A 59,023-nucleotide genomic window follows, 5' to 3' on the forward strand; every position below is an offset into this window, starting at 1 on the left:
AGGTAAAGGAACAGACAGCAAAGTATCAGGGGCAGGTCTCAGGCTCAGGGCTGTTCCGTTATTATCTCTGCTCAGATTTCATTTCGCTGCTGTTTCTCCCCTCTCCCCAGGATTATAAAGAGGTTTTCCTGCTCCTTCTTTTGTGGGAAGTCTCGGATTTCCTCTCTCAGCTCTGGGAAATGTGCAGCTCTGATCTCTTTGTATCTGCACAGCACATCAGTGAGCACCTCCCTCCCCACTCCCCTCCCCCTCTTTCATCAGTGAGCGCCTCCCTCCCCACTCTCCTCCCCCTCTGTCATCAGTGAGCACCTCCCTCCCCACTCCCCTCCCCCTCTTTCATCAGTGAGCGCCTCCCTCCCCACTCTCCTCCCCCTCTGTCATCAGTGAGCACCTCCCTCCCCACTCCCCTCCCCCTCTTTCATCAGTGAGCGCCTCCCTCCCCACTCTCCTCCCCCTCTGTCATCAGTGAGCACCTCCCTCCCCACTCTCCTCCCCCTCTGTCATCAGTGAGCGCCGGCAGGAGGGGGAGGAGCTGCTCTGCTATAGGGAAAGAGCCCGGCAAGGAAGGGAGGAAAGAGACTTTCTCTCCTGCAAGAGAGGAGCCCCCAAGGCGTTTCTAATCTGCTTCAGGGACCCCCAGAGAGAGGAGAATGCCTGCAGGAGCTGCTGCTCAGGTAGGAGACTGCAGGCAGTGCAGAGGCAGAGCGGGCTTTAATAGCACCAGACCAGAGCTGGGCTTTGGGCTCCCTGTGAGAGAAATTGTTACTCAGGGATCCAGCACTTGAGATTGCAGGCAGTGCAGAGGCAGACCGGGCTTTAATAGCACCAGACCAGAGCTGGGCTTTGGGCTCCCTGGGTGAGAAATTGTTACTCAGGGATCCAGCACTTGAGATTGCAGGCACTGCAGAGGCAGACCGGGCTTTAACAGCACCAGACCAGAGCTGGGCTTTGGGCTCCCTGTGTGAGAAATTGTTACTCAGGGATCCAGCACTTGAGATTGCAGGCAGTGCAGAGGCAGACCGGGCTTTAATAGCACCAGACCAGAGCTGGGCTTTAAATCTAATGTAGGAGCTTGGGGACCCACTTAACAGCCCAGAGGCTCCCACCTTACATTACTCTTTCTAAGGGGAGAGGTTGTTAATTTTTCATGGTTTGCCACTTTCTGAATTGTCCATGATAAAATATTAACATGATATTTTTATGTATGCATTGCCTATTAATGAGCTGCTTTGCCTAGGTTTGCAAAATTAATACATGCAAGGAAGCTCATTGTAATAGGAGAGGGAATCTGGCAGGGACCTGCAAATAATTGTGCACATCACATGATCTCCGGGCTTGATGCATCTCCCAGTAACGTAGCAGGGGATAAGGTGACCTCCGGAGCACCCCTAGGCCACTCCTCCACTCTCTTCCTTCCTCGGCGGCAGAGAAAGTTACTGACAGGAGCTCAGAAATTCCTGCTCCTTGGATCTTTTTCCCATAAGAAATGTTTGCACATTTCTGTCTGTTTCCTAACGCTTTTGCTCTATAGGGTCAGGTAAACTGTCTCTGCTTAATGGGATTCCCCTCTCCTGAAATTTACATTTATTCAGAATTTGTGAATCGCCTAACTCTAAAAGGCCTAGGAAATGTACAAGATGACATTCATAAAACAATCAAAAAACCAGAAGCAAGCCACCTCTCAAAATGATCAACAATCAAAGCACATAGAGAGGGAAAAGGATCACAATCCAATCACAAAAACATAAAAATTTTTCTAAAACGCAAATGACAATATCATAAAAACAGCTCTCGTGTTTTAATCTGCAGCCTCTCGCTGCACTATGGGCCGCAAGCTGTATTCAGCCTTCAGAGCAGTGTGATATTTCAATCGTTTATTGTCATTTGCCAAAAACATTTCTTTAAATTTTTTATTCCCAAAAATCTTTTATGACAAATGTTTTTCTACCAAAAAATTTTTTTTATCAAAAATTCCCATGAAAATATCAAAATTCGCACATTTAAACTACCAAAAGTTTTATCTCAAAAATTCCACGAAAAAATGTTGGAAAAAGAATACTTAGCCCAATTACTGGAATTTATGAATCGTGATGAATAAGCTACTTCTGCTTGGCTTAAATGTTTCAGTGATTGGGCTAAGTATTCTTTTTTCAACATTTTTTCGTGGAATTTTTGAGATAAAACTTTTGGTAGTTTAAATGTGGGAATTTTGATATTTTCATGGGAATTTTTGATAAAAAAAAATTTTTTGGTAGAAAAACGTTTGTCATAAAAGATTTTTGGGAATAAAAAATTTAAAGAAATGTTTTTGGCAAATGACAATAAATGATTGAAATATCACACTGCTCTGAAGGCTGAATACAGCTTGCGGCCCATAGTGCAGCGAGAGGCTGCAGATTAAAACACGAGAGCTGTTTTTATGATATTGTCATTTGCGTTTTAGAAAAATTTTTATGTTTTTGTGATTGGATTGTGATCCTTTTCCCTCTCTATGTGCTTTGATTGTTGATTCATAAAACAATTCCAAAATATCATAAAAGGCAAATGACAAGTAAGTCATAAAATAATCATAAAATCAAATGTAAACTTCATAAAACAAAAACAGTATAAGGGAGCAATAAGTAATAAATACAACGATTCTAACATCATAAAAGGCAAATAAGAAATCGTAACTTAACAAAATTAGATTACATAAAGAATTGTCAGGGAGGGCCAGGAGGTGCTCAGAAGGACCTGGAGGGTGCAGGCAAGAATTTAAACAAATGCAAATCAAAATTAACTTCACATATAGGTTAACATCCCTTAGTAAATCAGGCCTTGGCTGGTTAGGAGTGGCAGAGAGTAATTCAGAGAAAGGGAGCTCAGACCTCTCTGATAATCTGTGATGATTCCCCTGCATTTCTCTGCCTGAGTTTTAGGGCTGGGAGGAGCCAGGAGCTGCCTCTGTTCATTAAACAAAACATTTACCCTGAGGGCCTGATTTATCTCTGCCAGGGGAAAGCTTTAGATAAATAAATAATTGCCCCATCTCACCTAAGGTGGGGCTTTTGTCTCTCCCCGTACAGAGCGGGCAGGTGGCTGTGATGGGCTGAGGGAGGCGGGGCCTTCAGTCCTCTCCCAGTGCATTCTGGGACAGTGAGAGGGAGGGGCAAGAGGAAGGAGGGGGATTTAAAAATGAATGGGAAGAGAAAGCAAAGAATTGCTGCGCACAAACTATTCAACTGCTGAAAGGAAAGGATGGGAAACCTTTAATTAAACAAAACATGAAAAAAGCTTGCATTGTAAATATAAACGCACGTTTTGGGTATCCTAAGTAATTCACTGCATGCAAAGTAAAGCTAAAATCCCCCAGAATCTCCCCCGTTACTGCCAGAGACAGCGGTGACCTTGCCTGAGATTAATCCTGGTAGGAACGGCTGAGGAGGAGGCGTTTTCAGACCCTTATACCCTGATCTCAGCCCAGGAGTGCAATAAACCCTCAGTCAGAAAGGGGCTGGGGGAGACTTTGCTGGGTCTCCCTGCTCCGGGTCTGGGGGGTGAGAAAGCAGAAGAGTAACTCTGTTCTCTGCCCGGGACTTCCACACACAGGGAAACCTCTGCTCCTGCTCTGCTGAGCCCCAGCGCTGGGAGCTCTCCTGATGGACCTCATGCAGAAGGGTTTGTGTTTCAGGTGCCAGTGACCTTTGAGGACATCGCCGTCTATTTCTCCCAGGAGGAGTGGCAGCGTTTAGAAGAAGGGCAGAAGGAGCTGTACAAGGAGGTGATGAAGGAGAATTATGAGACCCTGGGCTCGCTGGGTAAGGGATCATTTTACAGGTTTATTAGCAGTGAATTCTGAGTGTGAAGGCTTTTCTGTGCACTTTCCCTCTGCTGGCAGAAATGAACACCTACCTTTGGGCAGGCGCTAATTTCTGAAAGTAAAATGTGCGGCGTGGCTGCACATTTTACTTTCTGTATCCCGCACGCATACCTAATAGGGCCATCAGCATGCATAGTCTCGGGGGAGGGGGTCGGCCGTGCGTTTTACTGAATATGGGGTAAAGCTATCGCGTCGAAAACGTGCGTCCAAATGCCGGTTAACAGTGCGCTCCACCAGAGCCCCCGTACTGTATTGGCCTGATAGTCAGCAGGAGAGGCAGAGGTGCAATAAAGCTTCCTTGAGATAATGAGGATTGTGAATATTGAGATTCTCTTATCTCATCCCTGGAACAGGCTCTCTGACTGTCACCCCGGATATTATATCCCACATTGAGCGAGGGGAGGAGCCGTACATCAGGGAGGAGCCGGGATCAGAGGAAGGAGAAAGAGGAGAAAGCAGCTGCTCAGGTGAGTCCAGGAATAAGAGGGACGGGAGCTGCAGAGACCCCTTCACAAGCCCCTCTGGGGATCTCGTTAATCACTGACCTGATTTTGATCTCCCTGCGTATCTTGTACAAGCCTCACTGCTTACACTGATCTTGCTGTGGCCTTCACCCTTCTTTACACTCCCTCACTCCCAGCTGTCAGCCTTACAAGCTGGGACCCCCTGAGAGCTATTACTTCTCTCTTACCATCATCTCCCAGTAGGGTTGCCAACTTTCAATTGTGAAACATCCAAACACTTGAACGCAGCGAGTAAAATTTTCACCTTTGTCTTCCCACATGACTATTTATTTTAAACTTTTATTACCTGCTTTATTGATAGCCTTGCACAAAGCAAGGTACAACCAAATGATCATAAATATAAAAATACCAATAACATTCTATTAGAACAGGCAAAGAAAACTACAATTTCTTGGCGTCCAGTCAGATGAATCCAGAAAAAGTGGGTTATGCACCTCCACCAGCAGATGGAGACAGAACAAGCTGATGTCACAGTATATTTACCCCTGCAGTGGCCTCAGCTCGCCAGTATTCTCCGTCTCCAGCAGATGGTGGACGAGCATCTCCCCACTGGGGATTGCTTCATTTTAAAGAAAGGAGAATTCAGGAAATATATTCGCCTTGCTCTCCTAAAGGTCCCTCCCCCAGTTGAGAATTCCTGAGGTGATTTCCGTGGTCCCTCAGATGAGTGCCTTGGTCTGGTAGCTGGTTTTCAGCCGGCATGGACTTAGCAGTTGAAAGGCAGCGGGTGCAGGAAGTCGAGCGCTGCGGGTACGGCACATGCCCGGTCCTCCTGCAGCCGGAGACCGTCTGTACTCAGCCAGGTACGGCTGAGTTTCGGTAAGTTTAGAGACTTTACAGAGACTTGGAGAGAGGGGTTTTTTTTGTTGTGCAGGGCTCCCTCCGCCATCGGTCTCCATGCTTAGTGCGCCGGTCTGACATTCGTCTCGCTCCGTGGGAGGTTGAGGGACATGGACAGCCTGGCGGGTTGAGCAGCCCTCTCAGACTAGGTCCCGCTCCGAGGCTTTTCGCTGTGCACCCCGTGGTAGGCCTCAATAGCTTTTCACGCGCTTAGTAAGGCTGCCCTGTACAGCATGGTTGGTCCGACGCCATTTGCCTCTGTGCACAAGTAGTGCTGCTTGCTTACGCTCTTGTGCGCTTAATGTTTTTGGCCACATAGGTAGGCGCCTAAGTTTTGGATGCATAATTTTTGAGCGCCTAGTTGAGAGTGTAAAAAAAAAGCCGAAAACAGCAGCTTAGATGCAAGCCTCCGGCCGCCGCTCAGTATACTGACGGACATAATGGCGTCTGTACCTAAGAAGACGAAGCATCGTTCTCTTTGCAGATTTCTGCCAGCACAGAGGCGCAGGGAGAATTGTCACTAGGCCCGGTTCTTCCCAGCCAGATGCGGGGCACCTGATTTTGGAACTCCTCTCACTGGTTCTTCAGCGGGGGAAGGTGGCTCAGTGGGTCCTCCTCAGGCTCCTCGTGGTCCCGGACACCTCTACTCCTTCATGGCTAGAATGTTTCCAGGGCTTGCAATCCTTTTTTCATGCGTCGTCCTCCGCCCTGTCCAGTGCTCCACGGGTAGGAACCTTGCGTAGACTTTCTAGTCGGCGCTGGAGTGTTCTCCAAGCAGCAGCGGATCCTCTGAATGTAGTTCCGGATGGCGCGGATGATAACTCCGCTCCTGCGAAGGGTGAAGATCCCCCCCGGATTAGAACCCTATGTTATGGTTCATTCATAGATACGAACTGCCAGCTCTGATCTCCCACACCTTGGAAATGCTCGGAGTTCCTGGGTCTGATTCAGAGAGAGATTCCATTTTGGTTTCCTTGCACAAAGCCTCTGGTGTTTTCCCTGTGATGGAGGCCATTCAAGAGTTGATTGGTCTTGAGTGGGACACCCCAGAGGCTCATCTCAAACGGGGTCCAGAATCTTTGGACCTCTGCATCCAGTGGTAAGAGAGCGCCTACATTTTCCCATACGCAGGCTCTCACTTTCACATGCTGTGTAACACAAACACACACTGTCTCACTCCCACGTACAGTCTCTCTCTCTCTCTCACACACATAATCTCTCAGCTCAGTCTCACAAACACACACTGTCTCACTCCCACGTACAGTCTCTCTCTCACACAAACGATCTCTCAGCTCAGTCTCACAAACACACACTGTCTCACTCCCACGTACAGTCTCTCTATCACACACACGATCTCTCAGCTCAGTCTCACAAACACACACTGTCTCACTCCCACGTACAGTCTCTCTCTCACACACACGATCTCTCAGCTTAGTCTCACAAACACACACTGTCTCACTCCCACGTACAGTCTCTCTCTCACACACACGATCTCCCAGCTCAGTCTCACAAACACACACTGTCTCACTCCCACGTACAGTCTCTCTCTCACACACACAATCTCTCAGCTCAGTCTCACAAACACACACTGTCTCACTCCCACGTACAGTCTCTCTCTCTCTCACACACACAATCTCTCAGCTCAGTCTCACAAACACATACACACTCTCTACAGGGCCTTAGCCTCCCTCTCACCTCTGGGCTTCCTTTTTGCGGGCCACCACAGGATGGAACTCCCCAGCAGCCCTGATCTTCTCAGGTCGCCGCGAGACGGGATCCACAGCGGCCTCCTCTTCTCGGGCCACTGCAGGGTGGGATTCCGTGGTGGCCCTGCCACAGTCTCTCCCCTCTTCTACATGCCGGCCGACGCTCCTCCTGCCTGTGCGGCTGCAGCAACGGCTTTTTTTTTCCAGGGCTGCATGGACTGGAAGGAGAAGGAGCGCACACCTGGAGTTTTGGGGGGGTCTCTTGTTTTCATCGTGCTGCACCACAGCCCCGCCGGTCTTCCTGCGTGGGGGATAACAGCTGCCCGTGGCCGTGCATGCATGCAGCTGAGAAGGAGCGGCGCTTGAGATGGCCGCCAAGTAGGAACACTGCGAGAAGTCTCCCGCTGCGTCTTTTTTCCTTCAGTTGAGAATTTTCCTAAAAATAATGCCGCAACCAAAAGAAAGGCGAGACTTAGAGGCGTGACATCGAGAGTTCACCCTCTTATGGATCCCTCACGACCTTGCATCGAGGGATTCCTCGCAGACAGCTCGACTTTAACGCCGGGAGGAACGGTCGCTGAAGGGAGGGTGGAAGGGGGAACACCTTCCCCTCTGACCTTTGCCACCACGCTGAGCCCCGGCGCACTGAACTGGCCTGCTCCCCCCCTGGCCATGCGAACACGGCGATGGCAAAGAGCTCTCCGGAGATAACCCAGGGAGATCCGGGGTGGAAGTCCCCGGGGGAGACCTTGGGGTCTCGAGTGCCTGATGGGACGAGATCTGGTAGAGAAGAGGGAGGGAACCGATCCAAGTCCCTTCTAATGTGAAGAGGCCAACCGAGGGTTTACCATCTGTGCAAGGTACAGTGCTGGGTACGGGCATCGGAGTGGGTGGGGGCCTCACCCTTCTGCTCTAGAGACTGGACTTAGATTTCAGCGTCCAGAAGGAATATGGACAGCTTTAAAAATCCATTGAATTATCCTTAACTTCTTTATCACAAGTGACTCTGGAAACAAAAAATCAAGTGCTGGTCAATCCAAATTTGATATCTACATTTAATCTTTAAGTAGAAGAAATGGAACAGCAGCTTTCTGTCACTGAAAAGATTCAACAGAAATTGGCTCCTTCTGAGTCAATCAACAATAGAAGATTGGAAGATGTGGGAAATGCTTTGAGACCACGCAATGTGAGGGGGTTGAATTTTCCTGTTACAAATGTAATTTCCCCACTGGAACTTTTCAAAACTTATATTCTATGGGTTCCAAAAAATCCCGAATCTGCAATGCCAGTGATTACAAAAGTGTATTACCTCCCTCAAGTTACACAGGCAGATGAAGAGGAACGAAGGCGACAGATCAGAAACCCTGGGACCGTCTCAAGAAGCCGAAGATCGATATTGGTTTCGTTCACTTTTTTGATGGACCACAATAATGTCTTGACGCTTTTCTTTCGGAATAGGCAGTCTCTATGGCCGGAAGCTCTGGATTTATCCGGATTTGATTGTCTACTCAGAGAAGAAGAAAACATTTTCTCTCTATGCGAGCAGAGGCAAATCAACTGCAAGTGCTGCATTAGGCACCAAAATGCTAATTATGTTTTCTTCGAGGTTAACCAGCTCAGAGCATTTTTGGACGTGCACTCCCACTTAGCACCCACTAGTGGTTCGGCATGAAGAACAAGTCGTGAACCTCCTCGACGTCCTTCCTTTTTCAACTTGACATCACTTATTTTTACTGAGCCTCCTCCCTAATTCACGAGATGTATTGTAATTGCTTTTGAATAATTTCCTATGTTAATTACCGTTCTTGCTTTAACAAGATGTATTCTTGTGAGAAATCTAAAATTCTGAAAATAAAAAAAAAAACAGGAACAGTGCTCACAAGCCCTCTCTTACATGCTCGCTTTCTTTCTCTCCCTGCTCTCTCTCACTTATCCACTCAACAAAATTCTGGCCCTCACTCATGTAAATACAGGCTCTCAGGCACTCACTGGCTCTGTCTCTCTTATACACACAGGCTTTCTCAGAAGTCACCAACTTTTTCCCCCTCACACACAGGCTCTCTCACATTCATTTGACTCTCTCCCACACACGCACTCTTACACTCACTGATTCTCTCTCCTTCCCACACACACATTCAGGCTCTCTCATACTAACTGATTCTCTCTCTCAATCAAACACAAACATACAGGCTTTCACACACACAAAGAGGCTCTCTCACATTCATTTGACTCCCTCCCACACACGCACACTCACTCTCACACTTGCTGATTCTCTCTCCCTCCCACACACACATACAGGCTCTCTCATACTAACTGATTCTCTCTCTCAATCAAACACACACATGCAGGCTCTCTCACACTCACTAGCTCTGTCTCTCTTATACACACAGGTTTTCTCACAGTCACCAACTTTTTCCCCCTCAGACACAGGCTCTCTCACATTCATTTGACTCTCTCCCACACACGCACTCTCACACTCACTGATTCTCCCTCCCTCCCACACACACATACAGGCTCTCTCATACTAACTGACTCTCTCTCTCAAACAAACACACACATACAGGCTCTCTCACACTCACTGACTGTCTCTCCCTCACACATACATACAGGATTACACACCCTGACTCTCTCTTCCTCACACTCAAAGGCTCTCACACATTTTCCTAGCCTTCGCTTCAGCACAGCTATGTTCCCCGGGCCTCTTGTTTTGTCGCTGATGGGAGAGGAGGTGTGAATGGACTTTATTTATTGCACCGTGGTAAGGAGGAGAAGTGCTGGCGGCCTCACTTCCCGTTCCGCTGTGGCCAGGAGGTGCGTTGGCAGCCACCTCCTTTTCTTATTTTACTGCGACGGGAACTGGTAGGAGTGGTGCCTGTGCCCCCACAGGGCCTTTCACTGTAGGTCCGTGGGCAGGAGGGTAAGTGCCAGAGACCCCCAGGAACCTTTTCTTATTGGGCCATGGGCGGGAGGGAAGGTGCCGGCAGCTGAGATTGTAGCAGGGAGAGGGGTTATGCATGCATGCATAGGAAACTTCCTGGAAGTTGTCTGGTGCCACCGTTGGCTGTGGAGTTAAACAGCAGATCCTTCAGGCTGCTTGAGGAGATGCAGATAGCTGGTGCACTAGAATGGAGGGCTAAAATCCAGATACTTTATGGACATTTGAGCCCTCCATCTGGCTTCTGGACAGTAACTTAAAATTCTGTACTGTCCGGAGAAAATCCAGACAGTTGGCAACCCTACTTCCCAGTTATATCACAATCTTCCCCTCCTATTATTTTACCTAAGGATCCACCTCCTGCTTTTTCCACTGCCCTCTCTTTGGAGCCAGTTGGGTAACCTTTCTATTTTCAGGAGAGCTTGATCCAGTCCTGGTTTTATCCCATTGCATGCATGCTCAGTATAAAACTCCATGTGTTACTGTTTTACTCTGTACAGGAACAGGAAGTGCTTTAGCTGCCTCTCCTGGTCACTGTTTTAGGTCGTGTCCCAGGGTCAGAGGTTCTGTGCTGGAGTCAGGAATCTCCCAGTGGGGAATTCTCTCCATCATTAATTGAAAATCCTTTCTTCCCTGCTCACCCTGACCTCCCCTTACATCAGAGCCCTTCACGTCTCTGGAGTGTCTCCAGCAAACAGGATGATGACTTTGTGTTTACTTTTTATGCAGGAAATGAGGATCCCAGAAAGAGTAATCCAGGGAGACATCACCGGGAGCTCACAGAGAATCTGAAAGCAAAGAAAAGCCTCTCAGTACAACAAAGAGAAGATGTTTCTTCATGTGCTGACTGGGGAAAAAATTGCATCTTAGAAAAGAAGCAAAAAACAGGAGACTCGGCCACCAATTGTAATGTGTATGAGGAAAGTGCCTGTAATATCACAGGTACAAGGGAAGAGCAGAGAAATCAGAGAACAGAACAAAGATGTGCCTGTGATGCATGTGAGATTCACCTCAGGGATCCTGTAACTCTGGAATCACAAGAGAGACCATGCACTGAGGAGAGACCGTCTACATCTACAGACCACGGGAAAACCATCAGTCAGGATGGAGAGCTACAGGAAGAAGAGAGAACACACACTGGAGAGTGCAAGAATGATTTCAGTAAGAAAGGAGCTCTTGTACATTATAAAATCCATACAGGAGAAAGAGTATTTCCATGCACTGAATGTGATAAAAGTTTTATTACAAAATCAAGCCTAACATCTCACCAGAAAATCCACACAGGGGAGAGATCATTTGCATGTATAGAGTGTAGTAAAAGCTTTGATCGAAACACAAGCCTCATAAACCACCAAAAAATCCATACAGGAGAGAGAATATTTTCATGTATGGAATGTGGTAAAATTTACAATAAGAAGACAAGTCTTTCAAATCACCAGAAAATCCACACAGGGGAAAGACCTTTATCATGTACTGAGTGTAGTAAAACATTCATGTGGCAGACAGCCCTCCAAAACCACCAGAAAATCCACTCTGGGGAAAGACCATTTTCATGTATGCAGTGTGGTAAAAGCTTCAATCAGAAGGCACATCTCACAAATCACCAGAAAATCCACACTGGGGAGAGACAATTTTCATGTATGCAGTGTGGTAAAAGCTTCAATCAGAAGACAGGTCTTACAAATCACCAGAAAATTCACACAGGGGAGAGATCTTTTTCATGTACTAAGTGTAGTAAAAGTTTCTATTTTAAGAGCAACCTTACAACGCACCTGAAAATCCATACAGGGGAGAGACCATTTAAATGTACTGTGTGTAGTAAAACATTTATGTGGCAGAGAGTCCTCCACAACCACCAGAAAATCCACAAAGGGGAGAGACCATTTAAATGCACTGAGTGTAGTAAAACATTCATATGGCAGACAGCCCTACAAAGCCACCAGAAAATCCATATTGGGGAGAGACCATTTAAATGTAGTGAGTGTAATAAAAGCTTTAAGTGGAAGATGATTCTCATAAACCATCAGAAAATCCACACAGGGGAGAGACCTTTTTCATGTATGGAATGTGGTAAAAGCTTCAGTCAGAAAACATATCTCAGATACCACCAGAAAATCCATACTGGGGAGAGACCATTTTCATGTATGGAATGTGGTAAAAGCTTCAGTCAGAAGACAAGTCTTTCAAACCACCAGAAAATCCACACAGGAGAGAGACCATTTTCATGTACTGAGTGTAGTAAATGTTTCAATCAAAAGACACATTTAACAAAACACCAGAGAATCCACACTGGGGAGAAACCTTTTAAATGCACTGAGTGTAGTAAAAACTTCACGTGGCAGAAATCCCTCCAAAACCACAAGAAACTTCACACAGGGGAGAGACCATTTTCATGTATAGAATGTGGTAAAATATTCATAGAGAAGAGAAATCTTACAAATCACCAGAAAATTCACACTGGAGAGAGACCTTTTTCATGTACTGAGTGTGGTAAAAGTTTCAGTCTCAAGAAAACTCTCACAAATCATCAGAAAATCCACACTGGGGAGAGATCATATTCATGTACTGAATGTAGTAAAACCTTCAAGTGGAAGACAGCTTTCATAAACCACCAGAAGGTCCACACTGGAGAGAGACCATTTTCATGTGTAGAATGTGGTAAAAGCTTCAAACAGAAGACAGCTCTTACAAATCACCAGAAAATCCACACTGGGGAGAAACCATTTTCATGTTCTAAATGTAGTAAAAGTTTCAATCAAAAGACACATCTCACAAGTCACCAGAAATGCCACACTGGGGAGAGACCATTTTCATGTACTGAGTGTAAGAAGACCTTTAAGTGGAAGAGAGACCTGCAAAACCATCAGAAAAACCATACTGGCGAGAGACCATTTATATGCACTGAGTGTAAGAAGACCTTTAAGTGGAAAAGAGACCTCCAAAACCACCAGAAAATCCACACTGGGGAGAGATCATTTAAATGTACGGAGTGTAATAAAAGCTTCAATCAGAAGACACATCTAATAAGACACCAGAAGGTCCACACTGGGGAGAGACCATTTAAATGCACTGAGTGTAGGAAGAGCTTTAAGTGGAAGAGAGATCTCCAAAACCACCAGAAAAACCACACTGGGGTGTGATCATCTTCATGTACTGAATACAGTAAAAGCTTTAATGATAAGACATCTCACAATCCACCAGAAAACCCACACTAGGGAGAGACCATAGTTTTGTGCTGCATATAATAAGCTTTAATAGGAAGACAAACCTCAGAAAATACCCCAAAAAATCCACAGAGAAGACAGATCGTTTTCATATTCTGAGGGTAATATACGCTTCAATCAGAAAGCAAACCTCAGAGAGATCGATAATTGCAGCACAGGATAATGGACTACATTCGAGATGTTTCACAGCCAGCACGGAAAACTCTGGTAAAATGGATAAATGCAAATTCTGTGGGAAAGAACTGGAAACGGCCAAAGAGTCCTACCAATAAGTATTCTAGGCCTGAAACAAAGAAGACAAATATGAACCCCTCCTGGGGTGTCAGTGAAGGATGAGTACCTGGAAAGGGGGAGGACATAAAAAAGAAGCTGAAGTGACTTCCGGTTATGCTGTGACGAGGTGAGGTGCACACTGCCTCAGGTCCCGCCGGGATCCATTAAATTCGTTTGTTAAAACGGTCCAGCCTACCTCGAAAAGACATTAAGCCTCTGGTAAAAGACAAAGGGAAGTGTTCCTTGCCAGTAAAGAGGTTAAGAGTAAAACGAAGCTGGAGAGCCTAAGGCCAGCTCGGTGGACATGACCAAGCTGCTGACGTAGAGTCTGATTTGGGCTTGGATAACCAGATACATATTCAATCTCCAGAAATCAATGTTGAAAACTACAAAATTGCCGATATTCTGGAAGATTTTGCAGAACGAATCTCCACTAAACTGGATACGCGAATGAGTGCGATTGTGGAGAAAGTTACGAGTCTAGTGTAAAGTGTGCGGCAACAAGCGGAATGACTGGAAGAACAAAATGGCTGCATTGCAGAAATAGAGTTGGCTACTGTGTTGAACGCAGCTAAATTAGAGAAGCTGGATAAAAATGATAAAGCTATAATTGAAAAATTGGACGACCTAGAGAATCACTTGTGACGAGGTACTATCCGTGTTCAGGGGGTGCCAGAGCGAGCTGAAGGGAATGACACGGTAAAGTTCTTCCTGACCTATTGGGGCTGGAATCTACTACCGGCATGCAGAAACTAAACCGAGTGCATCGCGCCCTGGCCCCACCGCTGGCTCAGAGCGGTTAGCCCCGCACGGTCATCATTTGGCTTCATAACTTTACTGACAGGTTTTTCAGGGCAACCAAGTTCTTCTATTCTCGGGCTTCTCACCTGATTTGCAGAGAAAGAGGCAGCAGTTTGCGATGGTGAAAAAAGAATTGCCAGGCCTGAATATTCGTTATGCTTTGATTTATCCAGCCAAGTTTCCCATTTTCTGTCATAGCGCCTCGGAAACGCTGGATTGGATGCCTGCTGTCTGTCATTCAGGGGATTACAAATGATGGGAAAAGTTAAACTTTGGAGATCGGTTCACAAGCGACAGTCTGTTGTTACTCCGGTGGCAAATCTAAGGTGGTTGTGATGTTGGGGAGACATCATTAAGATCTCGTTTGGATCTTCTGGAAGGCAACGGAGAAAGCGGCGTGATGAGATGACGGTTTCCGTGGTGCTTCTTGCTCAGTCGGAGCAGTGGAGGAGCTGCTCAAGTCCTCGTACCCACTTCTCCATTGCACCGAGGTCGGGTGGTGTTCTGGAAATCCTTCTCACGTTGGAATTTGTATTATTTGTGCTCTAATTTTCTTCCCACGGACAATAAGTGTGGGAGAGATGACCCTGAAGTGCTCTGCTGCCTGACGTAATTGGAAGGCTGTTTTTGCATATCCTTTTGTTTTCTTTTTATTGGACTCCTTGGGCGTTTTTGCTGTCTTCCCAGAGATGGGGATGAGAACACTGTGTCTTACTTTTACAGTTATTCACGTGACGGTTACTGTTAGTTCTGTGCTTGGGGTTGGTCAGCCTCTGGGAGGATATTGGCCATTTGTTTACCTTGGAGGCTGTCCAACAGCTCCTTATTCTGAGGGTGGTTTTGATGCCGGATATTACTTTTCTCTTCTTCTATGTCCTTTCTGTTGTTGCTGCTTGATCACGGCGTTCTTTCTGGGTTTAGGAGAGGAGAAATGAAAGCTGAGTGGGTTGAGGCGTGGGAGCGGTTCTGTTGCACAATTAAGAGAGGTTGGATTGAGGGGGTAAGAGGGCAGTTACTGTTGGGTAGGGTTGGACAAGATGGGAGCTTCCTCTCCTCGGGTCCCGAAGGACTTCCCACCTGAGGGGTATTATTGTTTGTTATATAATTGGGAGGAAATGGCAAACTTTCACTGTGGTTACTGTTGGGTAGGGTTGGACAAGATGGGAGCTTCCTCTCCTCGGGTCCCGAAGGACTTCCCACCTGAGGGGTATTATTGTTTGTTATATAATTGGGAGGAAATGGCAAACTTTCACTGTGGTAAGAGGTCTGTTTTCTGGAAGCTGCAGTACTTTGTGTCTCACAGTTCTGGAATTGTGTGCAAGATCTCAGAAATTTCTTTCAAATTCTGTCTCTGATGATTGTTTTTCTTGTCATTTTCTTGCTAATATTAGGCTGTCATCACTCAAGATAAACTGCAAAGTCTAAGTGCCCAAGACCTTAAATTGTCTTTCTCTAAAAGTGCGGGGCATCTCTTTCCCCAATCAAAAGAGAGAGAGTGGTGCAGTATCCCGAAAGAAACCGTGCCCGGATACTCCTCTCACTGATTTAGAACATGGAAAGTTGAGGTGTAGCTGGGTGGGATCCGTGGATTCTTCTTCTTACAATTCTCAAAGTCAAGCTGTGTCTATTTTAGTGGCTAAAAATGGGCCCTTAATAAACAGATCACTTAGTGATATGGCTGGCAGATTTGTCTTCCTTGATTGCACCCTATATTCTGTCAGTTTTACCCTGGGCAATGTTTACAGTCTCGATGTGGATCAGGGGGAGTTTTACAGAGCACTAACGTTTGGGTACAAATCGCTTTGTATAGGAGGTGATTGGAATGCTTGCCCTGATCCAGAGTTAGACAGAACATCTTCCTCTAAAGTCATACATCCATCATCTTCCCCTGTCATTGATCTGATTGAGACATTACATCTGACAGACATATGGAGGCATATCGATTCAGGAGCCAGGGACTCCACGTTTTATTCTCCCAGACATGGTACATACAGCCGGACTGATTATTTGTTGAGCTCATTGGAAATAGTTTCCCAGGTGCAAAACAGTGAGCTTTTGCCCAGTGCCATTTCAGATCATCGCCCTGTCCTGTTGCAGCCGCGCGCATGTTATAAAATCCAGGGTCGGCGTGCTCAAGGGGATGCACAATTGTGCAACTTGTGCATGCCGAGCCGCGCAGCCTTCCTCCGTTCCCTCCGAGTCTGCTCCGAAATCGAAGCGGCCTCGGAGGGAACTTTCCTTCCGCCCCCCCCCACCTTCCCCTTCCTTCCCCTACCTAACCCGCCCGCCAGCCCCACCTAACCCGCCCCCTTACCTTTAACTTAGAAGTTGCGCCTGCCTCCAGGCAGGCGTAGGTTGCGCACGCCGGCCAACGACTGGCCCGCGATCCCGGGCACAGCGGCAAATGGCCGCTGTGCCTGGAGGCTACCGCCCTGCCCCCTTTTTCAAGCCCCGGGACATACGCGCATCGCCGGGCCTATGCAAAATAGGTTCGGTGTGCGTAGGAGCGGTTTTCAAAGGGTTACGCGCGTATCTCAATGCGGGCGGAACTCAATGCAAAGGCTTGGAAGAACATCTGCAGTCTTCACACCATATGACAATCTGTGCCAGGTGACGGAACTGATGGTCCAATTGTTACATAGGAATTACGGTACCCCAGCATATCACTGTAAGTTCTTTCCTGGTGCCAGCCCTCTGTATCGGCGTGGGTGTGGGGAGTGGGGTACCCTTAAATATATGCGGTGGCTTTGCCCAGTAGTGAGTCAGTTCTGGAAACAAATCACGCAGGAGATGTCTGATATTTTAGGCTTACCTATACATGTATCACCTTTGCTAGGTCTTTTGGGTCAATGGATAGGGTCACTAATACCGTTAAAGCATTATAAGCTGATTGCTCAGCTTTTTTTGGCTATTAGATTTACTATAGCAAGGTTTGTAAATCCCGTCCAAATATGGACCAGTGGAAACTGCAGGTGCGTAAAGTGGCTGATATTGAACGTCTTAGGATATGACGTGAAGGCTCAGCCCTTCAAATACAAGAGTGTTTGGGCCGTTTCTCCTCAGTACTATAACTATCCATTGCGTGTATCTATTTAAAGATGCTTAATCTGGGGGTTTTGTAGGGTTGACAGGTGGCTTGGGTGACTGGTTCTCTTCTAAACTTGTATGCAATTGTCATGACACCGGCTGTTGCTATCTGTAACTTTACTTCAAACATTTTTTTATTATTTGGAAAAACAAACAAAGATGACAGAGGATGCTGTGTCTCTGATGCATCCTCGGACAGAATACATTCATTGTAACCGTAGAGGTGTCCATAATGGACCTCGTCCCCTTCTGCCCCTCCCCCAACCCTAAAGCAGGAAACTAAGTACCACACTGTGTCGACCAGAAGCAAAGCAGACTTTGTCAAAAGCTCCATGGAGAATGCGGAAGATTTGAAAGATAAAAAAAGTTTTAGTCCTTCAAGATCAGACTCCTGGATCTGTGCGGGAGAGCTTGGGCGTACGGGTCACACATCGACAGAAATTTCCTTCGATGGAGAGGAGAACATGTCGTTCATCCGCATCATGTGGTGAAGGTGATTACGCCATACCCAGAAGGATGGGGGTGACGAACCTTTCCATCCCAAAAGTATCACCTTTTCCCCCACCAAACTCACTTTCTGGAGAAATGAGCGAGGTCCAGACTCCCGAATCTGTAAAGGAGGAATGCTATCGGTAACTTTAATGTACACCAAGCTTTGTATTGTTAGCTGACAGTCATTCTCTGTTTATTGTATGCCAAAAAGTTATAAAAAAAGAGTTTAAAAAAAGAAACTGCAGTTTGCTGCACTAACATGGAAGGATCCATCCGAAGAAAATAGGATAAAATATAAATATTGTCAAGGTAAGTGTAAAACATTGATAAGACAGGCGAAGAGAGAATTTGAAAAGAAGTTGGCCATAGAGGCAAAATCTCATAATAAAATCTTTTTAAAATATATACGAAACAAGAAACCTGTGAGGGAGTCAGTTGGACCATTAGATGACTGAAGGGTTAAAGGGGCTCTTAGCAAAGATAAAGCCATTGCAAAAAGACTAAATGAATTCTTTGCCTCCGTGTTTACTAATGAGGATGTTGGGGAGATACCAGTTCCGGAGATTGTTTTCTGGGGTAATGAGTCAGACGAACTGAACGATATCACTGTGAACCTGGAAGATGTAGTAGGCCAGATTGACAAACTAAAGAGTAGCAAATCACCTGGACTGGATGGTATGCTTCCTAGGGTATTGAAGGAACTCAAAAATGAAATTTCTGATCTATTATTTAAAATTTGTAAACTATCATTACAATCATCCATTGTACCTGAAGACTGGAGGGTGGCCAATGTAACCCCAATATATAAAAAGGGCTCTAGGGGCGATCCGGGTAACTATAGACCAGTGAGCCTGACTTCAGTGCTGGGAAAAATAGTGGAAACTATTCTAAAGATTAAAATCATAGAACATATAGAAAGACAAGGTTTAATGTAACACAGTCAACATGGATTTACCCAAGGGAAGTCTTGCCTAACAAATCTGCTTCATTTTTTTGAAGGGGTTAATAAACATGTGGATGAAGGTGAACCGGTAGATGTAGTGTATTTGGATTTTCAGAGGGCATTTGACAAAGTCCCTCATGAGAGGTTTCTAAGAAAACTAAAAAGTCATGGGATAGGTGGTAATGTCCTTTCATGGATTGCAAACTGGTTAAAAGACAGGAAACAGAGAGTAGGATTAAATGGTCAATTTTCTCAGTGGAAAAGGGTAAACAGTGGAGTGCTCAGGGATCTGTACTTGGACCGGTGCTTTTCAATATATATATAAATGATCTGGAAAGGAATACGATGAGTGAGGTTATCAAATTTGCTGATGATACAAAATTATTCAGAGTAGTTAAATCACAAGCAGATTGAGATAAATTGCAGGAAGACCTTGTGAGACTGGAAAATTGGGCATCCAAATGGCAGATGAAATTTAATGTGGATAAGTGCAAGGTGTTGCATAGAGGGAAAAATAACCCTTGCTATAATTACACAATGTTAGGTTCCATATTAGGTGCTACAACCCAAGAAAGAGATCTAGGTGTCATAGTGGATAACACATTGAAATCGTCTGTTCAGTGTGCTGCGGCAGTCAAAAAAGCAAACAGAATGTTAGGAATTATTAGAAAGGGAATGGTGAATAAAACGGAAAATGTCATAATGATGAGACCGCACCTTGAATACTGTGTACAATTCTGGTCCCCGCATCTCAAAAAAAGATATAATTGTGATGGAGAAGGTACAGAGATGGGCAACCAAAATGATAAGGGGAATGGAACAACTATTTCTCCCTCTGTGTGTGTGTGTGTGTGACATCACTTAAAGCAGGTAGGATTAGGAATCGCCAGGCTCGCCTGTAGTTTCATTTGGGGCTGAGGTGAGGTCTCTGCTCCCTGTAGTTTCTGTGGGAGGATCTGTAGCAGCCCCGCTTGTTCTGCTTCGCAGTCTGCACCTCCCTCCCCACTCTCCTCCCCCTCTGTCATCAGTGAGCGCCTCCCTCCCCACTCTCCTCCCCCTCTGTCATCAGTGACCACCTCCCTCCCCACTCTCCTCCCCCTCTGTCATCAGTGACCGCCTCCCTCCCCACTCCCCTCCCCCTCTGTCATCAGTGAGCGCCTCCCTCCCCACTCTCCTCCCCCTCTGTCATCAGTGAGCACCTCCCTCCCCACTCTCCTCCCCCTCTGTCATCAGTGAGCACCTCCCTCCCCACTCCCCTCCCCCTCTGTCATCAGTGACCACCTCCCTCCCCACTCTCCTCCCCCTCTGTCATCAGTGACCGCCTCCCTCCCCACTCTCCTCCCCCTCTGTCATCAGTGAGCGCCTCCCTCCCCACTCTCCTCCCCCTCTGTCATCAGTGAGCCCCTCCCTCCCCACTCTCCTCCCCCTCTGTCATCAGTGAGCGCCTCCCTCCCCACTCTCCTCCCCCTCTGTCATCAGTGAGCGCTGGCAGGAGGAGGAGGGGGAGGAGCAGCTCTGCTGTAGGGAAAGAGCCCGGCAAGGAAGGGAGGAAAAAGACTTTCTCTCCTGCAAGAGAGGAGCTCCCAAGGCGTTTCTAATCTGCTTCAGGGACCCCCAGAGAGAGGAGAATGCCTGCAGGAGCTGCTGCTCAGGTAGGAGATTGCAGGCAGTGCAGAGGCAGACCGGGCTTTAATAGCACCAGACCAGAGCTGGGCTTTGGGCTCCCTGTGTGAGAAATTGTTACTCAGGATCCAGCACTTGAGATTGCAGGCACTGCAGAGGCAGACCGGGCTTTAATAGCACCAGACCAGAGCTGGGCTTTGGGCTCCCTGTGCTGAGAAAGCTTTAGATGAATCTCTCCCTCTGTAAATTAATTGCCCCATTTCACCTAAGGTAGGGCTTTTGCCTCTCCCCGTACAGAGCGGGCAGGTGGCTGTGATGGGCTGAGGGAGGCGGGGCCTTCAGTCCTCTCCCAGTGCATTCTGGGACAGACCACAGTGAGAGGGAGGGGCAAGAGGAAGGAGGAGGGGGATTTAAAAACGAATGAGAAGAGAAAGCAAAGAATTGCTGCGCACAAACTATTCAACTGCTGAAAGAAAAGAATGGAAAACCTTTAATTAAACAAAACATGAAAAGCTTGCATTCTAAATATAAACGCACTTTTTGGGTATCATAAGTAATTCACTGCATGCAAAGTAATAAAATCACCCAGAACCTCCCCCGTTACTGCCAGGGACACCGGTGGCCTTGCCTGAGATTAATCCTGGTAGGAAAGGCTGATGAGGAGGGGTTTTCAGACCCTTAAACCCTGATCTCAGCCCAGGAGTGCAATAAACCCTCAGTCAGAAAGGGGCTGGGGGAGACTTTGCTGGGTCTCCCTGCTCCGGGTCTGGGGGTGAGAAAGCAGAAGAGTAACTCTGTTCTCTGCCCGGGACTTCCACACCCAGGGAAACCTCTGCTCCTGCTCTGCTGAGCCCCAGCGCTGGGAGCTCTCCTGATGGACCTCATGCAGAAGGGTTTGTGTTTCAGGTGCCAGTGACCTTTGAGGACATCGCCGTCTATTTCTCCCAGGAGGAGTGGCAGCGTTTAGAAGAAGGGCAGAAGGAGCTGTACAAGGAGGTGATGAAGGAGAATTATGAGACCCTGAGCTCGCTGGGTAAGGGATCATTTTACAGGTTTATTAGCAGTGAATTCTGAGTGTGAGGGCACCTGGTGTCACCTGGTGAGAACGTGAGAAAGAGAGCGAGGGCTGCAGGGGTCACTTTGCTTCCTGTCACCTGTAACCATGCAGCAGATGCAACATGACCAGGGGGTAAAAAGTAACATGGGGCTGTGTCAGGGGGTTATAGTGAGGGTAGAATGGATGTCACGTGGGGCTGTGTCAGGGGGTTATAGTGAGGGTAGAATGGATGTCACACGGGGCTATGTCAGGGGTTATAGTGAGGGTAGAATGGATGTCACACGGGGCTATGTCAGGGGTTATAGTGAGGGTAGAATGGATGTCACACGGGGCTGTGTCAGGGGTTACAGTGAGGGTAGAATGGATGTCACACGGGGCTGTGTCAGGGGTTATAGTGAGGGTAGAATGGATGTCACACGGGGCTGTGTCAGGGGTTATAGTGAGGGTAGAATGGATGTCACACGGGGCTGTGTCGGGGGTTATAGTGAGGGTAGAATGGATGTCACACGGGGCTGTGTCAGGGGGTTATAGTGAGGGTAGAATGGATGTCACACGGGGCTGTGTCGGGGGTTATAGTGAGGGTAGAATGGATGTCACACGGGGCTGTGTCAGGGTTATAGTGAGGGTAGAATGGATGTCACACGGGGCTGTGTCAGGGGTTATAGTGAGTGTAGAATGGATGAGCTCAGTAACCTTCAATCCAGTTGGACCTCTGACAGGAGATCATCTTGCTGGTGGCTGAAGAGGATCAGTAAGAATTTCTTTGGTATATTCCTTATTGTTTGTGTGTCTGTTCTAAAAAGCAAGGCAAGAGTAGGTAATAGCTTAGAGTTTGCCTGTGTTTGTCTTTCCCTCCCTTCCACCCATCTCCCACCCACCCCTAGCTCATCCTTTGATTTATAGAAAGGAGAAACTTTCACTTTAAAAATCAAGTAGGCTGTTATCTAAAACACAAGATTACCCTAGCCCTTATCAAGAGTTCAATTATAACCTTGTAGGTCACTACCAGATTAATGGTGAATATACCAATACATTTAAGGGTCTCTTATTTACACATTCTTATTCCCTTAGCAATCTAAACTTAACTAAGAATGCAATAAAATTAACATGAAGGCAGCAATCCCACAGCAAGAGGGGGGCTTCCCAGTCTTTTGCATCGAGTGTCACATGTATGATTTTTTACCCACCGGTGAGAAGTTGTACATGTGCATGCGATGCAAAGAGCTCCTGGCTCTCAGAGAACGAGTCCAATCTCTGGAGGCTAGAGTGGCAGACCTGGAGGAGCTGAGGCAGACAGAGAGGTATATAGATGAGACCTTCAGGGACATAGTAGTCAAGTCCCAACTTCAGACTGGCAGCCCTGGTGCTGCCTTGGAGGAAGAAGGTCTCATAATGGGAGAGCACCAACCAGGTGTAGCAGGAAAGGATCCTGTAGCAAGGACCTGCTCTCCAGGTGATGCATTGTCCTCTCGCACCAAGGATATCTCCCCAAAGCCTGCTGCCCAGGAGGGAAGGTTTTAGTAGCCTTGCGGGGAGGCCTAGTAAAAGGGAGTTGCAATAGTCTAAGCTTGAAAATATAAATGTTTGTAAGACAGTGCAGAAGTCTTGTATTGTTAAGAGGTTTTAGTTGATGTAGAATTCTCAACTTGGCATAACCAGATTTGATTAATTTGCTTATTTGCTTTTTCATAGTGAAGTTCTCATCCATCTGAATTCCAAGGTCTCGTACCTCATCTGATGGTGTAATATTTATTGGTAATTCCTAACTTTAGGGTTGTGGTTTGAGTGTCAAGTTGTCTCTCTTTAGCCATATAATTTCCGTTTTTTTGGTGTTTAGAGTTCGTTTCAGTTGGGATCGTTTTTGTTGTATGGCCCTCATGTATGTTGACAGAGTTGCCACAGTTTTTTCTCAATGATTTGCGAAAGGCATGTAGAATTGTATATCGTCTGCATATAGGAAGAATTTGATTCCCAGATTTGTTAGTAGAGTACATATAGGTAGGAGATAGATGATGAAGAGAGTGGCTGAGAGTGCTGAAGCTTGGGAGATGGCTGTATTGATCGGAAAGGTGTCTGAGATTTGGTTACCTAGTTTGACTTGGAATGACCTATCTTTTAAGAAGGAAGAGAACCATTTGTAGACATTTCCACCTATTCCAATTTTGTTCATCTGGTGGCATAGCAGGGAGTGGTCTACTGTGTCGAATGCTGCTTTTAAATCTATTAGAACCAGTATATATGATTCATTCTTTGCAAAGCGATGTAATCTTACATCGCTTTATTCTCTACCACAGAGAGAGGATAACTGGCCTTATAGGTCAGTTAAAGAGATGAGTACGGTTTCTGTTGAGCAGTTTTTTCTGAATCCAAATTGGTTTTGGTATAGTATATTATTGTCTTCAAGGTGGTTTCCTATTTGTGATAAGGCTGCTTTTTCTAGGACCTTTGGGATGAAAGGCAGGTTTGAGATTGGTCAGTAATTGTCTCAGACATCGATTCTGCCAATTTTGTTTTTTAGAATTGGTTTAATCGCAGCTTGTTTAGCCCCTGTCAGGGACTAGTCCTTCTGCAAGTGAATGATTTATTATGGTTGTGACTATTGGGGTTATTACGCTGTTTACTTTTTTCAGGGTACTTGCTGGAATAGGGTTTAGTGGGTGGGTCACGGGTTTCATTTTAGTGATTATTTGGTTTACTTCAAGTTTCGATACTGTGTGGATGAGTTCCATTTCACTTGGATAGATTGAATTTCTGGTTCTTTTGCTGGTTGGTCAGGGGGAGAATTGTGATTTGAGTGTACTGATTTTGTTTAACAATGAATTAGCATATTCATTGCATGATATTATTGAGAAGTCGCAGTTGTTTGAGATGGAGGAAGATGGATCCTTGATTAGGTTTTTCAAAGAGTAGTTTTGAGTTAAATATTACACCATGAATCTGTTTTGCATAGTATTGTTTTTTTCGCTTTATTTATATGTTCATGGTATTTAGTTAATAGTGATTTGCATTTTTCTAGATATTCATTCGAGTGTATTTTTTCTCCATTGCTTTTCAGATTTTCTCAGGGTTTGTTTAGCATGTCATAGCTCTTCGCTATACCAAGGTTTCTTTTGTTTAGTTGTGTGGCCTTCGTTTTGGAACGTTTTTTTCCTGGATTGGGTAAAGATATCGGCTATTTCATTGATGATTTTTTTTCCCAGGATTCAAAAGATGAAGAAGCGCTATTGTAATTGTTATGGTTTCGAGGTGTTTGAGTGGATTCTTGGGTACTGCGGAGATGGCCACTCCCACGGGGAGGAGCCCCATGAGGAACCGCAGTACTAGGCCAGACTCTATACACGCAGACACAGAGGATTTGTGTTTATTATACAGCTTGGTGGAACTTCCCGGGGGGGGGGGGGGGGGGGGGGGGGAGCAATGAGGTAACCCAGTAGAGTAGTCCAGGGGTCCTCGGCAGAGGAGACCCGTCCCACACTCCAATGATGGTAGGCTGTGCTGGGTAGAAGAGAGAGTCCTGGATGTAGACTCACAGTGCTGAAGCTGGAGGTGAGACAAGCTGACAAGATTAGTTTACTCACTGAATACATAGCTGTATTTGTTGAAGAATTTGGCAGGCAGAAGTAGTTGGTTGCAGGCACCAAGGCAGGGAGAGCAGGCCCTCGAGGAGCAAGTACCTGGTATCCCAGATAGATACCTGAAAGAAAGCATAGGGTCCCTGAGGAGCGGGTACCCAGGTTAGAGGTAAATGGCCCTGGAGGGCAGAGAGATCTTCCAACGGCAGCAAGGAAGTGGCAGAGTAGCTTAGACCAGAGGCAAATCCAATCCTTGCTAACTCAGTTTGTTAGCAAACAAAGGGCAGGCTAAATACTCGGATGGCATGATGTCATTCGTAGGGGCCACCCCCAAGGTTCCCGCCATGACGTGGATAAAGACGTAGGTGGTGTGCGTGCGCGCACCCTAGGAGGCCCTCAGGAGAAACATGGCGAACACCGTCGCCATCGACGTTCCAGGGACACTGGAGAGAGCGGCATGATGACGCGGCAGCAGCTATCTTCCCAAGGCTAGTGGAGAGAGAAGGAAGAAAGTTGAGGCACAGAGGTTGAAGCCATCTGAGACCGACGGACACAACAGTACCCCCCTTCAAAGGGCCCCCTCCAGACCCTATACCTGGTCTTGGTTTTTGAGGATGCGATCAATTAAATTAATGAAACATCTCTTTGTCTATGATATTAGCCAATGGTTCTCAAGAGTTTTCTTCTGGTCCGTATCCCTCCCATAACAGGAGGTATTCCCAAACTCTGCCTCTCTTTCTTACATCAAGGATGGCATCAACCTTGTACTTGATGTCTTCTTCTGCATCAACAGGAGTAGGTTCAGGAGTCTTGGTGGAAAACTCGCTAAGAACAAGTGGTTTCAGCAGCGAAACATGGAACGCATTATGAATCTTCATAGCTGGAGGAAGTTTCAGACTGTAGGTGAGTGAGTCCAGTCGTCGGAGGATGGGAAAGGGTCCGACAAAGCATGGATCAAATCGAGCAGATGGAAGCTTAAGTCTCAGATGTTTGGTAGACAGCCAGACTTTGTCACCAGGCTGGAGTTCACGAGCCTTACTTCGGTGAGCGTCATAGCCTTTCTTTTCTTTTTGTCCTGCTTTTTGGAGCATCTCTTTAGTCTCTCTTCAGAGCTGCTGTATATCTTTGGCAATAGATTGAGCTGCCAGGGTCGACACTGAAAGTGGAAGTGGTAAAGGTTGTTGTCCGTAGACCACTTCAAAAGGTGTAGATCCAGTAGATGATGCTGGATGCGAATTGATGGCGAATTCAGCCCAGGGCAACAGTTCAGCCCAGTCATTCTGTCGTGTACCAACATAGGCGCAGAGAAACTGTTTGAGAGTTCTATTCATTCTCTCAGTTTGGCCATTCGACTGAGGATGGTACGCAGAGGTGAAGTCAAGTGTGATGTCGAATTTCTTACACAAGGCTTTCCAGAACTTGGCTATAAATTGGCTCCTCTGTCGGAAATAGTGGGCCGGATTTTAAAAGGGTTACGTGCATAAGTTATGCATGTAACCCTCTTAAAAGGCCTCTGCGCGTGCCGAGCCTATTTTGCATAGGCTCGGCGGCGTGCGCAAGCCCCGAGACATCCTGGGGCTTGCAAAAAGGGGCGGTCAGGGGCGTGGTCAGGGGGTGTGGTGTCGCATTCAGGGCGTGTTCGGGGGCATGGGGGCGGTCCGCGGGCGTGGCCGAGTGCCCCGACACAGCGGCCTGTGTCGGGGCCTGCCGCGCCAGAAGACAGTCGGCGCACGCAAAGGTCCGCCTGCCTCAAGCAGGCGTAACTTTGCTGACAAAGGTGGGGGGGTTAGGTAGGGGAAGGGAGGGAAATCGGCCGCTCCGATTTTGGAGCGGCCTCGGAGGGAACAGGCAGCGCGCGCAGGGCTCGGCGCGCGCAAGTTGCACAAATGTGCACCCCCTTGTGCGCGCCGACCCCGGATTTTATAAGGTACGTGCGGCTATGCGCGTATCTTATAAAATCCAGTGTACTTTTGTTCGCGCACGCGCTGTGTTTTAAAATGTACCCCAGTGTGTTTTGGCATGCCATGTAGGAGAAAGATGTGACTGATGAATAGTTTAGCAAGTCCCATGGCTGAAGGCAAGCCCGGGAGAGCCACGAAGTGAACCATCTTCGAGAATCGATGCACTGTCACCCAGATGGTATTGTAACCTCCAGAAAGTGGCAAGTCCACCACAAAGTCTGTTGCAATGTGGGTCCAGGGCTCATCTGGTACTGGCAAGGGTTGAAGCAGGCCCCAAGGACATCCGGGCGGAGGTTTCTGTCTGGCGCAATTGGAACAGGAAGCTACGTACGCAAGAGTGTCTTCCTTCATGGTGGGCCACCAATAGTACTTCTGTAGCTTAGCCAGTGTTCGCCATTGACCAGGGTGTCCGGCCAGTTTCTAGTCGTGAGCCCATGCTAGCAATTTCTTTCTTAAATTGCGAAGTACAATGGCCTAGATACTTCACTTAGATGCAGTTCCAGCACTGCTAACTACATTGATGGCGAGGATGGAAGGGAAATTGATCGATGGCAGGGGTGAAAGGGAAAATAATCGATGGCGGGGGTGGAAGGGAAATAGAACAAAAAAGTCACTTACAAAGGACAAGAGTAACAGATAAGTATGGGGGAAAAAAAAAGTGAAAGCTTGCTGGGTAGACTGGATGGACCGTTTGGTCTTCTTCTGCCGTCATTTCTATGTTTCTTTGTTTCTATGTTTCTTGCCTGCAAGTACCAGATGTGTAGCTGTCAGAATAACTATTTTCAGGTCGATGATATGCTGGGGTTCATCAGATACATCTTCAGAGAGAAAAGAGCGAGATAGAGCATCCGCTCTGACATTCTTATCACCAGGGCGATATTTCAGCACAAAGTCAAATCTGTTGAAGAACAGGGACCATCTCGCCTGACTATGGTTTAGGCATTGAGCGTGAACAAGGTACTCCAGATTTTTATGATCAGTAAAGACAGTGATCTGATGTTGTGCACCTTCAAGCCAGGGGTGCCATTCTTCGAATGCCATCTTTATTGCCAGCAATTCTGTATCCCAAATGCCACTGGTATTATCCCTAATGCCACTGGCAAGAAGCGTCATGAAAAGAATGAACAGGGGTGCAAGATTTTAGAGTCACTGGTCTGGCTTAGTACGGCTCCTACACCAATGTCAGAGGCATCGACCTCCACAATGAAGGGTCGTGTGGGGTCCGGATGGCGGAGACACGGTTTGCTTGAAAAGGCATCTTTTAACTTCTGAAATGCTGTCACGGCTTCCGTAGACCAAGTGGCAACATTGGCTCCCTTCTTAGTCATCGCTGTTAGTGGAACAGTCAATGAAGAGTAATCTTTGATGAAGGTCCTGTAGTAGTTTGTAAATCCCAAAAATCATCTTAGAGCTTTTAGGCCAGTGGGTTGTGTCTATTTTTTAAAACTCTCAAGTTTCTGAGGGTCCATCTGGAAACCTTTGTTTGAGACAATGTACCCTAAGAAGGGCACGGATTCCTTGTGGAATTCGCATTTAGTCAACTTGGCGTATAAGCGGTTCTCAAGAAGTCTCATTTGACATCCTCCTGGTGGGATTGCAGGTCCTGTGAGAATATCAAGATGTCGTCTAGGTAGACAACAACACATTGGTAGAGTAGATCATGCAGAATGTCGTTCATCATGTTTTGGAAGACGGCCGGAGCGTTGCACAAGCCGAAGGGCATCACCAGATAGTCAAAGTGTCCATCCCGGGTATTAAAAGCCGTCTTCCATTCATCGCCAGAGCGGATGCAAACTAAGTCTTGTTCCAGTCTTGTTCCAGCCTTGTTTCAGAGTCCTTCTGTTCCAGTATCTGTCTGTCCTGTCTCCTCAGGAAATACTTGCTGCCTGAATCACATAACGTAAATCTAGGGGGGGAGGGGGCAACAAGGGTCCACTCTCCCGGAAGGTTCACATAGGTGGTGGTCTCAGGTATCCAATCACGGACCAGTCGTAAATTGCAGGCCAAATTGTATAACCCCATGTCTGGGATCCACAGGCCACCCCTCCGCCATTGCACCTTCAAGTAATTAAAGGGGATTCTGGCCCTCCTACCATGCCAAATAAAACTCCGCAACCCCTTTTCTAAACTGGTCAGATCCCTACGCTTGAACACCAAAGGCAGATTCTGGAATAAGTAAAGCCATCGAGGGAGAATCACCATTTTATACATTAATATGACCGCTTAGAGACAGGGGGAGGGATTGCCAGGGCGCCAGCCGTTAATGAGTATTAGCAAGTAATCGAGTGAGGTTTGGTGAGTAAAGGCGAGACAAGTTAGTAGTAAGCCAGATTCCCAAATACTTTACCTTCCCCTGTGCCCATTGAAGGGGAAAGTGACCCTCCCATTCATCCCGGTCTGTTAGAGGGGCGGCTAAGGCTTCAGACTTATCAGTGTTAAGTTTGAGGCAGAAAAAAGACCAAAATCTGTGAAAATCTGTAGGAGAGCTGGGAGAGATGCCATGGGGTTAGTTAGGAACACCAATATGTCATCTGCAAAAGCAGCATATTTGAAGGCTTCAGTGGTAAAACGGACTCCCCGTACTGCTTGGGCCTGCTGAATTGTGCATAAAAGGGGCTCAAGCTGCAGGAGAAACAGTAGGGGAGACAGTGGGCAACCCTGTCGGGTGCCCCTACTCACCACAAAACTCTCTGATCGCGACCCATTGGCTACAATCACAGTGGATGGAAAATGGTATAGTACATGAATCGCCGCCAAAAAAACCCAAACTCTCAAACCCCATGTGCTGGAGAGTATGAAAAAGGTAGTCCCATTCGACCCCGTCACATGCTTTTTCAGCGTCGGAACTTACTATAAAAAATGGCTCACTGGCATGAGTACAAAGAGCCATGGCCGTCAGAACTCTCCTAATATTAGTAAGACCATATCTGTTCCGCACAAAGCCCACCTGACCAGGATCTATTAAAGGGATAGGCGCTCAGCTAGAATCTTAGCTAAGAAGTTTTGATCTTGATTTAATAAGGAGATGAGTCGGTAGGCCGTGGGGGATAAGTGGTCCTTCCAGGGTTTGGTTATGAGAGTAATATGTGCGTATTAGTGTGAGGGGGGTAAGAACCTGTGGATATAATGGCATTGAAAGCATTAGTGAGGGGGGAAACCAGTAAGTCCATCAATGGCTTGTAAAATTCTGCAGTGTAACCATCGGGGCCAGGAGCCTTAAAACTTTTTGCCTACCAAATAATTTGCCATAATAATCTTCCAAGATAGGTTGATGTAAACATTGATTTTACGTCAGGTAATTTTACGAGGTAAATTAAGCGAGGAGAGAAACTGAGAACAAGCCTGAGGATCCCAAGACTCCGACTGGTATAAGTTTGAGAAATAATTGCAAAACAGTTTCAAAATGGTCGGCGTATCAAATGCCCATCCCCCGTTTGTGTTTCGAAGAGCAGGGATGTAACGGGAACTCCATTGTGTTTTAATCAGATTCGACATCAACCTGCCTGATTTATTACCAAATTGGAATAATTTGTATTGATAATAAATTAAACTTTTTTTTGCCCACGTAGCAAAGTGTTAATAGAACTTACTAGGAAGTAAGCAAGTAACAAACAAAAAAAGACGACGGGGAGAGGGTGTGCAGCCCGCTGAGGCTCGGGTTGTGCCTGTTGGGGGTGGAGGACTGGGAGTACCACGGCTCCTCCCCAGTGGTGGCTGCCGCTGCTTGCTCCACGTTTGAGGAGGAGGAGGAGGACGACTGTGACACGGAGCCAGTGTGGGTCCTGCTGTGTGCACTCGGAGGAATTGCCTTTTGAGGGAGAGGAGAAGGCAGAGTGCAGCATTGCTCTTCCCTACTGATCGGGGAATGGACGTCCAGACGATTCACGTGAGCCGGACGTACGCTGTCGGAGGCTGCCGTGTGCTAAGGGGGGGAGGGGAAGAAAGGTGCCAGAGGGTTGAGAGTGACCACTCGAGCGTGGTGATGCTGCTCCTTGTTCTGTCGGACCAGGGCCGGGCCGTGTGCATGGAAATCCATGTTGGAGTGGGAGTAAAGGCCCTGAGGGCGTGCCAGCGAGGCTGGAGGGCGTCGGGAGAGTGCAGCCTGTGGCAGAGGGATGTGTAAGGCGAAGCTGGGGGGGGCAGTGAGGGAAGGAGGACATGGATGGAGCTGGGATCCCGTTCCCAGCTGGCCTGAGGAATATCTTACCTCCAGCCCTATCCCGCTGAGCCCGCGGCCGCTCCATTAACCTCCTCCAGGCCCCCGCCTTCAGGTCCTCAATCTATAGGGGCAGAAAGCAGGACCCCGGTTAAGAGTGAGCTGTTCCTATCAAGGTGAGCATCCTACTGATAAATTTCTATGGACTGTGAATATTAACGAAGGACACTTTCCTCTCTCCACTAATAGCACCGCCCCCATGCATGGCCTGACCCTCTCCACCCCTGCCCCAATCCCCCTTCTTGCCCCTCTAGTACTCACCCATGCATGACCTGATCCTACCCATCCCCTCACCCCCATTCATCTTACCCCATGCGGGTAGGAGGAATCTCGGCTGAATGCCGTCCTCAGCTCCCTCCATGCTTTCTTGTTGGTGCAGAGGTCCTGGTGGACTCTGGTGCCACAGGGACACCACGTGACGAGCAGGCCTTGGCATGGTTTTGTGTCCTGCACCCCTGCGGATCTGGAAGTTGTGTGTGAGTGGAGGAGGCGGGTAAGCTGTTCGCGTACGTGTGCAGATAGCAGGCCCGCAGCTTTGCATTTAGTGATATTTCCACTTTCAGCAAAATGTGCCTAATCTGGCAATCCATGTAAAATCCCTGTGCTTTGGCATTTGCACTGGATTGACCTCTGTTGAAAATAGGACACTGGGCTCGATGGACCCTTAATCTGACCCAGTCTGGCATATCTTATGTTCTTTTGTCCTCAGGGGTTTCTCCATAGGCAATAATTGGATTCATTTCTATCTCCCCCATCCCCTTCCACTAAGAGGAAGCTGTAAGGCTCCGGCAGGCCCTCCTATAAATAAGTCTTCTTCAAGCCCCCTGGGGGGAGGAGAGCATCCCCCCCCTCCGCTGCTGCATACTTAGCTGGTAGTAAGTAGTAGAAAGTAGTAGTGCAGTTAGTGTAGCTGGGTTCAAAAAAGGTTTGGATAAGTTCTTGGAGAAGTCCATTAATGGCTTTTAATCAAGTTTCTTAGGGAATAGCCACTGCTATTAATTGCATCAGTAGCATGGGATCTTCTTAGTGTTTGGGTACTTGCCAGGTTCTTGTGGCCTGGATTGGCCTCTGTTGGAAACAGGATGCTGGGCTTGATGGACCCTTGGTCTGACCCAGCATGGCATGTTCTTATGTTTTTAAAGTGGGGAGGGTGAAACTGGTCTCGGTTTGGTCTTGGGGTGGTCAATGTTCAGCCTTTGGTTGTGGATTGAATTGAATGGCTCTTGAGGTAGAGGGGAACAGTCAGTGGGGAGAGACCAATTTCTATCTGACCATCGTCTTCAGCCATTATCAGCTCCGTCTGACATTCCTTCCTTTCCATCTGTCACCGGCCATCAGATAGGGGGCTCCACCTGACATGTCCTTGTTAGAGCTGCCCTCGGCCATCAGGTGGAGCAGGATCACAGGATCACATCCTTTCTCAGTGCTCTGCCCTCCCCCAGGCTCCTTCTCACTATTCAGGGTCTTTGGGTGGGAGGGGTCACAGTATCACATCCTTTCTCAGTGCTCTGCCCTCCCCCAGGCTCCTTCTCACTATTCAGGGTCTTTGGGTGGGAGGGGTCACAGGATCACATCCTTTCTCAGTGCTCTGCCCTCCCCCAGGCTCCTTCTCACTATTCAGGGTCTTTGGGTGGGAGGGGTCACAGTATCACATCCTTTCTCAGTGCTCTGCCCTCCCCCAGGCTCCTTCTCACTATTCAGGGTCTTTGGGTGGGAGGGGTCACAGGATCACATCCTTTCTCAGTGCTCTGCCCTCCCCCAGGCTCCTTCTCACTATTCAGGGTCTTTGGGTGGGAGGGGTCACAGTATCACATCCTTTCTCAGTGCTCTGCCCTCCCCCAGGCTCCTTCTCACTATTCAGGGTCTTTGGGTGGGAGGGGTCACAGTATCACATCCTTTCTCAGTGCTCTGCCCTCCCCCAGGCTCCTCACTATTCAGGGTCTTTGGGTGGGAGGGGTCACAGTATCACATCCTTTCTCAGTGCTCTGCCCTCCCCCAGGCTCCTTCTCACTATTCAGGGTCTTTGGGTGGGAGGGGTCACAGTATCACATCCTTTCTCAGTGCTCTGCCCTCCCCCAGGCTCCTTCTCACTATTCAGGGTCTTTGGGTGGGAGGGGTCACAGGATCACATCCTTTCTCAGTGCTCTGCCCTCCCCCAGGCTCCTTCTCACTATTCAGGGTCTTTGGGTGGGAGGGGTCACAGTATCACATCCTTTCTCAGTGCTCTGCCCTCCCCCAGGCTCCTTCTCACTATTCAGGGTCTTTGGGTGGGAGGGGTCACAGTATCACATCCTTTCTCAGTGCTCTGCCCTCCCCCAGGCTCCTTCTCACTATTCAGGGTCTTTGGGTGGGAGGGGTCACAGTATCACATCCTTTCTCAGTGCTCTGCCCTCCCCCAGGCTCCTTCTCACTATTCAGGGTCTTTGGGTGGGAGGGGTCACAGTATCACATCCTTTCTCAGTGCTCTGCCCTCCCCCAGGCTCCTTCTCACTATTCAGGGTCTTTGGGTGGGAGGGGTCACAGTATCACATCCTTTCTCAGTGCTCTGCCCTCCCCAGACTCCTTCTCACTATTCAGGGTCTTTGGGTGGGAGGGGTCACAGTATCACATCCTTTCTCAGTGCTCCCCCCTCCCCCAGGCTCCTTCTCACTATTCAGGGTCTTTGGGTGGGAGGGGTCACAGTATCACATCCTTTCTCAGTGCTCTGCCCTCCCCAGACTCCTTCTCACTATTCAGGGTCTTTGGGTGGGAGGGGTCACAGGATCACATCCTTTCTCAGTGCTCTGCCCTCCCCCAGGCTCCTTCTCACTATTCAGGGTCTTTGGGTGGGAGGGGTCACAGTATCACATCCTTTCTCAGTGCTCTGCCCTCCCCCAGGCTCCTTCTCACTATTCAGGGTCTTTGGGTGGGAGGGGTCACAGTATCACATCCTTTCTCAGTGCTCTGCCCTCCCCCAGGCTCCTCACTATTCAGGGTCTTTGGGTGGGAGGGGTCACAGTATCACATCCTTTCTCAGTGCTCTGCCCTCCCCCAGGCTCCTTCTCACTATTCAGGGTCTTTGGGTGGGAGGGGTCACAGTATCACATCCTTTCTCAGTGCTCTGCCCTCCCCCAGGCTCCTTCTCACTATTCAGGGTCTTTGGGTGGGAGGGGTCACAGTATCACATCCTTTCTCAGTGCTCTGCCCTCCCCAGACTCCTTCTCACTATTCAGGGTCTTTGGGTGGGAGGGGTCACAGTATCACATCCTTTCTCAGTGCTCCCCCCTCCCCCAGGCTCCTTCTCACTATTCAGGGTCTTTGGGTGGGAGGGGTCACAGTATCACATCCTTTCTCAGTGCTCTGCCCTCCCCAGACTCCTTCTCACTATTCAGGGTCTTTGGGTGGGAGGGGTCACAGGATCACATCCTTTCTCAGTGCTCTGCCCTCCCCCAGGCTCCTTCTCACTATTCAGGGTCTTTGGGTGGGAGGGGTCACAGTATCACATCCTTTCTCAGTGCTCTGCCCTCCCCCAGGCTCCTTCTCACTATTCAGGGTCTTTGGGTGGGAGGGGTCACAGTATCACATCCTTTCTCAGTGCTCTGCCCTCCCCCAGGCTCCTCACTATTCAGGGTCTTTGGGTGGGAGGGGTCACAGTATCACATCCTTTCTCAGTGCTCTGCCCTCCCCCAGGCTCCTTCTCACTATTCAGGGTCTTTGGGTGGGAGGGGTCACAGTATCACATCCTTTCTCAGTGCTCTGCCCTCCCCCAGGCTCCTTCTCACTATTCAGGGTCTTTGGGTGGGAGGGGTCACAGGATCACATCCTTTCTCAGTGCTCTGCCCTCCCCCAGGCTCCTTCTCACTATTCAGGGTCTTTGGGTGGGAGGGGTCACAGTATCACATCCTTTCTCAGTGCTCTGCCCTCCCCCAGGCTCCTTCTCACTATTCAGGGTCTTTGGGTGGGAGGGGTCACAGTATCACATCCTTTCTCAGTGCTCTGCCCTCCCCCAGGCTCCTTCTCACTATTCAGGGTCTTTGGGTGGGAGGGGTCACAGTATCACATCCTTTCTCAGTGCTCTGCCCTCCCCCAGGCTCCTTCTCACTATTCAGGGTCTTTGGGTGGGAGGGGTCACAGTATCACATCCTTTCTCAGTGCTCTGCCCTCCCCCAGGCTCCTTCTCACTATTCAGGGTCTTTGGGTGGGAGGGGTCACAGTATCACATCCTTTCTCAGTGCTCTGCCCTCCCCAGACTCCTTCTCACTATTCAGGGTCTTTGGGTGGGAGGGGTCACAGTATCACATCCTTTCTCAGTGCTCCCCCCTCCCCCAGGCTCCTTCTCACTATTCAGGGTCTTTGGGTGGGAGGGGTCACAGTATCACATCCTTTCTCAGTGCTCTGCCCTCCCCAGACTCCTTCTCACTATTCAGGATCTTTGGGTGGGAGGGGTCACAGTATCACATCCTTTCTCAGTGCTCTGCCCTCCCCAGACTCCTTCCCACTATTCAGGGTCTTTGGGTGGGAGGGGTCACAGTATCACATCCTTTCTCAGTGCTCTGCCCTCCCCAGACTCCTTCTCACTATTCAGGGTCTTTGGGTGGGGGTGGGAGGGATCACAGTATCACATCCTTTCTCAGTGTTCTGCCCTCCCCAGACTCCTTCTCACTATTCAGGGTCTTTGGGTGGGAGGGGTCACAGTATCACAGGTTTTCAATGTTCCCCATTCTCACTATGACAAGTTTCTTCAGCCATCTCTGTATCTCCAAATATGCAGTCAGATGTCTCACGCTGCTTCATAATTCAGCACAATACATCGCTCACCTTACATAGTCAATAGGAGAGGCAGAGGTGCAATAAAGCTTCCTTGAGATAATGAGGATTGGGTGTAGTGAGATGGACGTAATGATGCATTGCATTATTCACAGAGGGAGCCCAATTATAAAGATGTATTAAGAGGGTTTTCATGATTTGTGCAAGACACACAGGGTCTCTCAACTGTGCCTCATTATTCAAGGGTTTGAATCATTTTGTTCATTGATATCAGCGAATATTTCTGTACTGTAAATTTGTCTAATTCTAAATTTGTGCTTTCCTATTGTGTAGGCAGATGGACTCAGAACCAGTGGGTTTATGATCCCCTGCCAGCAGATGGAAATGGAGCAAGTTGATGTCACAGTGTGTAGGGCTCTGCAGTGACCCCAGCCTGCCAGTATTCTCAGTCTCCAGCAGATGGTGGACGTGCATCTCCCTATGGGGATTGCGTAGAGTTTTTTGGAAGGATAAATTCTAAATTCAGGAAAAGGAAACCCCGCTCTCCTGTGATGATACCTAAAGGTCCCCCCAGAACCCCCAGAATTCCTGAGGCGATTTCCGTGGTCCCTCAGAGGTGTGCCTTGGTCTGGTGGCTGGATTTTCCGGCATGGACTTAGCTGGTAGTTCAGCTGAAAGGCAGAGGGTGCAGGATGCCAAGCGCGGCGGTGATGCCAGATGCCCTCTCCCCCCGCAGCCGGAGACTGTCTCTGTACTCAATTGGTAAGAGCTGAGTTCAGGTATTTATTTATTTATTTATTTAACATTTCTTGGCCGCCATGCCAACGTTCATTCCCGCTCACATTGGGGTTGGGGAGACGGGGCAGCCGGGCGGGTTGAGCAGCCCCTGGTTGGCTAGCCCCGCACTCACACTTTGTTCTTGCATGCTGCGTGGTAGGCCGCAGCAGTCGGTTTCATGAGCTCTTGTGCGTTTGCTGCTGCCCTCTATAGCTCAACGGTGGCACAGTGCATCGGCTCTGTGCACGCATTGTGCGCTCGGTTTTTGAGCGTGCTTTTTATGCACACATACCTTTCTTATGTGCTTAACTTGGCGCACAGGTTGTGCGTGCGCCTTGCCACTCTTTCTTCTAGGCGCTTATTTTTTGGATACATTTCATTTTTGAGTGTGAGCCGTTCCGATGCACGTTTACCGCAGTAACGGTGCTGGTAAGGAAGAAGCCTAAGCGTCTTCCTATATGTGTTGCCTGTCACATTAGAGCTTCTCAGCCTGACCCGGCTTCTAACCTGTGTCAGCGATGCTCAGACGCTCAGGGGGAGTTGTCTTCCTCGGATTTTGCTAAACCTGGCTCTTCCTATTCTGATGATGGGTTGGTCATGGCCTTGACTTGAGGGACACCAGGCCTTGGTTCTCCCTTGACTGGCTCTTCTGCTGGCGAGGGCAGTTCTGTGGGACCAGCTCCAGTTTCTTCTGGGCTTGGTCTGGACCATGCTGCTTTTTCTTGGGTGGAATTTTTTCAAGGCTAGGTCCAATAAAGCAAATCGGAAGGCGGTCCCACGTAGCCAAGGCAGAAAAAACAAAGAGACAACCTTATGCCGTGGAAAGATTTTATTAATATATTCTAATAAAGAGCCCGACTCCGGCCGAGTTTCGCCAATTAAGGCTGCATCAGGGGCTAAAAATATAAGATTGAAACATTTTTTAAAATCAAGTAATTAAAATAATTAAATAATTATATCTATATAATTCATAAAAAATTTTTCATAAGAAATTTTTAACTGACATGACTTCTGATGGCAAAGAAATTACATAGGCATACGCTTATGTGGTAACAATTGTCAAGTCTAAAATAAAATTATGCACAGTTAAAAATTAAATCTGACAATGAATCATATATTTAAATAACTCAAAGTTTAACAAAACTCAAAACATTTTGTTGTAACGGATTAAACAAATCCTAAGGTTATATTTAGAAAGACATCCTCTATTATAAAATGTACATCTCATAGAAAGGACTACATAAACAAACCCTTCCGTGGTAACAATGTATCAATATGTAATAGAGTTGTATACAACTGACATTTAGCAACATCATGTGTATAAAAAAAACCACAATTTAACAATACCAAAGATACTTAGTTGCAACAAATTTTAATTTTTCCATCTCTCTCTCTGTATATATATCTGTCATGAAAGGTTTACATCTTTATGGCACTGTGAATAATACAGATATCCAATTTCTGAGTTCAAAATTTGGTTCAAAATTAATTTCTAAAGAACAGAGACAGACTCCGATTATTTACCTTGATCATACAGACAACTCTCTCCGCTTCACAGACTGACAGTGTCAGTGTATTTCGCTCAAATTATGTTGCTCAAGAGTGAAACAAGAATAGAGACGATGAGTCTATGCAACATATCAGAAATGTATAGTTACTTGCTATAAAGATACTATATAACAAAGATTAGCGTTATGTAACTAATTATTATTGTCAGTACGAATATCTATCATTTATTCATTAACTCCATATCAAAAGCACCAAAAAAACTCTATTCTAAACATTAAGGAAAAAAACTCCTCTTTTAATAAAAACTAGGGAAGAGGAAGATAAATTACTTCATAATTCTTTATACTTCAAAACTATCAACAAAGGTTCGTATAGTGAATCCTCGTCATGTTTAGTTTCGTGCATTTTTAAAGAAAACATATATAAACAGATCCAAATTATGAGGTAATTTATCTTCCTCTTCCCTAGTTTTTATTAAAAGAGGAGTTTTTTTCCTTAATGTTTAGAATAGAGGTTTTTTTGGTGCTTTTGATATGGAGTTAATGAATAAATGATAGATATATATTTTATTAAATTCAAAAATATTTTTTGTTGAAATTTTCTACTTTTACTTAAAACAGTCCTCCATCAATGAAAAATAGACTCTTAACCAATTTTTGCTTTTCATATGACAGCCCAACACGGCCAGTGTTTCACTCTTAAGCTTCTTCAGGAGCATATGAGAAAATGTGCAAATAAGAGTCTTTCTCCCATTTATCAAGACATAGCGTCTTAGCAAATGTAAGAGTCTCTCTCCCGTTTATCAGGACATAGCGTCTCAGCAATTACAACCGGAACAGTTGCTTTTGAAGAGAATACTGGCAGGCTGGGGTCACTGCAGGGCTATATATACTGTGACGTTAGCTTGCCCTCTGTCTTATCTGCTGGCAGGGGAGCATAAACTCACTGGTCCTGAGTCCATCTCTCTACATTAAAGAAAACAAAATTATCAGATAACTAATGTCTACATTATCACACCCAAGGTAATAGTGAGATACTCAGTCTAAGGATAATAAAGCACTTATCTCCTCCCTGGAACAGGCTCTCTGACTGTCACTCCGGATATTATATCCCACATTGAGCGAGGGGAAGAGCCGTACATCAGGGAGGAGCCGGGAACAGAGGAAGGAGAAAGAGGACAACTCAGGTGCTCAGGTAAATCCAGGAATAAGAGGGACTGGTGTAAAAATGCTGAGAGTTACCACCCAGGAAAGAGATCTAGGCATCATAGTGGATAACATATTGAAATCGTCGGTGCAGTGTGCTGCGGCAGTCAAAAAAGCAAACAGAATGTTGGGAATTATTAGAAAGGGAATGGTGAATAAAACGGAAAATGTCATAATGCCTCTATATCACTCCATGGTGAGACCCCACCTTGAATACTGTGAACAATTCTGGTCGCCGCATCTCAAAAAAGATATAATTGCGATGGAGAAGGTACAGAGAAGGGCAATCAAAATGATAAAGGGAATGGAACAACTCTCCTATGAGGAAAGACTAAAGAGGTTAGGACTTTTCAGTTTGGAGAAGAGACGGCTGAGGGGGGGATATGATAGAGGTGTTTATAATCATGAGAGGTCTAGAACGGGTAAATGTGAATCAGTTATTTACTCTTTCGGATAATAGAAGGACTAGGGGGCACTCCATGAAGTTAGCAGGTAGCACATTTAAAACAAATCAGAGAAAATTATTTTTCACTCAACGCATAATTAAGCTCTGGAATTCATTGCCAGAGGATGTGTTAAGGCAGCTAGTGTAGCTGGTTTTAAAAAAGGTTTGGATAAGTTCCTGGAGGAGAATCCATAAACTTCTATTGATCAATAGGGAATAGCCACTGCTTGTTGACAGCACTAGTAACATGGGATCTATTTAATGTTTGGGTATGTGTCTCTTGGATTGGCCACTGTTGGAAAGAGGATACTGGGTTTGATGGACCTTTGGTCTAACCGTATGGCAATTCCTATGTTCTTATGTTCCTATGTTGAGGAGTGGGAGCTGCAGAGACCCCTTCCCAAGCCCCTCTGGGGATCTCGTTAATCGCTGACCTGGTTCTGATCTCCCTGCGTATCTTGTACAAGCCTCACTGCTTACACTGCTCTCGCTGTGGCCTTCACCCTTCTTTACACTCCCCCCACTCCCAGCTGTCAGCCTTCCAAGCTTGACCCCTGCACGCTATTACTTCTCTTTTAGTCACCACCTCCCTTCTATATCACAACCTAAGGATCAACCTCCTGCTTTTACCACTGCCCTCTCTTTGGAGCCAGTTGGGTAACCTTTCTGTTTTCAGGAGAGCTTGATCCAGTCCTGGTTTTATCCCATTGCATGCATGCTCAGTATAAAGCTCCCTGTGTTACTGTTTTCCTCTGTACAGGAACAGGAAGTGCTTTAGCTGCCTCTCCTGGTCACTGTTTTAGGTCGTGTCCCAGGATCAGAGGTTCTGTGCTGGAGTCTGGAATCTCCCAGTGGGGAATTCTCTCCATCATTAATTGAAAATCCTTTCTTCCCTGCTCACCCTGACCTTCCCTTACATCAGAGCCCTTCACGTCTCTGGAGCGTCTCCAGCAAACAGAATAATGACTTTGTGTTTTCTTTTTATATAGGAAATGAGGATCCCAGAAACAGTAATCCAGAGAGACATCACTGGAAGCTCACTGATAACGAGGAAGTAAAGAAGATTTTATCAGATAGAGAGAGAGAGGAGACTTCTCCATGTGCTGTCTGTGGGAAATATTGTATCTCAGAAAAGAAGCAAAAGAATTCAACAGCAGACTCAGCCACCGATTGTAGTGTGTGTGAGGAAAGTGCCTGCAATATCACAGGTACAAGGGAAGAGCAGAGATACCAGAGAACAGAACAAAGATGTGCCTGTGATGCATGTGAGATTCACCTCAGGGATCCTGTAACTCTGGAATCACAAGAGAGACCAAGCACTGAGGAGAGACTGTCTACATCTACAGACCATGGGAAAACCTTCAGTCAGGAGGGAGAGCTACAGGAAGAAGAGAGAACACACACTGGAGAGTGCAGGAATGGTTTCAGTAAGAAAGGAGCTCATGTACATTATAAAATCCATACAGGAGACAGAGCATTTCCATGCACTGAATGTGATAAAAGTTTCATTACAAAAGCAAGCCTAACATCTCACCAGAAAATCCACACAGGGGAGAGACCATTTCCATGTACAGAGTGCAGTAAAAGTTTTATTCGAAAGACAGACCTCATAATGCATCAGAAAATCCACACAGGAGAGAGACCATTTTCATGTACAGAGTGTAGTAAAAGCTTTAGTCGGAAGGCAATCCTTACAAATCACGAGAAAATCCACACAGGGGAGAGACCATTTAAATGCACTGAGTGTAGTAAAACCTTCACGTGGCTAAGTTCCCTCCGAATCCACCAGAAAATCCACAATGGGGAGAGACCTTTTTCATGTACGGAGTGTAATAAAAGCTTCATTCTGAAGAAAACCTTGGCAAGTCACCAGAAAATCCACACAGATGAGAGACCATTTTCATGTACGGAGTGTAGTAAAAACTTTAAGAGAAAAAAAAACCCTCCAAATCCACCAGAAAATCCACACTAGGGTGAAACCATGGACAGATATGGAATGTGGTAAAAGTTTCAGTCAGAAGGCACCATTCATAAACCACCAGAATATCCACACTGGTGAGCTATCTTTTTCATGTACTGAGTGTAATAAAAGCTTTAGTTTGAAGTCAACCGTCAGAAACCATCAGAAAGTCCACAGTAGAGAGAGACCATTTAAATGTGATGTGTGTAGTAAAGCCTTTAAATGGCAGAAAGACCTAAAAACCCACCAGAACATCCACACTGGTGAGATTTCTTTTTCATGTACTCAGTGTAGTAAAACTTTCAGTTGGAAGTCAACCCTAAAAAACCATCAGAAAGTCCACACTGGGGAGAGACCATTTAAATGTGCTGTGTGTAGTAAAATCTTTAAGTGGCAGAAAGACCTGAAAACCCACCAGAACATCCACACTGGTGAGAGATCTTTTTCATGTACAGAGTGTAGTAAAACCTTCATTTCGAAGTCAGCCCTCAAAAAGCACCAGAAAATCCATTCTAGGGAGAGACCATTTTGATATATTGAGTGTAGTAAAAACTTTAATCAAAAGACACATCTAACACACTGGGGAGAGAACTTTTAAATGCACTGTGTAGTAAAAATTTCACATTGCAGAAATCCCTCCAAAACCACCAGAAACTTCACACAGGGGAGACACCATTTTCATGTATACCATGCGGTAAAATATTCATAGAGAAGTCTTATAAATCACCACCAGAAAATCTACACTGGGGAGAGACTTTTGTCATATACTGAATGTGGTAAAAGCTTCAAGTGGAAGACAGCCCTCATAAACCACCATAAGAACCACACTGGAGAGACCATTTTCATATATAGAATGTGGTAAAAGCTTCAAACAGAAAACGGCTTTTGCAAATCACGAGAAAATCCACACTGGGAAGAGACAATTTTCATGTCCTGAGTGTAGTAAAAGCTTCAATCAGAAGACACATCTCACAAGTCACCAGAAATTCCACACTGGGGAGAGACCATTTTCATGTACTGAGTGTAGGAAGAGCTTTAAGTGGAAGAGTGACCTCCAAAACCACCAGAAAAACCACATTGGGTTGTGATCTTCTTCATGTACTGAATACAGTAAAAGCTTTAATGATAAAACATCTCACAATCCACCAGAAACCCCAAACTAGGGAGAGACCACAGTTTTGTGAAGCATGTAGTAAGCTTTAATAGGAAGACAAACCTCAGAAAATGCCAAAGACTTTACACAGAGGAGAGACAATTTTCATGTCCAGTGTGTAGAAGAAGTTTCACTCAGAAGACAAACCTCAGAGAGATTGATAATTGCAGCACGGGGTAGTGGACTATATTCGAGATGGGGTCACAGCCAGCACAGAAAACTCTATTAAAATGGACAAATGCAAATTCTGTGGGAAAGAACTGGAAACAGCCAGAGAGTCCTACCAATAAGTATTCTAGGCCAGAATTAAAGGAGAAAAATATTAACCCCTCCTGGGAAAAAACAAACTCATTACATGTGAGATTTCAGTGAAGGATGAGTACCTGGAAAGGGTGAGGACATCACAAAGAAGCTGACGTTTGCTACACTAACAAGGTGACCTGCTTTACAGAGGAGATTGCTAAGGGGATAGGAGCAACCGCTTTTACCAAGTTCTTTCTGTTGTTAGTGCCTCTGTTATATGTAAACCTTCGAAAAGACTGGAATACTGAGTGCATCTGTAATGCTTGTCAGTGTTTGATGGATGCTATTATTTTATGTCTTGGAAAAATTCAAGGCACAGGTGAGTTCATCCAGATGAGGCTGACTCTGAGATATGCTCATCTTACTACTTTCTTGAGGTACCCTCTTACCCTACTGGTAAGCTCACATAACTGCTGTTTTCCTAGCGTGTAGGCAGATGGACTCAGGACCAGTGGGTTTAGGTTCCCCTGCCAGCAGATGGAGAAGGAGCAAGCTGACGTCACAGTATATAGGGCTCTGCAGTGACCCCCAGCCTGCCAGTATTCTCCGTCTCCAGCAGATGGTGGACGTGCATCTCCCTATGGGGATTGCTTTTTGAAAGGAGAAATTTGAAATTCTAAATTCAGGAAAAGAAAACCCTGCTCTCCTGCAGTGATACCTAAAGGTCCCTCTCCCAGTTGAGAATTCCTGAGGTGATTTCCATGGTCTCTCAGAGGTGTGCCTTGGTCCAGTAGCTGGGTTTCCTGGTATGGACTAAACTGCTTAAATCAGCTGAAAGGCAGCGGGTGCAGGAGGCCAAGCGTGGCGGTGACAGCAGATGCCCTCTCCTCCCCGCAGCTGGAGACCGTCTCAGTACTCAGCAGGTAAGCACTGAGTTTAGGTAAGTTTTAAAAAATAAAAAGAAAGTTTTGCCCTGAATCAGAGACAAAGGAGTTTCAGGACTTCCTCCGGTCTCTGTTCTCGGCGCACCGTGCCAATGTTCGTTTCCGCTCTTGTTAGGGTTGGGGAACTGGGCAGCCTGGAAGGTTGAGCGGCCCCCGGTGGGCTAGGCCCAGCACTTAGGCTGTTTTCTTGCATGCCGCGTGGTAGGCCATGGTGGCCGAGTTTGCATGGTCTGCTGCCCTCTAGAGGCGGTCAGTGTGCCCAGCGCGTCAACTCTGTGCACGTGTTGTGTGCTTGGTTTTTGGGTGCACTTTTTACACGCACAAACCTTTTTATGCGCTTAACTTGGTGCACAGGGTGTGCATGCGCCTTGCCGCATTTTCTTCTAGGCGCTTATTTTTTGGGCACATTTCATTTTTGATTGCGAGCCGTTCTGATGCATGTTTACCACATCAATGGTGCTGGTAAGCAAGAAGCCTAAGTGTCTTCCTATTTGTGTTGCCTGTCATGTTAGGGCTTCTCAACCTGACCTGGTTTCTAACTTGTGTCAGTGCTGCTCAGATGCTCAGGGAGAGTTGTCTTCCTTGGATTTTGCTAAGCCTGGCTCTTCCCATTCTGCTGATGGGTTGGTCACAGCCTTGACTGAAGGGACGCCAGACCTTGGTTCTCCTCCGCTGGCGAGGGCAGTTCTGTGGGACCAGGTCAGTCCCTTCTGGGCTTGGTCTGACCCCGGCTGCTTTTTCTTGGGTGGATTTGTTTCAAGGCTTACAGGCCTTTCTTCAGGCGCATCCTCCGCTTCCCTCATTCCTGTCCAGTTGGACCCTCAGCCAGTGGCTCCTTCCTCTTATGCTCAGTGCTGGAGCTCGCCTTGGCTCCCTGCATGAATCCAGTTGGCACTGATGATGAGGTTGATCCTGGTTCCCTGGAAGATGAGGAAATTCCTCCAGGGCTGGAACCGTATCGGACCTTGTTGCGATTCTTTCACAGAGATGAACTGCTGGCCCTGATTTCCCAGACCTTGAAACAGCTGGGTGTCCCTGGTTTGGATGCCCTATCAGAGCCGAGGAAGAATCCCATTTTGGTTTTCTTATGTAAAGCTTGTTTTTTCCCTGTGATGGATGTCATCCAGGATTTGATTGTGTTATGACCGTCGGTCACAGACGGCTGCGACCACTCCAGCTTACATCATATGCTGTCATGCTCTCCTCTCCGGGTGAACTCGCGGCTGTGGCTAGCCGCTCCCGACGCCTGCCGCCTAGCTTCCAGGACTCCTCATGGCAGCTGGGATGCCGCCGACCTCCATGCCGCCCCCGGGACTTCCTAGGCGCGCGTGCCACTGAGCCTACTGTTAAAGGCACTAAGGCAGGAACCTCAGGGGCGTCCCCTAGTGATGACATCACTAAGCCGGGACTCTTAAGCACCACCCGAGGCCTGCACTAATCGACTTGGCAACTAGTTCATTCGCTACTGGTTCCTGCTGATGTCTGCTCGGACCCGTGATTCCTGTGTGCTGTCCTACTTGGCTTGAGACGCTGACTTGCTTACCTGCTTCTCGGGGGCTCGTTCGCGTCTCCTGGCTACCCTGCTCCTCGGGGTGACTCCTGCGTTTCCAGGGGCCCTGCCTGCCGGCTTCCCCGCTCCTCGGGGTTGACCCTTGAATGACCAACTACTGGGGAGACTCAGCTTGGCGTACCCCACTCCGTGGGTCAGTGCCTATTCTACACCAGTCTGCAACCTACGCTTCCCCGCTCCTCAGGGCTGTGCCTTCGTTCTACTTCAGTGACTGTGCTCGTGCTTCCCCATTCCTCAGGGCTGTGCCTTCGTTCTACTTCAGTGACTGTGCCCACACTTCCATGCTCCTTGGGACAGAGCCTTCATTCTACTTCAGTGACTGTGCTCGCACTTCCATGCTCCTTGGGACAGAGCCTTCATTCTACTTCAGTGACTGTGCTCGCACTTGCCCGCTCCTCAGGGCTGTGCCTTCGTTCTACTTCAGTGACTGTGCTCACGCTTGCCCGCTCCTCAGGGCCGTGCCTTCGTTCTACTTCAGTGACTGTGCTCACGCTTGCCTGCTCCTCAGGGCCGTGCCTTCGTTCTACTTCAGTGACTGTGCTCGTGCTTGTCCGCTTCGTTCTACTTCAGTGACTGTGCTCGCGCTTGCCCGCTCCTCAGGGCTGAGGGAGAGGGGATGGGATTGAGACAGGGTGGGGAGTGACTGAGGGAAGGGGAGAGAGGTGGGAGTGACTGAGGGAAGGGAAGGGAGGTGAGAGTGAGGGGAAGGAGGCAGTGGGAGACAGAGAGTGAGTAAGACTGAGGGGTGGGAAGGGGGTGAGTGACTGAGGGGAAGGGGGAATGAGGGAGAAAAAGTGTAGGAGGGTGCTGTTTTCGAAAATGGACCGAAAACAAAAATGTAATGTAGCCCGTTGTGACGGGCTTAACGGCTTGTAACCATATAACAGGAAGGCCAAAGCACAGTTACATAAAACAGGGAGATTAAATTTATTATAGCCCCCCCCCCCCTTTAGTATGAGGGGTTGTTTCCAGGGTTCCAGGCATTTTTGTCCCTACAGACGGATTCAGCTGCTTGTGAACTGCTGGGGCCTACCATTACTAGACCTGCTGGCGACTTCTCAAAATGCAAATGTTCCTCGCTTCTACAGTCGCAGGGGAGATCTGTGGACCCTGGGAATAGACACTCTCTAGCAGGTCTGGCTGGAAGACAGATTGCCTTATGCCTTTCCTTCATGGCAGGATAATTTGCAAGATTGAAGGCCACTGGTGGCTAGTACTTCTGGGATGTCGCCTTGGCTAATGCGACCGTGGTATGCGGATTTGCGATGACTCCTGCTGGAGGCCAACCTTTGTCTTCCACTGCACATGGATCTCCTTCAGCAGGGACCGGTTCTTCATGAGGATCCAACTCTCTTCTCTCTTACGGTTTGGCCCTTGAGAGGGCTCACCTGTTAAAGTGTGGTTATTCCTCTGTGGTGACTGTCACTTTATTCCGTGCTCGCACATTCTCCACTTCCTTTGCTTATGTGCAGGTTTGGAGAGTTTTTGAGGCCTGGTGTGAGGAGCAGGGTGTTCTTCCTCGTTCAGTTAAGATCCCTCTCATTCTGGATTTTTTGCAGGATGGGTTGAATAAGGGATTGGCCCTTAATTCCCTGAAGGTGCAGATTGAGGCTCTTGCCTGTTTCCTTGTCATCTCATCCTGATTTGAAGGGAGTGAAGCACCTTATCCCTCCCTTGAGGTTACCGGTTCCATTGAAGAGTCTTAATTTGGTGCTGGGGTTTTTGGCAGGCCCTGTGTTCCATCCATTGAGTAGCCTTTCCTTACAGTTTTTGACTTTGAAGACAGTGTTCCTGGTGCTTATATTTATTTATTTATTTATTTATAGTTTTTTATATGTTCTGTGCATCAGATTTCTGAGCTGCAGGCCTTGTCTTGCTGGGAATCATTCATTCAGGTGACTCTGGGGGCGTTACAGCTGCGCACTGATCCATCCTTCTCGCCCAAGGTAGTCTTGGACTTCCATTTGAATCAGTCCGTCTCCATGCCATCCCTGGATAAGGGCAGGGATGCGGAGGAGTTTTGCCTTTTGCACTCCTTGGATGTCAAGCAACTTGTCGTCCGGTATTTGGAAGTTTCTGAACCTTTTCAAAAGATGGATGGCCATGGCAGGAATAAGCAGGGCGCTCCAGCTTCGTAGGTTACCATAGCTCGTTGGATTAAGGAGGTGGTCACAGCTGCATATGTGGATCCTGAAAAGCCATTGCCTACTCAGGTTAGGGCTCATTCTGCTAGGGCTCAGGCAGTGTCATGGCCGGAGGTTAGTCTGTTGTCTCACATCTGTTTCTGCCGAGCTTTAGGTGCAAGAGGTGACCACCAGTGCTCACCTCTTTCTTTGCTGCCTTGTCTCCTTGGGGAAGACTCACGGCCTCCGCAAGCTGTCGCCGGTCTGCCTACCACTCTCGGGCCTCTGTGGACGCTGCCGATCACCATCTTTGACTCGGGATTCCTTAGGCGCACGCTCGCATCGGCCAGCCTTATCCACGTCATGGCGGGAACCTCGGAGGCATCCCCTCCGGATGACATCACCCTGCCAGGATATTTAAGCCTGTTGGCCCAACCCACTTACGTCTTGGCAATGAGTTCCGTCCTTGCCGACTCCTCTCCACTCACTTCGGACTTCTGTTCCTGTACTTTGGCGTGAGACGCTGCTGGGTAACCGCTGATATGTGTGCCTGAGTCTGAGACCAACATGGAGACTATGGCTCACCCAGAATCCTTTGCTACCTTGGCTTGCTTGCAGTTCTGGTCATGGGAACCTTAACTGCCCTATTGACCCTGATTTGGAGAAACTACAGGAGACATCTGGACTGCAGCAGGAGATGTCAGAAACTTATGATGGAAGGTCATGGGGTCATAGAAAAGCAGGAAGAAATGGTTAGAATCTCACAGGCTGTTTCCACTAATTGGTACCAGCGAAACCAGAGTCTTGGAAACCTCCCTGAGGGTGAAAACCTGACAGGACAAAGGACTAACAGAAGATTGATGTGAACATCAGGCAAGTGGGCCTCAATTTGGGAAGGGGATCAGGGTAACTTAGGTTTAATTCATCTTGTTTTGACACAAGAAACTTAATATGTGGTGCTCTCATAGATCCCTATTAGGGATTATTGTATGTTTTACCTATAAAAAAGCAGCACTCACTGACATTCAGGGAGACACAGAGTAGTGCTGAGAACTGCGACTCTGTACCTCCCGAAGGTACCAGCATTGCTTATTGATATGCAATAATAAACTTAAATTTGTTTCTACTAAATTTGGTATGGTACCTTTGTGTTCATGGGGCAGTGCCTTTATCTGATTTATCACTTATCATTTTGGCACCCCAGATGGGTCTCAGTGGGGCTGAGGTCACCATGCAGTGTGTAGTCTTGCGTCTGAATCTGGTGGACAGGTTCAGATTCAACACTGGTACTCGGACATCAATTGGCTCTCATCCGAAGGAAGTTACCCAGATAAAGATTTCTGGATGTTTATTCAGACGTGATGCCCAGAGACCGACAGACAGACAGACAGAATATTTTGGCTGTCCACTGAAAAGTAATACCCGGAGACAGACAAAAGAGAGAGACTACTTGCACCCTGTGGTGAGCGAAAGACAGATTTGTATGTAAGTATAATTTTGTTGCTAGCAAGTAAGAGATTTTCTTTGGCCAATTGTAGATAAAAGTGCACTATTTATTTTGATTTTGGTGTGGGGATTTCTTTCTAGTATACTTAATGAAAGCTTATTAGTAGTGATTCTGGTTCGTTTGCTTGTATAGTTGTTAACAAATTTGTTTTGGAGCACATTACAAAGAGGTTTAAGACAGCAACAGTTAGTCCTCTGTTTTAAGTCCTCGCTGTGCTTGCAGGGCTCTGAGCGGATTGCTGCCACGGGGTAACGCTTTGCAGTGAGTGGGCAACCGCTCTAGGAATTACCGCAGTCTCAAGTTACACCTGCCATGGAAGTTTTAGCATTTGAAAGGACACTGGGAGCTGGAGAATTAACTGTGTTGGAAGATATGAGGAAGCGGGAATTATGTAAATCTCAAAATTATGCACAAGTAGGAACAGTGGGGAGAACTGGTTTAAATGAATTGCTTCTGTTTGAAAGTTATAAACAGACTGATCAGGAATTAAGGTTGTGGAGAAATGAGTTGATTTCTACAGAAAGTGAATTTAACTTAGTAGATTGCTTACAAACGTTTGGTCTGGTCGGCTTTCTCTTGATGGCTAGCATTGAATTTGGACAGAAACTAATAAGGTATGGTTTCTTTAAACGATGGGTAAATAAATACTTGTATGTGTGTTAGATAAGGAAGGTGCACGGCTCTGAAGCTGTCTTGTCCCTTTTCTCTGCATATAATGTATGTTTTGGTCCTGAATCAGACTGGAATGCTTGTTAGATGTCTGTGTTTATAAATTTTGATATTTTATCCCTATTATATGTAATGAAATAATATAGATACTGTTTATTTAGGGAAGGAACCTGTATGGCAGAATGAATTGAAACATGCAATTAGTTTTGGAGTGCTTTGCTTTTTGAACAAAGCAGATATTTGTAATTGTTTCTATAGAGATCTGATAGAGATGAAAAGCTTCATTTTTACTTTTCTGCTTTCCGCCGCCTTTGCTTAATAAATAAAAAATCATGTGGTTAGAACAGAATGGGATTTCTTTCTTTTTAAGTTAGGTAAAATATTCACAGTAGTTTCCTGCTTCAGTTAGAAATCAAAAGGTATCAGGTAGCCGTCTTTGTCTTCCCATGTGATTAGATTTAAAAGATGAATCAAACTTTTCTCTGTACATGAGATTTTATTTCTACAGGTTAACAAGATATTTGCTCTGCCAGATGTGGGTGTGTAAAGTGTTTTGTTAATAAACTATAGACTGAAGTGTAAAGTAAAATATGTAGATTGTTGTTTACTGGAGCAGCCCCACCCTCAGGAATTCACTCCTCTTTGAAGCAGAGAAAAAGAAATGTGAGTAGGGAAGTTGTTTTTAAACTGAACTGAAGGAACTCTTCTTTTGGAATAGTTTTTGTTTGCTTGACACTGTAAATTGTGTGATGTTCAGGGTATGTTAGTGGATGGAGTTATGCTATGGTAATGTGTAAGAGAAGAAAATAGATTAAGGATATGAGTTATTTAATTAGATGTCAGAGAAAAAAAAAAGAAAAAACGTATATACATATAATCAATGCTAAAGTATAGTATGTCATATCCTAATGATAACGTATATCTCAGTCTTGCCTTTACCCAATGAGATTCCAATTAAAAAATTCAGAAATACAGGACTCCAGGCAATGGTTTACTGATGGGTCTGTCATGTTTGTAGCAGTAATTTGCAACATAATTTAACCATATATGCTGATTTAGATTGTTTTCTCTCTTATACATTATCACCTTAGGAAATGGAACAGAGGTTTTATATTTGCAGATGGAGAGCAGCTATCACACCACACCTTATGGTAGCGCCTCCTAGAGGTATAACTATAGAAACAAGAAAGTAGCTTCATGACTGCTCTTTGCTGAATTAAGGCATATCAGAATGTTCAGTTTCAAGGAAACTGTAATCATTACATTAATTTTGTCATATGCCAGATTTTATTTTATATTTTCCAGGACATAAAGCCTTCTCTTCCATGTGAGATGTAACGCTTGAAGATTACATTTTTTTCCCAGTTTGATTTCTTTTCATTTTTAAATAGATCTATTTTAATTCTGACTTTTGTTTTATTTTGGATCGATCCAAACACTTTCCAAACAATATCCAAACACTTTCCAATACTTTTTGGTCTAATTTTTGAGCTCAAATATTTGTCAATTGTTGTTTGTCTTTATGTGTTATCTGTGTGTCATTGCATTCTTCAGTCGCAATGAATGAATGAATGAATTTATGTGGTCAGTTCAGTGAAATATGTTTTTATGTAATGTCTGAGAACCTAAGTTGTTTGTGGTTTGGACTATTGCATGCTACCTTATAATTAAGTAGGAATATTATGCAGATCAGTAATAGTATATTTAGGGATTATTAGAGGCAGGGAGTTATTGACATGATAGGATTTTCTCATTTATTAATTTGAATTTGTTTTACTCTTATATTAAGCTTTAATTCATAACATATGCATCTAACTTAATAATGAGTTAAGAGGCTCTGCTCCGCTATCAAAAATGCACCATGCTGAGAGAACTGTATACCCATTTGTCAGTGATTTCAGAAATCATCTCATCCTTTGCCACAGTAGTCATCTTGCACCCTTCATTATATGGACTGAAGTGCTTACACTTTATACCTGATTTTCTCTTTATGTTGTTCTTGTTCTAATGAGGGTGGCCTTACCTAGAATCTGGTTTCCTTTGTTTTCTGAGGCAATGTACCTTTATTTGACATGTGATAACTGATTATCATAACAAAATTATGTTTATCATAACAAAATTATATTTATGATATACCTGGTCAATATCTAGTTATGTACCTATTTGCAGATGCCACTATTTAGATTTTCAAGTTAATGACACAGTCTGAATTAATGCGATTTTTATTAGTCTCTACATTCCAAGTGTTTCGTAGTATTTTCCAGTTCTATAACTTCTAATATGTATACTTGCTGAGTCAGCCAAATGATTATTTGATATGTTCTCCTTTACCTTTATCTATGAAAGCTGATTTGATCACACTAACCAATCACCCTGTCCCACTGCTTGCCATTTTCCAGTGTGATATGTCTTGGTGTGGATCAAATGTTCCAGAGAGTTCCTTATTGTTTGCCCACTGTCCTTTTCTCTGGATTTTCCCTTCCCTGTTGTGAACTTTGTCGTCTCAGCGGTGATTCAAGGTTCAAGAGGGATGTATGGACTGCATGCCAGCAAATGTCAAATACGTGCAGTTCTGTTTACTGTAAGGAATGCAGCTAATTGCAACTACCGAATGCTTCCTGTTTTTATCATTCTCTTGCTTGCCCTACTGCTGGTGCCCCGCATGAGTCTTTTCTGTTATTTCTTCTTTTGCAGCCTGCGTTTGGTATTGTGGCACTTCTGTTTACCTATATTCCTATTGCTGCCTATGACCAGAACATGTCTTATGTTTTTCAACCCCTTTCTACTTCTGTCCCTGGTGCTCAGTATGAGATTGTCCTCCTTGCAGAGACTCACCCATTATAAATGGTGCTCAATGTAGCAGGGATGGGCAACTCTATTTTCTATACCTTCTTCCATAATAAATTATCATTGTTCTTTTTATCCTTATGCTGGTTCTAACACTATTGTGTGCTTTCTTGACTTAGACAATACTATATGAGATTTCAAACATTTTTCCTATAATGTCTTTCTTCTTTTCTTTTTTGTTCGCTATACAGGCCTGCCTATCATCATTCTCCCTGTACCCTAGAAGAACAATTTCTTCCTTTTACAAGTTGTTTAGTTGTTTCATACTGTCCTTCTATGCTCATGTAATGTAAACTAAAGTTTAAGACTAATGTCATGATAATGCAGTCGTGCTTGCAGTTCCACACGCTGAATGACCTTTATTGTAACTCAGCCTTAATGCTGCCGTTTGCTATCTGAGGAATGCTTATATCTATGTGAGTATCACGTAAATTATTAAAGATCTAGAGGGACACATGCAATGCTCTAAATACCCAATACAAACCAAGGGTTAGTTGCTAGACTACACTTCTAGGCCTACTTGCCATGGACTATCCTCACAGACCTGTCACCCTCTCTGATGCTTGGGTGTGCCACTCTTGCCATTTGAAAGTGGCACAAGAGGGAAATGATATGTGTGCCTGAGTCTGAGACCAACATGGAGACTATGGCTCACCCAGAATCCTTTGCTACCTTGGCTTGCATGCAGTTCTGGCCATGGAAACCTTAACTGCCCTATTGACTCTGATTTGGAGAAACTACAGGAGACATCTGGACTGCAGCACAAGATGTCAAAAATGTATGATGGAAGGTCATGGGGTCACAGAAAAGCAGGAGGAAAAGGTTAGAATCTCACAGGCTAATGTTTCCACTAATTGGTACCAGTGAAACCAGAGTCTTGGAAACCTCCCTGAGGGTTAAAACCTGACAGGACAAAGGACTAACAGAAGATTGATGTGAACATCTGGCAAGTGGGCCTCAATTTGGGAGGGGAATCAGGGTAACTTAGGTTTAATTTATCTTGTTTTGACACAAGAAACTTAATACATGGTGCTCTCATAGATCCATATTAGGGATTATTGTATGTTTTACCTATAAAAAAGCAGCACTCACTGACATTCAGGGAGACACAGAGTAGTGCTGAGAACTGTGACTCTGTACCTCCCGAAGGTACCAGCATTGCTTATTGATATGCAATAATAAACTTAAATTTGTTTCTACTAAATTTGGTATGGTACCTTTGTGCTCATGGGGCAGTGCCTTTAAGCTGATTTAGCACTTAACACCGCTCCTTGGGGGCCCTCCTCGTCTCTGGCTATCCATTCCTTGGAGGACCTTTCACCTTGGACTTGCCGCCCCATTCCTGGGGCTTCTCCTGGAACCTCATCTACTGTGAGTACTCTCTCTTCTACAGTCCACTACCCTACCATCTCTAGTGTGGAGACGTCTCTGGCGTACCCCGCACTGCGGGCCACTACCATACCATCTCGTTTGAGACTGATTCCTCATCGGTGTACCCCGCACTGTGGACTATCTCTACGAGGACCACCTCCGGTGTACCCCACTCGGTGGACCATTGCTGGAGTTTCTCCAGAGGCATTCCTTGGGTATACCCTACTGCACAGACTTTGTGGCTTATCTCCTGCACTCCCCATCTCATAGGCAGTGTTTCTCTATTTTCTCAAGAAAGACTCTGTTCCACAGCAGGGTCTGACGTCCTACTAGACCACGCCTCCTGATGGTGAGGTCCACAGGGCTCCCCCTTGTGGACTATTCCATCTCTCACCTCAGCCCAGGGTTCACATACCTACAAATCCTAACACAATTATTCTAGCCTAACATTTTCCTATTCCTGATCTCAACCTATAATCTATTATCCACCCCAAGCTCTACCATAACATGATGATCCACTCTATCAAATGCAATGGCGATGTCAATTAGTATCAGAAGATATTTAATCCCTTGGTCAGAACCTCTTTTTTATCACATCAGTGCTGGACAAATGTCAAATCTCAGTACTATGATATTTTCTAAAACCAAACCAATATTGATCTAGAAAACTCAATTGTCTTAGAACTGCAATTGTCTGAGAACTGCAGTTTCCAGCACCTTGTTCAAGTAAGACAGAGAAGAAATTGTTCTGTAACTTCCTAATTGCTCCGGATCTAAGGTATGTTTCTTTGGAAGTGCTCTGACTATAGTACATTTTAGGCATGATCGTAAAGAACAAGTCATCAGTGAAGCACTAATAATTTTAGCGACAGATGGTTCCATTGCCTCTAAAAACCTTCAAAGTTGCCATTGAGCATGGATTAATAGGTGAACTGGAATTATTTAAGGAAGAAATGCACTGGTCTACCTCCAGAAGTGAGAGCTCAGAAAAAGTCTCCCATTTGGGTCATCCCCTGGTGGATCATCAAGAGGCAAAATCATATTCCTAGTAACGTTCTTAAAGAACAAATCTGCTTTGTTTCAGAAATATTCAGCAAACTGAGCAGAGAACATTTGTGAAGTCTGGCTGATCCTGAGTTGTTGTTTGGAAGAGCTTTCCCAAGTGGCTTATTTATTGCTGATTGAATTTGGATGCAAAAATAAAGTTTTTGTGCATTGTCGATCGCTATCCTATAAGGATTAAGGATGGTATTGTATTCCGGGAATATGTTTTCTACCACGGTCATTCATATTTATGCTATTCTGTTATTGCTCTTGTAATGTTTTGTAAAACCAGGGAGCCATGTACCGGTGATGAGGTGTCGCACGTCTGATCTACAGCCGTACTTAGAGAGTGTACCCGGAAATCCACTGCTTGAGTCACATCTAAATGCTCCATTTGAGCCAAACCAGGAGCCCAGATGGCACTAAGCTGGTCGGGATCAATATATCCTCATTGCACCTGCTGCCTTTTTGGCAATCATTTCTTATTCTGATTCAATGGTACTTACACATTAAATGGCAAACACTAATGATTCTTTTTACATCCAAATGAAAGTATGTGTCCACTAGTAAAGAGTGACCTAGGCTAAGGTCTAATGTATGACCTTTCTCATGGGTCAAACACTCCACCATTGGTTGAAACCCAATAGTATGCATGGCGTTCAAATAGTTTATTTTATTTATTTTATTTAACATTTTTCTATACCGAACTTCATGACAAGCTTCATATCAGGCCGGTTTACATCAAACTTAGGGGTTAACTGAACAAAACCATATAACAGGAAGGCCGAGGCGCAGATACAAATAACAGGGAGAGAGAACTTGGGGGCTAGAGTAGCCAGGAAATAAAGGACAGAAAAAACTGGAGAATGAGAACGTATGGTTATACAGTGAGATGGCAATGGGCATTGATCTATGTGCAAATAAACATCCACGCCAATTAGAGAATTGTTTAAATCGATGTTACCGGACACCGGGGTTTCAATTAGTAGAGACAAATGATGAGTTGTAGCCCAGGAGGACAGTAACGTGCCCCTAGGCTCCCAATCCCTCCTGCAGACAGAACGAGAAGCTCGTACGGAGATGAAACGTCACTCTTCATGTGTGACACTGAGATGCCTTTCTATAAACTCGAAGCCCCCAGCCACCTCCTCCCCATCCGAGCTTCAGATCGCACAGTACATCAGGATTATCCTCGCTAATCCAGTCAACGTGTCTGATTAATTGAGTGTGCATTAATGAGTGAGCGGGATAAATCTGCTTTTAACAGTGGATTTGATCATGCGATCCAACATCTGCCTTTTATTCTGTTTAGGGAGGGGGGAATGATTTGAAAGACCTGCAGATCGCCCATTACCCCATAGGACAGGGCTTACCTTACTTTTCACTTTCACATGTTTTCTGTGCTGAAAGGATTTTGGTGGGTACAAATCAGATTTCATGCACAGACCAGCACAAATGATGTTTAGTGCACATAAAAGACCTGATTTGTGCTTGTTTTTAAATGTATTTATTATTTATTTATATTCCGCTTTTCATACTTTATTCAGCACTTCAAAGTGGTTTACATTCAGGTACTGTAGGTATTTCCCTATCCCCAGAGGGCTTACAACCTGAGACCTGGATTTATCAAAAAGTGCACTATCTTAGCACAAGTATTACGGTAAGTTCCAGAATAGAGAGAGAGAGAGAGACTGGCCATAATGCCCTCTCCCTAGATAGGTATTTATATCTCTATGGGAAGCCCACCTAGTAACTCGAGGTGAGGTTCAGGTATTAGTATAGGGGTTAGGGGCTAGAGATGAGCTTCGTTTTTCTGGCTCGGGTCGGGTTTCGGTTCTAGCGCTTCGTGGGAAATATCGTTTTCCCACGGATCGTTTTTTACCAAAAACGAACCTGGAACTCGAAACCGGAAAAATGAATTAAAAAAAAAAAACACGAATCGGGGAAAAAAACCCACCCCAACCCTTAACTTTTACTTTCTTACACCCCCCCCCCCCCACCACCATCCCGATCCCTCCCCAAGACTTACTAAAAGTCCCTGGTGGTTCAGCGGGGTCCCGTGAGCGATCTCTCCCTCCATGCTGTTGGGCCTGCTATGACTCAAAATGGCACCGATAGCCCTTTGCCCTTACGCTGTCACAGGGGCTACCGGTGCCATTGGTCAGCCCTTGTCACATGGTAGGAGCACAAGATGGCGCCGGACTCCTGACCTCCCCAAGACTTGCCAACAGTCCCTGGTGGTCCAGCGGGGGTCTGGAGCGATCTCCTGCACTCAGGGCGTCGGCTGCCAATATTCAAAATGGCGCCAATAGCCTTGCCCTTACGATGTCACAGGAGCTACTGGCTCTACGAATATAAGTGCAAAATAGTCTTTACTGGTCACAACTTCAATATAATATTTTTATTCATCAATGCGGCAAGAGGATTTATGTTCGATAATACGGGTTTTAATTTTACGAGACGTTTTACCAACATACAGTTTTTCACACGGACAACTAATTATATCTACAACCCCCAGAGAGTCACAGTCTGTATTGTTGTATAATTTATAAACTTTCTTGGAAGTTGGATGTATAAATTCAGTTACAGTGAAGGTGTGATCACACACTGAACAATGCCCACATGGTTTGTGCATTCCTATGCAAGACCTAATGTCGACATCGGAGTATGTTGAATGTACTAATGTATCCTGTATATTTTTACCTCTACGGTAGGTAAACCTAAGGTCACTATGGAAATGTTGTTCCAATGATAAAGCTATCCAATGTTTTTTGATGATCTGCGAAATAGTTTTACTAACAGTTGAAAAGGACAATATACAATTAACCTGGGGACTAGTGTCTCTACTCTGCTGTAAAAATAATAAATCCCTGTTGACATTCAAAGCTTGTTTAAAAGCTCTTCTCAAAATAGGGCCGGGGTACTCTCTTTGTTGAAACCAAGACTGCATCTGCTTAGCTTGGTTCATATAATTCCTGCTTCGTGGTGCAGAGCCATCTGAGTCTTAAAAATTGATCTGTCGGAATGTTCTTTTTAAGACTTCACGGATGGAACCTGTCATAAGCTAACAGTGTGTTATGGTCAGTAGCCTTCCGATGAATAGATGTCTGCAAACTCTTATCTTTGTACATAATTTGAACATCTAAAAATGAAACTCGATTAGGGTGAATAACATAATTAAACTGCAGATTAGGTTACATTCGTTTAACCACTCCATAAAATTGTGAAACTGGGTCTCCGTCCCCTCCCAAATCACCAAGATATCGTCAATGTACCTTGGCCACTGGTGTATACAAGATTGCCACTCTGATGTGTAGATGTATTGCTCTTCGAAGTCCGCCACATATAGACAGGCTAGGCTCGGGGCCATAGTGGCCTCCATTGCCGTGCCCTTAATTTGCTGAAAAAATTCTCCTTGGAACAGAAAATAATTCCGAGTCAAAGCTAACCTGGCTAAATCCACTAGGAACCCTGTTGGTACCCGTTTATGAACTGTGCGTAATTCTAAAGTTTTCTCTATCACTACCAAGGCTTCCTCCTGCGGAATACTCGTGTACAGAGATGTTATGTCCAATGTGGCTAGAAAACATGTCTCGTGGGGGGTCACTATCATTTAGTATAGTGATGAGATGGGCTGAGTCCCTCACATAGGACATACAAAGGGACACAAAAGGTTTAAGAAAGACATCCACAAACTTTGACAGCGGCTCAAGAACTGAGCCAATCCCTGAGACTATGGGCCGTCCTGGTGGGTTGTGTAACGTCTTATGGATTTTCGGCACTGTATAAAACACTGG

The 59,023-nt window shown here is 46.1% G+C and overlaps 3 protein-coding genes across 4 annotated transcripts; all 3 read left to right on the forward strand.

The window, feature by feature from the left end:
- Positions 1 to 3,744: 3,744 nt before the first annotated feature.
- Positions 3,745 to 16,353, forward strand: LOC115091787 (oocyte zinc finger protein XlCOF6-like). Its single transcript, XM_029601998.1, has 3 exons — positions 3,745 to 3,797; positions 4,213 to 4,326; positions 10,594 to 16,353. Exons 1-3 carry the CDS (start codon positions 3,764 to 3,766, stop codon positions 13,002 to 13,004), a joined length of 2,559 nt encoding a protein of 852 aa, XP_029457858.1. The 5' UTR covers positions 3,745 to 3,763; the 3' UTR covers positions 13,005 to 16,353.
- Positions 16,354 to 21,286: 4,933 nt separating this feature from the next.
- On the forward strand, positions 21,287 to 54,025 carry LOC115091788 (gastrula zinc finger protein XlCGF8.2DB-like). Of its 2 annotated transcripts, XR_003856816.1 has the most exons (4): positions 21,287 to 21,340; positions 39,226 to 39,339; positions 40,785 to 43,343; positions 53,003 to 54,025. XR_003856816.1 is itself a non-coding variant. In XM_029601999.1 (3 exons), exons 1-3 carry the CDS (start codon positions 21,307 to 21,309, stop codon positions 41,765 to 41,767), a joined length of 1,131 nt encoding a protein of 376 aa, XP_029457859.1. In that variant the 5' UTR covers positions 21,287 to 21,306; the 3' UTR covers positions 41,768 to 43,742. The 2 variants fall into 2 exon arrangements, 1 of the variants encoding a protein (XP_029457859.1); XM_029601999.1 differs by lacking the exon at positions 53,003 to 54,025 and having other exon boundaries at positions 40,785 to 43,742.
- Positions 41,787 to 42,843, forward strand: LOC115091643 (gastrula zinc finger protein XlCGF26.1-like). The gene is made up of 2 exons (XM_029601807.1): positions 41,787 to 42,186; positions 42,608 to 42,843. The coding sequence occupies exons 1-2, from the start codon at positions 41,787 to 41,789 to the stop codon at positions 42,841 to 42,843; spliced, it is 636 nt and encodes a 211-aa protein (XP_029457667.1).
- Positions 54,026 to 59,023: the final 4,998 nt, after the last annotated feature.

The sequence above is a fragment of the Rhinatrema bivittatum genome, chromosome 5 (assembly GCF_901001135.1).
Source record: "Rhinatrema bivittatum chromosome 5, aRhiBiv1.1, whole genome shotgun sequence".
In the NCBI taxonomy this organism is placed as follows: domain Eukaryota; kingdom Metazoa; phylum Chordata; class Amphibia; order Gymnophiona; family Rhinatrematidae; genus Rhinatrema; species Rhinatrema bivittatum.

Excerpts from the sequence above, each read along its gene's own strand:
- LOC115091788 (XM_029601999.1), top strand. The coding sequence starts at position 21,307 with ATGAAGGAGAATTATGAGACCCTGAGCTCGCTGG. Across the intron at positions 21,341-39,225 it reads TGAGACCCTGAGCTCGCTGG|GCTCTCTGACTGTCACTCCG; the intron begins GTAAGGGATCAT and ends TCCCTGGAACAG. Across the intron at positions 39,340-40,784 it reads AGGACAACTCAGGTGCTCAG|GAAATGAGGATCCCAGAAAC; the intron begins GTAAATCCAGGA and ends CTTTTTATATAG.
- LOC115091643 (XM_029601807.1), top strand. The coding sequence starts at position 41,787 with ATGGAATGTGGTAAAAGTTTCAGTCAGAAGGCACCATTCATAAACCAC. Across the intron at positions 42,187-42,607 it reads CCACCAGAACATCCACACTG|AATGTGGTAAAAGCTTCAAA; the intron begins GTGAGAGATCTT and ends TTTCATATATAG.
- LOC115091787 (XM_029601998.1), top strand. The coding sequence starts at position 3,764 with ATGAAGGAGAATTATGAGACCCTGGGCTCGCTGG. Across the intron at positions 3,798-4,212 it reads TGAGACCCTGGGCTCGCTGG|GCTCTCTGACTGTCACCCCG; the intron begins GTAAGGGATCAT and ends TCCCTGGAACAG. Across the intron at positions 4,327-10,593 it reads AGGAGAAAGCAGCTGCTCAG|GAAATGAGGATCCCAGAAAG; the intron begins GTGAGTCCAGGA and ends CTTTTTATGCAG.